This window comes from Musca autumnalis, unplaced genomic scaffold (genome assembly GCF_047663935.1).
Source record: "Musca autumnalis isolate F117 unplaced genomic scaffold, ASM4766393v1 scaffold_2, whole genome shotgun sequence".
In the NCBI taxonomy this organism is placed as follows: Eukaryota; Metazoa; Arthropoda; class Insecta; order Diptera; family Muscidae; genus Musca; species Musca autumnalis.
Window position 1 is genome coordinate 175315834 of NW_027411755.1, and position 64160 is coordinate 175379993.

Sequence of the window (64160 nt, forward strand, 5' to 3'; positions counted from 1 at the left end):
GGCATGGGACTGTTTGACACTTGAAAATTATTCTTAAAAAATCCAAGAGCATGGAACTGTTTGTCCCTTGAAAATTATTCTTTAAAAATCCAAGAGCATGGGACTGTTTGTCCCTTGAAAATTATTCTTTAAAAATCCACGAGCTTGGGACTGTTTGTCCTTTGAAAATTATTCTTTAAAAATCCACGAGCATGGGACTGTTTGTCCCTTGAAAATTATTCTTTAAAAATCCACGAGCATGGGACTGTTTGTCCCTTAAAAATTATTCTTTAAAAGTCCACGAGCATGGGACTGTTTGTCCCTTGAAAATTATTCTTGAAAAATCCACGAGCATGGGACTGTTTGTCCCTTGAAAATTATTCTTTAAAAATCCACGAGCATGGGACTGTTTGTCCCTTGAAAATTATTCTTTAAAAATCCACGAGCATGGGACTGTTTGTCCCTTAAAAATTATTCTTTAAAAATCCACGAGCATGGGACTGTTTGTCCCTTGAAAATTATTCTTGAAAAATCCACGAGCATGGGACTGTTTGTCCCTTGAAAATTATTCTTTAAAAATCCACGAGCATGGGACTGTTTGTCCCTTGAAAATTATTCTTGAAAAATCCACGAGCATGGGACTGTTTGTCCCTTGAAAATTATTCTTTAAAAATCCACGAGCATGGGACTGTTTGTCCCTTGAAAATTATTCTTGAAAAATCCACGAGCATGGGACTGTTTGTCCCTTGAAAATTATTCTTTAAAAATCCACGAGCATGGGACTGTTTGTCCCTTGAAAATTATTCTTTAAAAATCCACGAGCATGGGACTGTTTGTCCCTTGAAAATTATTCTTTAAAAATCCACGAGCATGGGACTGTTTGTCCCTTGAAAATTATTCTTTAAAAATCCACGAGCATGGGACTGTTTGTCCCTTGAAAATTATTCTTTAAAAATCCACGAGCATGGGACTGTTTGTCCCTTGAAAATTATTCTTTAAAAATCCACGGGCATGGGACTGTTTGTCCCTTGAAAATTATTCTTTAAAAATCCACGAGCATGGGACTGTTTGTCCCTTGAAAATTATTCTTTAAAAATCCACGAGCATGGGACTGTTTGTCCCTTGAAAATTATTCTTTAAAAATCCACGAGCATGGGACTGTTTGTCCCTTGAAAATTATTCTTTAAAAATCCACGAGCATGGGACTGTTTGTCCCTTGAAAATTATTCTTTAAAAATCCACGAGCATGGGACTGTTTGTCCCTTGAAAATTATTCTTTAAAAATCCACGAGCATGGGACTGTTTGTCCCTTGAAAATTATTCTTTAAAAATCCACGAGCATGGGACTGTTTGTCCCTTGAAAATTATTCTTTAAAAATCCACGAGCATGGGACTGTTTGTCCCTTGAAAATTATTCTTTAAAAATCCACGAGCATGGGACTGTTTGTCCCTTGAAAATTATTCTTTAAAAATCCACGAGCATGGGACTGTTTGTCCCTTGAAAATTATTCTTTAAAAATCCACGAGCATGGGACTGTTTGTCCCTTGAAAATTATTCTTTAAAAATCCACGAGCATGGGACTGTTTGTCCCTTGAAAATTATTCTTTAAAAATCCACGAGCATGGGACTGTTTGTCCCTTGAAAATTATTCTTGAAAAATCCACGAGCATGGGACTGTTTGTCCCTTGAAAATTATTCTTTAAAAATCCACGGGCATGGGACTGTTTGACACTTGAAAATTATTCTTAAAAAATCCAAGAGCATGGAACTGTTTGTCCCTTGAAAATTATTCTTTAAAAATCCAAGAGCATGGGACTGTTTGTCCCTTGAAAATTATTCTTTAAAAATCCACGAGCTTGGGACTGTTTGTCCTTTGAAAATTATTCTTTAAAAATCCACGAGCATGGGACTGTTTGTCCCTTGAAAATTATTCTTTAAAAATCCACGAGCATGGGACTGTTTGTCCCTTGAAAATTATTCTTTAAAAATCCACGAGCATGGGACTGTTTGTCCCTTGAAAATTATTCTTTAAAAATCCACGAGCATGGGACTGTTTGTCCCTTGAAAATTATTCTTTAAAAATCCACGAGCATGGGACTGTTTGTCCCTTGAAAATTATTCTTTAAAAATCCACGAGCATGGGACTGTTTGTCCCTTGAAAATTATTCTTTAAAAATCCACGAGCATGGGACTGTTTGTCCCTTGAAAATTATTTTTTAAAAATCCACGAGCATGGGACTGTTTGTCCCTTGAAAATTATTCTTTAAAAATCCACGAGCATGGGACTGTTTGTCCCTTGAAAATTATTTTTTAAAAATCCACGAGCATGGGACAGTTTGTCCCTTGAAAATTATTCTTTAAAAATCCACGAGCATGGGACTGTTTGTCCCTTGAAAATTATTCTTTAAAAATCCACGAGCATGGGACTGTTTGTCCCTTGAAAATTATTCTTTAAAAATCCACGAGCATGGGACTGTTTGTCCCTTGAAAATTATTCTTTAAAAATCCACGAGCATGGGACTGTTTGTCCCTTGAAAATTATTCTTTAAAAATCCGCGAGCATGGGACTGTTTGTCCCTTGAAAATTATTCTTTAAAAATCCACGAGCATGGGACTGTTTGTCCCTTGAAAATTATTCTTTAAAAATCCACGAGCATGGGACTGTTTGTCCCTTGAAAATTATTCTTTAAAAATCCACGAGCATGGGACTGTTTGTCCCTTGAAAATTATTCTTTAAAAATCCACGAGCATGGGACTGTTTGTCCCTTGAAAATTATTCTTGAAAAATCCACGAGCATGGGACTGTTTGTCCCTTGAAAATTATTCTTTAAAAATCCACGGGCATGGGACTGTTTGACACTTGAAAATTATTCTTAAAAAATCCAAGAGCATGGAACTGTTTGTCCCTTGAAAATTATTCTTTAAAAATCCAAGAGCATGGGACTGTTTGTCCCTTGAAAATTATTCTTTAAAAATCCACGAGCTTGGGACTGTTTGTCCTTTGAAAATTATTCTTTAAAAATCCACGAGCATGGGACTGTTTGTCCCTTGAAAATTATTCTTTAAAAATCCACGAGCATGGGACTGTTTGTCCCTTGAAAATTATTCTTTAAAAATCCACGAGCATGGGACTGTTTGTCCCTTGAAAATTATTCTTTAAAAATCCACGAGCATGGGACTGTTTGTCCCTTGAAAATTATTCTTTAAAAATCCACGAGCATGGGACTGTTTGTCCCTTGAAAATTATTCTTTAAAAATCCACGAGCATGGGACAGTTTGTCCCTTGAAAATTATTCTTTAAAAATCCACGAGCATGGGACTGTTTGTCCCTTGAAAATTATTCTTTAAAAATCCACGAGCATGGGACTGTTTGTCCCTTGAAAATTATTCTTTAAAAATCCACGAGCATGGGACTGTTTGTCCCTTGAAAATTATTCTTTAAAAATCCACGAGCATGGGACTGTTTGTCCCTTGAAAATTATTCTTTAAAAATCCACGAGCATGGGACTGTTTGTCCCTTGAAAATTATTCTTTAAAAATCCACGAGCATGGGACTGTTTGTCCCTTGAAAATTATTCTTTAAAAATCCACGAGCATGGGACTGTTTGTCCCTTGAAAATTATTCTTTAAAAATCCACGAGCATGGGACTGTTTGTCCCTTGAAAATTATTCTTTAAAAATCCACGAGCATGGGACAGTTTGTCCCTTGAAAATTATTCTTTAAAAATCCACGAGCATGGGACTGTTTGTCCCTTGAAAATTATTCTTTAAAAATCCACGAGCATGGGACTGTTTGTCCCTTGAAAATTATTCTTTAAAAATCCACGAGCATGGGACTGTTTGTCCCTTGAAAATTATTCTTTAAAAATCCACGAGCATGGGACTGTTTGTCCCTTGAAAATTATTCTTTAAAAATCCACGAGCATGGGACTGTTTGTCCCTTGAAAATTATTCTTTAAAAATCCACGAGCATGGGACTGTTTGTCCCTTGAAAATTATTCTTTAAAAATCCACGAGCATGGGACTGTTTGTCCCTTGAAAATTATTCTTTAAAAATCCACGAGCATGGGACTGTTTGTCCCTTGAAAATTATTCTTTAAAAATCCACGAGCATGGGACTGTTTGTCCCTTGAAAATTATTCTTTAAAAATCCACGAGCATGGGACTGTTTGTCCCTTGAAAATTATTCTTTAAAAATCCACGAGCATGGGACTGTTTGTCCCTTGAAAATTATTCTTTAAAAATCCACGAGCATGGGACTGTTTGTCCCTTGAAAATTATTCTTTAAAAATCCACGAGCATGGGACTGTTTGTCCCTTGAAAATTATTCTTTAAAAATCCACGAGCATGGGACTGTTTGTCCCTTGAAAATTATTCTTTAAAAATCCACGAGCATGGGACTGTTTGTCCCTTGAAAATTATTCTTTAAAAATCCACGAGCATGGGACTGTTTGTCCCTTGAAAATTATTCTTTAAAAATCCACGAGCATGGGACTGTTTGTCCCTTGAAAATTATTCTTTAAAAATCCACGAGCATGGGACTGTTTGTCCCTTGAAAATTATTCTTTAAAAATCCACGAGCATGGGACTGTTTGTCCCTTGAAAATTATTCTTTAAAAATCCACGAGCATGGGACTGTTTGTCCCTTGAAAATTATTCTTTAAAAATCCACGAGCATGGGACTGTTTGTCCCTTGAAAATTATTCTTTAAAAATCCACGAGCATGGGACAGTTTGTCCCTTGAAAATTATTCTTTAAAAATCCACGAGCATGGGACTGTTTGTCCCTTGAAAATTATTCTTTAAAAATCCACGAGCATGGGACTGTTTGTCCCTTGAAAATTATTCTTTAAAAATCCACGAGCATGGGACTGTTTGTCCCTTGAAAATTATTCTTTAAAAATCCACGAGCATGGGACTGTTTGTCCCTTGAAAATTATTCTTTAAAAATCCACGAGCATGGGACTGTTTGTCCCTTGAAAATTATTCTTTAAAAATCCACGAGCATGGGACTGTTTGTCCCTTGAAAATTATTCTTTAAAAATCCACGAGCATGGGACTGTTTGTCCCTTGAAAATTATTCTTTAAAAATCCACGAGCATGGGACTGTTTGTCCCTTGAAAATTATTCTTTAAAAATCCACGAGCATGGGACTGTTTGTCCCTTGAAAATTATTCTTTAAAAATCCACGAGCATGGGACTGTTTGTCCCTTGAAAATTATTCTTTAAAAATCCACGAGCATGGGACTGTTTGTCCCTTGAAAATTATTCTTGAAAAATCCACGAGCATGGGACTGTTTGTCCCTTGAAAATTATTCTTTAAAAATCCACGGGCATGGGACTGTTTGACACTTGAAAATTATTCTTAAAAAATCCAAGAGCATGGAACTGTTTGTCCCTTGAAAATTATTCTTTAAAAATCCAAGAGCATGGGACTGTTTGTCCCTTGAAAATTATTCTTTAAAAATCCACGAGCTTGGGACTGTTTGTCCTTTGAAAATTATTCTTTAAAAATCCACGAGCATGGGACTGTTTGTCCCTTGAAAATTATTCTTTAAAAATCCACGAGCATGGGACTGTTTGTCCCTTGAAAATTATTCTTTAAAAATCCACGAGCATGGGACTGTTTGTCCCTTGAAAATTATTCTTTAAAAATCCACGAGCATGGGACTGTTTGTCCCTTGAAAATTATTCTTTAAAAATCCACGAGCATGGGACTGTTTGTCCCTTGAAAATTATTCTTTAAAAATCCACGAGCATGGGACTGTTTGTCCCTTGAAAATTATTCTTTAAAAATCCACGAGCATGGGACTGTTTGTCCCTTGAAAATTATTTTTTAAAAATCCACGAGCATGGGACTGTTTGTCCCTTGAAAATTATTCTTTAAAAATCCACGAGCATGGGACTGTTTGTCCCTTGAAAATTATTTTTTAAAAATCCACGAGCATGGGACAGTTTGTCCCTTGAAAATTATTCTTTAAAAATCCACGAGCATGGGACTGTTTGTCCCTTGAAAATTATTCTTTAAAAATCCACGAGCATGGGACTGTTTGTCCCTTGAAAATTATTCTTTAAAAATCCACGAGCATGGGACTGTTTGTCCCTTGAAAATTATTCTTTAAAAATCCACGAGCATGGGACTGTTTGTCCCTTGAAAATTATTCTTTAAAAATCCGCGAGCATGGGACTGTTTGTCCCTTGAAAATTATTCTTTAAAAATCCACGAGCATGGGACTGTTTGTCCCTTGAAAATTATTCTTTAAAAATCCACGAGCATGGGACTGTTTGTCCCTTGAAAATTATTCTTTAAAAATCCACGAGCATGGGACTGTTTGTCCCTTGAAAATTATTCTTTAAAAATCCACGAGCATGGGACTGTTTGTCCCTTGAAAATTATTCTTGAAAAATCCACGAGCATGGGACTGTTTGTCCCTTGAAAATTATTCTTTAAAAATCCACGGGCATGGGACTGTTTGACACTTGAAAATTATTCTTAAAAAATCCAAGAGCATGGAACTGTTTGTCCCTTGAAAATTATTCTTTAAAAATCCAAGAGCATGGGACTGTTTGTCCCTTGAAAATTATTCTTTAAAAATCCACGAGCTTGGGACTGTTTGTCCTTTGAAAATTATTCTTTAAAAATCCACGAGCATGGGACTGTTTGTCCCTTGAAAATTATTCTTTAAAAATCCACGAGCATGGGACTGTTTGTCCCTTGAAAATTATTCTTTAAAAATCCACGAGCATGGGACTGTTTGTCCCTTGAAAATTATTCTTTAAAAATCCACGAGCATGGGACTGTTTGTCCCTTGAAAATTATTCTTTAAAAATCCACGAGCATGGGACTGTTTGTCCCTTGAAAATTATTCTTTAAAAATCCACGAGCATGGGACTGTTTGTCCCTTGAAAATTATTCTTTAAAAATCCACGAGCATGGGACTGTTTGTCCCTTGAAAATTATTCTTTAAAAATCCACGAGCATGGGACAGTTTGTCCCTTGAAAATTATTCTTTAAAAATCCACGAGCATGGGACTGTTTGTCCCTTGAAAATTATTCTTTAAAAATCCACGAGCATGGGACTGTTTGTCCCTTGAAAATTATTCTTTAAAAATCCACGAGCATGGGACTGTTTGTCCCTTGAAAATTATTCTTTAAAAATCCACGAGCATGGGACTGTTTGTCCCTTGAAAATTATTCTTTAAAAATCCACGAGCATGGGACTGTTTGTCCCTTGAAAATTATTCTTTAAAAATCCACGAGCATGGGACTGTTTGTCCCTTGAAAATTATTCTTTAAAAATCCACGAGCATGGGACTGTTTGTCCCTTGAAAATTATTCTTTAAAAATCCACGAGCATGGGACTGTTTGTCCCTTGAAAATTATTCTTTAAAAATCCACGAGCATGGGACAGTTTGTCCCTTGAAAATTATTCTTTAAAAATCCACGAGCATGGGACTGTTTGTCCCTTGAAAATTATTCTTTAAAAATCCACGAGCATGGGACTGTTTGTCCCTTGAAAATTATTCTTTAAAAATCCACGAGCATGGGACTGTTTGTCCCTTGAAAATTATTCTTTAAAAATCCACGAGCATGGGACTGTTTGTCCCTTGAAAATTATTCTTTAAAAATCCACGAGCATGGGACTGTTTGTCCCTTGAAAATTATTCTTTAAAAATCCACGAGCATGGGACTGTTTGTCCCTTGAAAATTATTCTTTAAAAATCCACGAGCATGGGACTGTTTGTCCCTTGAAAATTATTCTTTAAAAATCCACGAGCATGGGACTGTTTGTCCCTTGAAAATTATTCTTTAAAAATCCACGAGCATGGGACTGTTTGTCCCTTGAAAATTATTCTTTAAAAATCCACGAGCATGGGACTGTTTGTCCCTTGAAAATTATTCTTTAAAAATCCACGAGCATGGGACTGTTTGTCCCTTGAAAATTATTCTTTAAAAATCCACGAGCATGGGACTGTTTGTCCCTTGAAAATTATTCTTTAAAAATCCACGAGCATGGGACTGTTTGTCCCTTGAAAATTATTCTTTAAAAATCCACGAGCATGGGACTGTTTGTCCCTTGAAAATTATTCTTTAAAAATCCACGAGCATGGGACTGTTTGTCCCTTGAAAATTATTCTTTAAAAATCCACGAGCATGGGACTGTTTGTCCCTTGAAAATTATTCTTTAAAAATCCACGAGCATGGGACTGTTTGTCCCTTGAAAATTATTCTTTAAAAATCCACGAGCATGGGACAGTTTGTCCCTTGAAAATTATTCTTTAAAAATCCACGAGCATGGGACTGTTTGTCCCTTGAAAATTATTCTTTAAAAATCCACGAGCATGGGACTGTTTGTCCCTTGAAAATTATTCTTTAAAAATCCACGAGCATGGGACTGTTTGTCCCTTGAAAATTATTCTTTAAAAATCCACGAGCATGGGACTGTTTGTCCCTTGAAAATTATTCTTTAAAAATCCACGAGCATGGGACTGTTTGTCCCTTGAAAATTATTCTTTAAAAATCCACGGGCATGGGACTGTTTGACACTTGAAAATTATTCTTAAAAAATCCAAGAGCATGGAACTGTTTGTCCCTTGAAAATTATTCTTTAAAAATCCACGAGCATGGGACTGTTTGTCCCTTGAAAATTATTCTTTAAAAATCCACGAGCATTGTACAGTTTGCCCCTTGAAAATTATTTTTAAAAAATACACGAGCATGGGACTGTTTGTCCCCCAAAAATAATTCTTAAAAAATCCACGAGCGTGGGACTGTGTGTCCCTTAAACACTATTCTTAAAAAATCCAAGAGCATGGGACTGTTTGTTCTTAAAAAATTATTTAAAAAAAATCCACGAGCGTGGGACTGTGTGTCCCTTAAAAACTATTCTTAAAAAATCCAAGAATAGTTTGTCCCTTAAAAAATTGTTTAAAAAAAATCCACGAGCAAAAAAAAAATAATTCTTAAAAAATCAAAGATCATGGAACTGTTTGTCCCTTGAAAATTATTCTTAAAAAAACCACGAGCATGGGACTGTTTGTCCCTTGAAAATTATTCTTAAAAAAACCACGAGCATGGGACTGTTTGTCCTTTGAAAATTATTCTTAAGAAATCGGCGAGCACGGGACTTGCCATAAAACAATTTATGGACATGGAATTGTTTGTCCCTTTTAACATTATTCTTGAAAAATCCACGAGCTTGGGGCTATTCTTATTCTTTAAAAATTCTCCAAAAAATCTAAAATACCACTACCCTAAAAAAATATATTCTTAAAACATCATTTATTTCCTCAAGTGAAACTCCAACATTTTTCCCAAGGCCATGGCGTACGATTTTCAAATAAACAACCCAATGAACAAAAAAATGACTTCGTTACGAATAAAATTCGGTCAAAAAATTACTTAATATTTATTTATTAACAATAATAACAATGACAAGAAAATAAACAAATAAAACATACAAAAGATAGGCGATGTTATTTTTTTGTGTTTTGCTTTTGGCGGGTGTTAAAGGTAATGACTGATATTTTGCAGTATGAGTGTGTACTTATGTTTGAGACGCATTGCAAATTGTCATCAAAGATAAAAAGCGAAAGTGTTTTTGTTATATTTCGAGTGTTTTTAATGTTGCTGTTATTATTGTTTTGTTAAACAATTTCAAAAACTGACTTCCCGGTCTGTTTGCCGGGTGTCAAAACATCATCGAAGCAGTCAGACAAAAGTGTGATAATCTCAAAATAATATATATCTTCAGGTATTCTGAGGCCCTGAGAACAGAAACTTTTTTATGATTATTATTTCACTCTGGAGTTTAGGTTTCATATCCCCTAATTTTGGATAATCTGTAGCTTAGTGTAAAAACTGCAGAGAAATTTCTATGTGTTTCGAAATAAGAAATCTGAAACATTAAAAAATTAAATGAATTTCTTATTAATGATGATCTGCATCTTCCATCTTCTCCCACCTCTCAAATACATATTTATGCTTGTTTCTAACTGCGGGCAATATTTCTATTGCTGGTGAAATGTTTGGCTGTGGCTTGGCTTAAAAGTGAACTCTGCATTTTATCTATTAATGACGTCTTGCACATTTTGCCCGCTAACATATTTGGCCATTACTAACTTAGCCCGACAATGGAAAGGTAAACAAATTTGTGATTGTTGTTGTTGCTGTTATGGTTTGTTGTACCTCATTGGACAAAACAATAACTTAAATTGTTTTGTGGAAGATGATGATGTGAAGACGACAACGGAGACGATAGGAAACCCTAAGAAAACAAACAGACAAACAATTTCACACCTTAGTGGACAATGAATGAATGAATCGACGGCCCAGCTACATATCGTCGGCAGGCAATACAATACCCAAAGTCATCAAATTGACGCAATGACCCGAAAATTCAATGAAACTTTAAAACAGTCTTAATTGGCATTTCGTAAACGAAACACGGCGAAGCGGTTAAATTTAGAGCGAAAACGACGACGATACCAAAAATAACGGAAACGGAAAAATGAAAGAAGTCTTTAAAGTATTTTGTGCCTTGCTGCTGTGGATACATCTAGGGCGGGCCCATACTCATGATGAGTTGCCGAAATGTGCCTTGACGGGGGTGCACAAGACACGCCAAACGATAATAGAATCACCCAACTATCCTGACAATTATCCACCCGGTACCTGTTGGGATTATGTTATAAAATCGCCCTTCCGTTGCCCCACCAAATTCCATGTACAGTTTTTGGATTTCTTTTTGGAAAAATCCCAGGGTTGTGAAAATGATTATCTCTCGGTGGGTCTGGATAATGTTGATGATGATATGGACACATTGTGTGGCCAGGTGGTGGGCATTAAGAAATATCACACACCAGACGGCATCTTAAGGTTACGTTTCAATGCTGATGATTCTCAGTGGTCCACGGGTAAGGGTTTTAAGCTGTTGATAACTCGGCTGGCCTGTGAAAAAGAAGAAGTCTTAAGGAAGCTTGAAGACAATGACGATGATGATGCGGAGGATAACGATGATACAGTTACAGTTACGGCACCAGGAACTCAACTAAGTCCACCTCAGGTGCAGCTAATGGAATTGTTCCGCAACATTTCAGGTTCCGAGCAACATCAAATATATCCTTTACCTCCGTTATTTGGTTTAAATTATCCCAATCAGCTGCCATCGCCGCCATATCCAACATATGGACCATTTTATTTACCCCCAGGATCGGTGATACCACAAGCTCCCACCCAGCAAACGAATTATTTGCCCAGCCAACAACAAAAACCCTGCAAGGACACCAACCAGCAAACAAAAAAACAGCAGCAACAACACCACCCCAACCAACCCTACTTGCCGCCATTTATTGTGAATCCCTATGCCACCGTGACGCAAGATCAATATATCGGCTCGTGGCCCTCGACCAGCTATCTCAGGGCCACTGATGGCACCAGCAGCAATATTCTAGAGGCATGTTGTACCACACCCTTCCAACAGAAACGTTTCTATCTCTCCAGCCCGGGATTTCCTCGCACAATTTTCAGCAATTTAATACCCACCGAACGCCGTGACTGTGAGTTCCGCCTGCAAAAACATTCCTCGAATATTTGCAAGCTTCGTGTTGAATTTAAATTTTTCGACTTTGGTAAAAGTTCACGAGGTTTGGGTGGCGTCGAGGGTACCATTGCTTTGCCGGTCATATCAAGAAATACCTGTCCAGATGATTTCGTTGAAATTGGTAATCAACGATTCTGTGGCTGTCGTTCGGATTATACCTATAATGCCTTTTGGAATTATCAGGGTGAGAAAAGGATACGCATGCGTATGGGTTATTCCGGAGTACCCTCAAGTGGTTTCCTTTTGGAAATTATACAAGAAGAATGTTCCGAGTCGGAAATTTCAACAACCACAATTAGCCCCACCTTGCCGATATCGGCACCAACAACAACAGGAAATCTTTTCGGACCAAATTTCCAACAACAATTATTTGGTGGACTTAGTCAGCAACAGGGAGGGCAGCAACAAAGCAATTTAGCCTCAGCTGCTGGTGGATTAACGCAGGCATCGCAATTTGGGCAATATGGCGGACAACAGCAAATTGGCTCACAATTTGGACAAATTGTAGGTCAACGGCAACCAGGTTTAGCACAGCAATCACAATTTGGATCAGTTGGCGGGCATCAGCAACAATCAGGTTTGTCGCAGCAATCGCAGTTCGGTCAAATTGGATCACAATATGGTGGACAACAATTGCAACGACCAGATTTAGGCCAGCAATCACAATTCGGTCAAATTGGATCACAATACGGTGGACAACAAACACAATTTGGGCAATTTGGGTCTCAATTTGGACAAATTGGCGCCCAACAGCAGCAGCAAACACAACTTGGTCAACTTGGTTCGCAGTTGGGACAACAACCACAATCACAACAAGGAGTTGGAAATTATCAAACTCCACCAACCTATGGACAGCTATTTAATCCCCATATCCTACCACAATCCTTGGCACAGAATCCCCTCTATGGTCCCTCATTTATTCCACAACATGTGGAAAATGCCTTACATGAACAATTTCATACACCTCAATTTGTCAACGGCCCTGAAGCCTTCTCCGGTTATCAATACACCACCACGAATCCCTTGCAACAACAACAACAGCCATTTGGTTACAATCAGCTTCGCTATGCCCGCTCTTTCGGGGATCAAAAACCTGTTACCATTGTTGAAACCAATTCCACACGTAAGGAATACTATTTCAGCGATGATAGTACTGAGAAAGAGGATGGTAAAGTTTTAACCGATTCTTCGCTCAAGATTGCCATGTCACGTTCAAGTGAGCCCGATGGTGCGGAAGTAACGCGTTGGGAGGCGGAAGAATTAAGAGCCAATGATATTCCCCAGCCACAACTGCGTCAGAAATGTACCTTTGATATGGGTGATATTTTACGTTTGTCTGTCGATGTTTTGTGGTTAACTAAACCGACCTGCTATGCACCGCAAAGAAATTGGTTTACCAACTTTTTGGGTTAAATTTTCAGTATTAGAAATATATTTTATCTCAGAATGAATAAAGTGAACTCTTAGAATGATCTGAAAAATGGTATTTATGTGTATTATTTTTGCTATCGTGCGGTCCTGTGCCGCATCCTGGGCAGATGTTTTCACAATATCATCAATTGTTTTCCTATACGAATTTAGTAGGCTGCATAATACGGAGCATAGTTGAGTCAGAACGATTCTGGTTTGTCGTGTCAGCTGCCACACCTCAGCCGCGATAGATGAGGAATGTGCACAGAGGATCGCATTCCTTCGATAGTTGTTTGTTGCATCTACGACTGCATCTGTGTGAATGGTATTCAAACCTGCTTGATAGGGATTCTCTCTTGTAATGTTGGACCTCTCTTTCGAGAACATGACACACCTGGATGGCGGGGAATCCTATCCATCATAGGGAGATAAGGGTGGCTCTCACGATCACACATGTAGTGCGATTCTCTAACTCATTTTTTGATTTACCGACAAAAATCGGTAAAATAATCTCGGTAATTAATGATATTATTCAATAAGTTAGCGACCAATAAAAAGTAGTCGGAAAGTTCAGCCGATAGCAACAGTGTTGTCAACTTTTATTTGAACTTTTCATGCATAATTTTTTGTTTTAATGTTACCGATTTTTTTTCGGTAACTCAAAAAATTAGTTAGAGAATCGCACAACCGAGCAGGTACTGCAACCAGAGCATGCAATTTTTTGCGGTACTGGAAGAATCTTTGTTTCCTAATGTAGATGGTCCACTGAAGACATGAGGTGGCACCCTGTTGCAGATCTCAGGGCGGAGAGAGAGATTTGAGATCAATCAAATGGAAGTTCAGTCATTCACAGATGACTTCAGGGAATGTACCCGACGCACACTGGTCGAAACCACTGATCTAACGGCGCGAAAGTCAAAAAATCGAACTATAAAATTGCGAAATATTTTCCATTGTATCGATTACAGACACTTTGCAGACAAAGTATTTGTTTTTACATTTTTGTTGTTGTAAATAGTCACTCAGTTATTCACTATCAAATACAAGAGTTTTTGTTGCATCAGATTTTAAAAAATTGTTGCAAAAAAATTAACTTCATATTTGTTTAAATGTTAAATAAATTCGTAATGAAAATGGACAAGATATATTTTTAATTAATAGCAGGGGGTGTGATTTAAATTATAAAAATTAGTTTGGGGTCTGGAGGTACTTAGTTATATAGCAATATATATTCAAAAAATCAAATTTTTTGGTGTTTTTATGGGTTGTTCGCGCTTGTTCCATAGAGTGCATCTTGTAAACTTAGCCGAACTTAGGTCCGATTATTTTTTGGGGAATTAAATTGGACTCTCTGGATACTGAATAACGACATTCGGGCTGCAAATATTTGCAAATCTTTTGATGACTGCACTTTTAAAATAAGGGATTTTGCATGAAATTCATACAAATTTAGCTGTGCATTTGTATGGGAGCTAAATCAAAATATGGACCTATCTTGAGAAATGTTTGCAAGGAGGAGTTCTACTCCCGGAGACACTATAATACCATATTATAGCGAAATATGTTATTAAATATGGGATAACAAGTAAAAATTCAACGAATCGGGGGTACCATAAAAGGGGCTACATCGAAACATAAATCCGTATTGAAAATGTTTTGCAAGAAGATTTTATACACAGTGAGAACACGGAATGCAAAATTACAGCCAAGTTGAATTAAAAATGTGGTCATGATATTCAAAATACCTTAAATTGGGAGGTACGGTTACATGGGGGCTATATCAAAACGTGGACCTATGTTCATAATTTTTGGTGGAAATATTTTGTGTCCACTAGGAACCCTAAGTACCAAATTACAGCTAATTGGCTACGAAATTGTGGCTTAAATCCTCAAAATACCGAAAATCGGAAGGTACCGTTATATGGGGGTTATACCAAAACATTAGCCGATATTGTTCATATTTGGCCCATTATTACCCACAGGTACAAGCTGAGTTTATGCAAAATTTCACTGACGTATCTCAATTCGTTTGCAAGTTATAAATTTTGCGCCGCTAGATCAGTGCTTTCGACCACCGTGCGACGCCAAGATCTTACAATATTCTACATAAATTACCATCTCCAGCCGTCTTGAGAGTGTTCCGGAGTATCACCCCACTTTAGGGAACTCCCTGTTTCACTCTACGGGGCTTCGACTTCTTGTTCCTGAATTAAACATACGATTGGCGTCCACACATATAATTCATTATCCAAAGGCTTGTAGACTACCCAATGTCCTCAAGCATCGTGGAGTGCTTGAAAATATCATAAGCTTTTGATAAGTCAAACGCCACTATCACTGGTCTATCACATTGGAAGGTAGAGTTTGAATAGTTCCGGAGATATCATCTCGCCTCTGGAAAAGTCCATTTTTCACTCTATGGTGATTCGACGTCTTGTTCCTGAATGTCACGCACGACTGGCGTCGCAACATATAATTGAATATCCAACGTTTCAAAATTGGCCGGAGGGTTGTCTGCTCAATGTCCTCCAACAGCGTGCAGTGCTTGACAATATCAAAGGCTTTTGATAATTCGAATGCCACCAACAGTATCCTATCTCACGGCTTGTTCTGGTTGAGTCTTCGACTAATATGAGTGCAGATGGAGGGCAACGCTATTGTCGCACAGTGCTGCTTATGTATCCCATATTGATAATCGGCAACTGGATAGATATTTCTTAAGCTGGTGATCAGTAAAGCCTCAAGAGTCTTTGCTGCGGGCCGCAAAAGCGAAATCGTTCTGTAGGACTCACCTTTTGTCGTTTCCTTGGCTTCCGTAGCGGGACCAGCCTGCCTATTTTGTAGACTTCAGACACGATGTGGGTGGCTAGCGACATGTTGAGAACTTTGGTGAAATACTCAACTACTGGCTCATCCAACTGTTTTAGCATTACCATGGAGATTTCATCAGGGTCCAACGTTTTGGATGATTTCACGTTCCTGACGGCATCTGCAACATCATACATTGTAAATTGTGGTTGTTCCCCTTCGGCAGGAAGAAGTATAATCTTCTCTTCGTCCTGTCACTCCTGGGGTACCACCATAATGTCTCCAAACCTGCCTGAGCTACTACCACCCTTCTTTCCTGGTTTCGAGAGTGACTTTACCGTTGGTCACAATTCACATATTCCGGCTCCAATGTTGCAACTCTTCAGATAATTTAGCCACTTGTTCCGCTTATGCTCACCGACCAACATGTTAACTGCCACTGGCAGCTCACTGACTAAGGCAGCACTGAGCTTAGTTCGACGAAGTTAATCCCGCCATTTCCGCTGACAAATTTGGCCTCACTTCAGATATACGACCAGTAGCTACATAGCGAGCGGCTGCAGCAGAAGGGTTGGACAGATATCTAAAGCGATGATTAGTGTACTCTCTGGAACTGGGCCAATTAGCTTTCCCATGATTGACCAAAATGCGGCGTTCAGAGTTGATCAAATCGGGCGGACCGCTGATGGAGACAATTATGGGGAGATGGTCTTACCCAAGAGAAACGACGAGTTACCAGTTGACGTCATTTGCCAGACCAGCTGACACGAGCTGTGATACTCTCCGCTAATTCTGATATAGAGGTGTACTCATTGATCGTTCAAAAGCTATTCCTCTCTGATAATTGCCGAGGACCGAATGCCACAGCTCATGATGAGCATTAAAGCCCCCAAGACTAGTCGGTTATGACCTTTTAAAATTTTTGGTAGAAAAAAATGCTACCTACCGATTTTAGGTATTTTGATAATAATAGCTACAGTTTTTTAATCGAACTACCTGTAATTTAATTTTGGAGGTTTCCAGTGATCACAAAACTTCTCAAACCAAAATTTTCAACATAGGTCCATTTTTTGGTATAGCCCCATATAACGTTACCCCCGATTTTAGGTATTTTTACGTTTTTTTTTTGTTACATTTTCAGACCGAATTAGCTTTCATTTGGCATTAGGGGTTCCTAGTGTTCAATTTTTTCTTTTTTGCTGCTATTCTCAAAGAGTACAGTAAGAAGTAATAAATAACAAATTTATTTTAGAGAAATTGAACATGTTATGCCGAGCATACACTATGGGCATGCACGACAACATTTGTAATAGTATGTATTAGTTAATTTTGAAGTTTTTGTCAATGTATTTGGGAGTAGTTTTGGCAGGATTGAATAGTTTTGATTTTGTAAATGAACCCCTTTCAATCCGATGAATTTTGTTTATTTTCCAAGTAACCAACAAATAGTTTTTGAAAACAAAAAATATTATTTGTGAGAAAATTAAAAATTTGGAAAACTTTAACCCAAAATCGAGTTCTGGAGGAAAATTCATAATTTTTGCAATATGGATTGAAGGAATGCCACACACTATTCAATCTCACACTTACACAAGGGTTCATCGGTTGCTGTCCTGCATGCCCATAGTGTATGCCCGGCATTAGGAGTAGATATGAACACATTTGGTACCAAAAATTAGACTTTAATTTCTTTAATTTTGGTCAATGGCAGCGACCACAGTGCAGTGGTCAGAAAAGTTATTCATTAAAAATTTTTTACACAGGTCCATGTTTTGGTATAGCCCCAACATAACGGTACTCCCCTATATTGGGTATTACGAATATTTTAGGTACATTTTTGATTGAACTACCCGTAATTTGACACTAAAGGTTCCCAGTGGTCACAAGACATCTACACCAGAAATTGTCAACATAGGTTCAGATTTTAGTATAGCCCACATATAACGGCACCTCACGATTTTCGGTATTTTGAGGATTATAGCTTCAAACTCGATGTAATTTGCCATTTGAGGTTCCTAGTGGTCACAAAACTTCTCCAAAAACGATTTTTCAACATTTCTCCATGGTTTGGTATAGCCTCCATATAAAGGTACCTCCTGATTTTCTGACTGATCTACCCCGTAATTTTACATTTGAGGTTCCCAGTGGACAAAAAACTTCTCAATGTCCATGTGTTTAGCTCCATGGTTTTGTATAGGCCCGATATAACGGTACCTCCCGATTTTCAGTATTTTGGAATTTTCAACTACATTTTTAATCGAATTACAGGTAGATTTGACCTTTGAGGTTCCCTGCAGTCACGAAACTACTTCACCAAAAATGTCCAATATATGTCCAATTTACAATGGATGATGTTGCCAATGCCATCAGGAACGCTAAATCATCCAAAGCGTTGGGCCCTGATGGAATCTCCATGGTAATGTTGAAGCGGCTGGATGAGCCGGGAGTCGAGTATCTCACCAAAGTCTTCAACTTGTCGCTAGCCACCCTCGTTGTTCCCGAAGTCTGGAAAATGGGCAGGGTGGTCCCACTACGGAAGCCAGGCAAGGATGCCAGCAAAAGTGAATCGTACAGACCGATTTCGCTTTTGTCGCCCGTAGCAAAGACACTTGAGGCCTTGATCCTCCCCAGTATCAGAAATAGCTATCAAGTTGCCGATCATCAACATGGATTCCGTAAGCAGCACAGTACGACAACAGCGCTGCACGCCATTCCACATATATCTGTAAAGGACTCAACCAGAGACGGCCGTGCGATAGAACAGTTATGGTGGCTCTTGACTTATCAAAAGCCTTTGATACAGTCAGGCACTCCACGCTGTTTGAGGACATTGAGCAGACAACCCTCCGGCCAAGCTTGAAACGTTGGATAGTCAACTATATGTGTGGACGCCAGTCGTACGTGGAATTCAGGAATAAGAAGTCCAAACCCCGTAGAGTGAAACAGGGAGTTCCCCAAGGTGGGGTGATATCTCCGGAACTGTTTAACCTCTACCTCTCCTGTATTCCACCCCCTCCAGACGGCATTGAGATCGTGACGTATGCGGATGATTGCACGATCTTGGCGTCGGGTACCTATCCTGATGACATCTGTGAGAGACTGAACAACTATTTAACTGATCTTACCACCTTTTTCCATTCGAGGAATATGCAGATTTCCCCCACAAAATCTACAGCCACTCTGTTCACCACATGGTCAGCGCAGTTTGGACGTGAGTTGAATGTCGTGGTCGACGGTAGCAGAATTCCGACCACAAACTGCCCTAAAATTTTAGGGGTCACATTCGACACTACATTCACGTCGTCACACGCCACAGCTATCTGCGACAAGTTGAAAAGTAGGAACAAGGTCCTCAAGTCCCTGGCCGGCAGCACTTCGGGTGCAGATAAAGAAACCTTGTTGACCACATATAACGCGATAGGTCGGTCTGTGGTAAGCTATGCGGCTCCAGTCTGGTCCCCGAGATTGTGTGATTCTAACTGGAAAAAGATTCAAACTTGCCAAAATGCAGCCCTGAGAACAGCGACAGGGTGCCTCCTCAAATCTTCAGTGGACCATCTTCATGAGGAGGCAAAAATTCTTCCTGTAAAGCAACACAATGAGATGCTTTCGTTGCAGTACCTGCTTGGATGTTATCGTGTGAGCCATCCCAATCACCATCTTGTGGGTAGGCCCGGCCCATTCAGGGAGATCAGGAAGGATATACATGCTCTAGAGGGAGAGGTCCAACGATACAGGAGAGAACCCCTAGATCAACAAGCATATCAAGCAGGATTGAATAGCATTCACACGGACGCAGTTGCCAAGGCCTTAGGCAATTATAGTGTGAATAAAGTACTCGGAGTACATCCTCCATCTATCGCAGCTGAGGAGCGTCAGCTGCCACTACAAACTAGAGTAGTTTTGGCTCAACTACGCTCGGGATATTGCAGTCGCCTAAATTCTTATTGGGCGGAAATCGATCGCGCCGTGCAAGACATCTGCCCAGTATGCGGCATGGGCCCGCACGACACACAACACCTTTTTAACTGCCCCGCCAAACCTACCCATCTAACTCCAGTGGATCTATGGCTACATCCCATCGAAGCAGCCACTTTTCTTGAACTGGAGTTAGACCCAGAGCCAGATTGAACAGAGGAACGAACAAATAAACATAACAAAAACACTGTTACAACAACAACAATATATGTCCATGTTTTGGTATAAAGGTATCTCCCGTTTTACGCTATTTTAAGGATTTTAGCTACATTTTCTGACCGAATTAGCTATAATTCGGAAATCGTAGACATAGGTACATGTTTTGGTGTAGCCCTCATATAAAGGTACCTCCCGATTTTCAGTAATTAGCGGATTTTAGCTACATTTTTTTACCGAACTACCTGTTATTTGAAATTTGGGGTTTTGATAATTTTGCCACATTTTCAGACCGAATTTGTTATAACTTGGCATTAAAAGTTTAAAGTGTTCTGAAAACTTCGCCCCAAAAATTGTGGACATAAATCTAAGTTTTGGAATAGTCACCATATAAAGGTTTGGCCAGGAACTTATATAGTAGCCCTCGCAAAACCCATTTCATGTAAATCTACCATTATGCTTACACATTTCTTTGATTGATTGTGAACAATTAGATTTATTATAGTTATACAATTATTGGTATAAACAATATTAACAAATAATACATATTTACAAATATAACAATAAAAAATACAACTATTTAATTTTAGTTTACATTCGATCTTAAATTAATTAAAATTAAAAATACAACCAAACTCCTATCTCCTAACAACGGCATTAACTAAATGACAATTATCGAAATTGCATAGAATCATTAAACCCAAACTATCAGAATTTTCCGCAATCTCTAAACTATTATCACCCAAAGGTACTGCCATATGAAGATTTGGATAAAAACCATAAGTTTTATGGACCCATCCCTGAATATATGAGTACTTATAAAGATGATAATAGGAATTCTCCAAATCATCCAATATAACCATCAAATAATAATCGGATTTTATTGTGAAAGTAAATATTTTGGCAATTGGAGATTTTAAGGATAAAATTTGGAATATTTGATAGGCAACAGAAACTTTATCGGAAGGTTCATAAATATAGATTTTATGACATTTCCTACAACTCAATATTAGCTGATGATGGTGATTGGTTAAATTATGCCCCATTGTGAATTGTAACATTTCGATAATATCATAATCGCCATCGATAATTTGTTGGAATTTAAATTTCTGGGAGTTTTTCTCGAAGCTATACACCGACAAGGCGGGATGGTTGTTAACCAGACCATTAGTTATTAGCCAGCTATGATTTTGTGTGTGAAACACCTGAAGTTTATCGCCGATATTTGTGATTAGACCCTGCCACTCGCTGATGGAATCATTGCGATAATCGATTTTAAAAATACGCACTTCATTACGTTTACGACTTGGTAAGTCCAAACCGTGAAGGATTACAAATTCCTCTTGAGGCATTGCCATCTTCGTGGCCATAATGTGTATGGATTCCACAAAACGCTTCATACCAAACACCTTAAAAAGTTTGGCAGCACTTATGGTAATTTTCGATTTCACCTTACCATGTTTTAGTTTGCAAAAGTTTTCCACCTTCACAGCCACATTGTCGTGGAATGCCGATAAACGATTAGAGGTTATGTTTTGCAATAGGATTTCATGTTTACGATTTTGGGGGAGGGTAATTTTTAGAAACTTCTTTTCACAACAAGAAAGTCTGGAGATTTCTCTGAGTTGAACCCGATCCTTATCCGTGGCATTGGAGTCCTGCCATTTGATGCGTGTTCTGACATCATAATCTAAATACAAAATATCTCCACTGTTGGTACTCAACTTTTTATCGATAGTTTTTAAAAATTTCATAAAATTTCCCTCTCCACTTAGGCTTTCCAGCGGGGAAGAACCATCAAATGATCGTTGCCTCATTTCAGAATTTAGAATATTCAAACCCTTCTCAAAGCTGGCCTTTTCGATAACTAAATTATCGAATTGATAATTACGATTGTTGAACAAGGAATTGCGATAAATTTCCATTAGCTCCTTGCCATTCAAATGCATGACATGGGCTGGCCCAGCCAACTCCAAATAGGAACTTACAGTTTTATGGCCCGTAATAGTTTGTAAGTGGGGCGAATGGCGAAAAACCATGTTATCGATATGTAGGCCATTAATACTTTGTAGTAGAACTGCATTTTCAATAATCAAGTTTTCAAATGTTAGAAAGCCAAATACCTCCAATGCTGGCCCGGTTAGGGGAACACGTTGCTCCAGGAAATATTCCAAATCCATGTGATTGATTTTTTGTAGATTCAAATGGTTATCGAGAAACAGCTGATTAGCTGCAATGGGAGGCAGAATGCTGTGGTTTTGTATTTGATAAATTCCCGAGGTATTTACACCATTCAATAGACCCCTCAGAGACATGTGGCCTATATTTAAGGCTTCCAAAAACTTTAAAGGCCCTTTTAAAGGCATTTTACTTGACACCCGATACAATGAAGCATTGAAAGCCGTAATATCGATATTATTGACAACCCCGCTTATTATATCTTTCCTTAGCTCCACTTGTTCCATAAAAACTGGTTGCTGAAACATCTTGGTAGCCTCAATTGTTTGTGATTTATTGGAATTTCGATCCAAGGCATCTTTATCGATAAATTCCAAATCAATGTTTGGGGGAAACTTGAGTCTGGTTTTCATCGTATCGATAATGGGATAAATTAATTTGACATTGCCGCTAATCACCTGATCTTGATTAGATTTCACGGCATATTTGTACAGATATTTTAAAAGTTCATAATCGGTATTTATTGCCCCCTCCTTGGAGGTATTCCATTTAAGATTCCCCATAACCTTTAAATTACGCCAGGATTTCTTGGTTATATTCTTCAAGTTAGCGGAAATGTTATCGAAATTTAAAGTCTGCCTTAAAGGACCTCTCAAATTTCCCCTTACCACCACCTTGGGTGCCACAATATCACCCACAAACTCCCCATCTGCCTGGGACAAATGCACAAAATCCTTTACCTTTCTACTATTTATCGATAACACATCTAAATTCGATAACTGCAATTGATTGAAAGTATATTGTCCCGTTATAAGCTGAGGCTTACTTTTAAGCAAAATATTACTGAAAATAGTTTCCAAAACGTAATTATTAACCTCAGCAGCCACAAGTTCATCTTGGACTACTAAATCTCCCGCAAAACAAACTTTGCCCTCAATAACAGCCGATTCATGATTCCTTACCAAATTCTCCACATAGCTATCCCACTGTAAACCATTGATATATTTCAATTCCAAAGGCTCGGCAAACAACACGTTACCCTCAACAATTAAATCCTTGCGCAATATCAGCTGATCCTTTTCCACATTTAATTTCGCAAAGAAATCATCAAATGGTATGCCATTGATTTTGTGGAAAACAATATTCGAAGCCATCAGGGTATATGAAACCGATATATAATCCATGTGATAATCATAATTCAATAAATCTTCCAAGGGTAAATTGTTTAAATTCATTGCCTCAATACCCGTTTCCACGAAACAAGGATTTCTCACAATTATCTTATCGAACACTTTAAGGCCCTGAAATCGTATAGGTGCCACTAATTCTGGTTTAAATACCAAATCATCAACCGGTGTTTCATTTAGCAACTCGGTTTCCATTTCATCAGTTGCCAAGGGAGCAGTGAAATGCTTTTTACCCGTCACCAAAACCTCATCTCCTGGTCTAATAATATTCTCATTGATCTCAGCCAGTTTAGATTTATAATCCCGGCATATAACATCCCCAGGTATATCGGCTTTCATAAACACCAACAGCAAGGGTTTTGAGGCATTGATCTTATCCACCAGCATATGTTCCTCGGTAATGTGATCATTTAAATGTCGGGTCTCCAGATTGGGCGCCACTAACTTAGCATTATCAATTATTACAGGGAACTTAAATTCCTATTAGGGTAAACATATCCATTAATTTTTATCAAAGTTCTTTTTTAAAGGTCTCTCAACCACTTTTACCTGTTCTTCATTACGCAATAAGTATCTTTCCTTAATATCCTCTTCTCTAAATTCTTCGTCGCCAATTATAATTTTACTTTCGTTCTCTTTGTCTCGTCGCACATTTCCCAGAACCAAGGTGCCATTTATAATCACCTTATTTGTGTAGAAGTGTTTGAATTCCATTTCATCGGGATTCTGGCGTTCGATCTTTTTATCGGCAACAATTAGATCTCCAGATATGCTGAGATGATGCATGGTCACGGGAGCTGTAAAGAAGGAGAGAGAAAAGTGAATAATTTATAGCGGAGGAAAATTATATAAACATCACAATTAAATTCAGGGGGCCAAAAAAAAATAATTTGTTCCTTCAGGTGGATAGGCTTTTATGTGAACCTCGAATCGGATCACCGTGCTGCGCCTTTACTTTTACCTTAGGTGGCACAAATGAAAAATAGAGAGACTCAAAATGCACTTAAAGAACATGTGTTCAGTGCTCAATATGTCATGATTTATACCCTCCACCATAAAATATTCTAAACTAAAATGGAATGTTTAGTTTCGTATCCAGTCCACATTTTCAGGTGTAGAAACTTTTCGACCACCGATACCCAAAATACCTAAATTAGATCGGAAAATGTATCTACAAATATCTTCAATCGGACGGTACCTTTATATGGGGACTGCATCAAACTCTGGACCTATGTTGACAATTTTGGCGAAGAGGTTCTGAGACCACTGGGAAACCCAAATGTCAAATTACAAATATTTCGGTAGAAACACTTCTTTTGTGCTTAAAAGTCGCCTTTTCCTTTCGGCTTTTTGGTCACGGCATTTCCACAACAATTTATTTAGGGTATGTACGCCTTGTTTTTTTCTGTTAGTTTTTCAGTTTATAATTCAAAAGTTTTTTAGGTTATTATTTTAAAGTCCGTGGGCGTAGTATCATATTTGACTTATGCGTCTTTTCTCTGAGCCGTCCGAAGACGAACTGTAGAAACACTTTAAATCGGGAGGTACAGTTATATATATTGACAGTTTTTGGTGAAAACAATATTGATAATTTTGGAACCTCTAGAAACCTCAAATACCAAATTACAGCTAGTTCGGATAAAAATGTAAACTCACAAAATACCGAAAATTGGGAGAAACCGCTGAATGGGGGCAATGCCACAACATAGACCTATGGTGAGAATTTTTGGTGGGAAAATTTTCTGAACACTGGGAACCTCAAATGTCAAATAACCTGAACTTCGGTCAAAAAATTTTGCTAAAATCCTCAAAATACATAAAATCGGAAGGTACCGTTATATGTGGGTTGTACCAAAACATGGACCTATGTTGACAATTTTTGGTGAAAAAGTTTTGTGACTGCCTCAAATGTCTAATTACGGGTAGTTCGGTCAAAAAATCTAGCAAACCTCTAAAAATACAGGAAATCGGGAGGTACCGTATGTTGGGGCTAAACAAAAATATGGTCCTATGTTGAAAATGTTTGGTGGAGAAATTTTTTGAACACTGGTAATCTCAAATGTCAAATAACATGGAGTGCTCAAAATACCGAAAATCGGCATGTACCGTTATATGTGGGCTACAACTACTTATGTCCATAATTTTTGGTAGATACGTTATTCGACCACTAGAAATCCTAATTGCCAAATTATTGCTAATTTATTCTGAAATGTAGCCAAAAACGTCATAACAAATCGTGGACCTATGTCCACAATTTTCGGTAGAGAAGTTTTTGTGGGGGATTAGCTTTCCTAGTCAATACAGCCCAAGCGAGATTGGACCCTAATCCTAATTACCTGTACATGTATAAGTCAGGTGTGGAACTGCCGAGATAGACCTGTTTAACATTTACCTCCCGCCGATAAATAGCTGTACGCCAGGTTATAGGCCCAACATTAGCCCCCTTCTGAAAGGTCATAACCGTCTGGTCTTGGAAGACGTAATGTTCATCATTAGTAGTGGTATTCGGTCCTTGGCAATGATCAGAGGGGTGTACGCTGGCTCTGCAGATTTTTTTTGCACGGCCAATGAACACGCCCTTACCAGAATTAGCAGAGAGTGTCACAGTTCGCCGTGTCAACTGGTCTGACAAATGACGTCGCCTGGCAACCCATCGTTTCTCATGGGTCAGACTATCTCCCTATAATTGATCGCAGATCGCCCGATTTCATCACGCCGCACTTTCATCAATCATGGGAATGCTAATTGGCCTAGTTTCAGAGAGTTCACTAATCCCGCATCAGCGATATACCCAGCCCTTCTAATGTTCGGGTAGCAGAAACGACGTTTCGAGTCATCATCAACCGTTCGCCATATACCTGATGCTCGAATATCCAATATGAGACAAAATTTCTCCGCGGAGACGACGAGATTAGCAATCGAGTGTGATGAGCCTCGTCGTACCAACCTCAGTGACCCCAGAGTAAGGGAGCTGACACTGGAAGTTAACAGGTTGGTCGGTGAACCTAAGCGGAACAAGTGGTTAAAACATCTGAAGAGTTGGCACATTGGAGCCGGATTAAGTGAATTGTGGGCAACGGTAAAGTCTCGCTCGAACCGAATACCCAAAGTGAGACCAAATGTCCCCGCTGAGACGACGAGATTAGCAATCGAGTGTGATGAGCCTTGTCGTGCCAACCTCAGTGACCCCAGAGTAAGGGAGCTGACACTGGAAGTTAACAGGTTGGTCGGTGAACCTAAGCGGAAAAAGTGGTTAAATCATCTGAAGAGTTGGCACATTGGAGCCGGAATAAGTGAATTGTGGGCAACGGTAAAGTAACGCTCGAACCATAGAAAAAATAACCTCAGTCACGTTTGTCGACGTCACGCTGACTGATCCGAAGAGCTGCGCAAGTTCTTTTAATTTTTCGAACACCCCGGGAGTGACATGGTGAAGAGTACTACGTGGCCTTAGATCCCTTCATGTTGAGGATGAATCACCACAATGTACAAGGGATGATGTTGCGAATGTCATCAAGAACGCTAAATCATCCGACGCATTGGGCCCTGATGGAATCTCTATGCTAATGCTGGATGCACCGGGGGTCGAGTATCTCTCAACCTATCGCTAGCAACCCACATCGTTCCCCAAGTCAGGAAAGTGAGCAGGGTGGTCAAGCTACTGAAACCAGACAAGGATACCAGCAAAGGTGAATCGTACAGGACGTTTTTCTCGCCCATATCAAAGACTATTGAGGCTTTGCTCCTCCCTATCATCAGAAATATCTTCGCACAACAAGACAACAGCGCAGCACGCCATCTCCACACATATTACTCGAGGACTCAAACAGAGCAAGCCGTGCAATAGAACAGTAACGGTGGCTCTCAACTTATCTAAAGTATTTGATACTGTCAAGCATCCACGTTGTTTGAGCCCATTGTGTGGACACCAGTCGTATGTGAATTCAGGAACAAGAAGCCCAAGCCCCGTAGAATGAACAGGTAGTTGCCCAAGGTGAGGTGATATCTAGGTAATGTTTATCCTCTACATGTCCTCTATTCCACCGCCTCCAGACAGCATTGAGATCGTAACGTATGCGGACGATTGTACGATATTGGGGTCGGGCACCTTCCCTGATGTCATTTGTGAAAGGCTGAACTTCTATTTGACCGATATTACCACGTTTTTCCACGCGAGGAATATGTAAATATCCGCTTGTGAATCTACGGCCACTCTGTTCACCATATGGACGGCACAGTTGAGAACAAAGTTGAATATCATGGTCGATGGAGCACAATTCCGACCACAAACTATCCCCAAATTGTAGGAGTCATATACCTCAGCATGTTCACGCCGTCCGCGCATCCCATAGCTATTTGCTACAAGCTGAGATGTCGGAATAAGGTGTTCAAGTCCCTAGTCGGCAGCACTTGGGGTGCAGATAAAGAAACCTTGTCGACCACACATACGTCGATTTGTGGTGAGATATTCGGAGCCAATGTGTTCCCCGAATATAATTGCAACTCGATGGAAAAATATCCAAACCTGTCAAAATGCCGCCTGAGAACCCTGAGAACAGGGTGCCTGCTCATCTCTTCAGTGGACCATCTACATGAGGAGACAATGACAACACAATGGCATGCTTTCGTTGCAATACTGGCTCGGGAGCGTCAACTGCCACACAAACTAGGGTAGTTTTGGCACAAGTACGCTCGGGATGGTGCAGCCGTCTAAAGTCCTATAGGGCAAGGATCTATGACACAGTACAAAACATCTGCCCAGCATGCGGCACAGGCCCGTACAACACACTGCACCTCTTCAACTGTTCTGCCAAACCTACTCAACTAACTCCAGTAGATCTGTGGTTACATCCCATCGAAGCAGCCGCATTCCTAGAACTGGAGATAGACCCAGAGCCAGATAAAGTAAGAAAACAAACATACAGTCAACAACAAGAAACCCATGGTATGACCGGGAGTGTCGTGCTGCTACCGAAGAGAAGAATGCGACATATACCGTTATTTTGTAATCAGTAACAACGCGCAGCGCACAAGAGAAGTATCGTGGGAGAGTACGCATTACTGGAGCCAAAATAAAGTCCAAAAATTGTACCAATGCGGGAAAGAACAAACTGGAGGCTTGCGTACAACAGATTAAGATATGTAGCAGCACAGAGAAAGAACAGTTTCTAAACTGTTGGCGCCCAATACTAACAAAGACGGCGAAGATACCACAGATCCAATACCAGAAGGTGGTGCTGAGTGTATAACTCTCAGCCAGGATGAGCTAAAGACAGCAATAAATCGACCAAAGAATTAGTTGTAGTAATTCATGCACATACCTTAGTCCATACTTACATTAGGCAATTTTCCTTGTGGCAATTGTCAGTTTGTAGATGAGAGAGGGTGTTGAGAGGCAAAGGGTTACCATATACCTCACCTCTCTCTCCAGCAAACTGACAATTGCCACGAGGAAAATTGCCTAATGTAAATATGGACTGAAATCGTTGAACAATACTTTGGATAATAATTTTGGAATGAAGTTGTGCTAGAAAAATGTACGAATTATTTATTTTTTAAAACTTTTTGATATTAGGTCAGTAAGATAACCCAAAAATTTGTACAAATTTTTACTGAACGCTGTTCGATAACAAAATTGTTCTCAGTTCTGTGACTGAGAGCTTGCAAATTTTTGCTGGGAAAATTTGCCCCGTAAAAATTTGTAAGTTTGGTCAGCTGACTATTTATCAGCTGTTCAATGTAAACAACTTTAAATGTTAACATTTTTGACCAAGGAAATTTCACAATAAGTAAAATGCAATTATAAAGTTTATGTTTTTGTTCCATTTGGTTTTAAATAACTAAAAAACAAAAACAATTTTCATACATTTTCGGAAACAGCTGACTTTCTTGCAAGTTCTTACAAAATGTTGTTCGATAACTTTCTGCAAATCTTGAGAGAGTAAAATTCACTGGGAGAGTTGCTGGAACTTGCTGAGTAATTATTGCTGGGAATGTTATCGTACAGACCTATTAGGTGTGTTCATATACTCAACAATTTGTACAAGTCCAGTAACTTCATGTAATCAACTAAGGTCTTTTGCATTGTACTGTAAAATAAACGAAAAACATCCAGTAACAATTTTTACAAATTTTGAGTAAACGAACACACATATTAGGTCTGTCTGGTTACTTGTCCAGCAAGAACTTTCTCAGAGAGTAAGGAGTTTTTATTCTCGTTTGCAAGAAAATTGTAAAATGTAAGTCCCGGTCCACACTAGAATGATTTCATTGAAAAAATGGCATGAAATTATGCGTCTCTAGATCGACTTCCATAGTAGAGTAAAATCAAAAAATTTCTGTAGTGGGTAATTCGATTTAAGAACGCCTAATTTCATGAAATTTTTTAATGAAATTCACGCTAGTGTGGACCGGGACTAAGCAGACACCTTCCCAGCAAGCAATAAAGAAGAAAATGACCCAAAAACGGTATTTTATTAAAAATAAAGAAGAAAATGACCCAGAAAAGGAATTTTTCCACTTTGTAACTTTGTTCTCCGAAAAAACAATACAATTTGGCGTGCTATTTCCACAATAAAACTGTTTTTTTTAATTTTCACAAACATAAATCACCGAATAATTAAAAACAGCTGATTGAGTTGGGTGACGTAGGGGATGGAAGATACCAAGGAACGGTCCTGACCGGTTTTAAAATGGCAAAGCCCAGGATTTATCTTGGTCCCTCCATGGCACAATTACCCAGGTAGTGGCATCGTAAAATTTTGAATATGTTATGTCAAAACTTTCTTTATGTTGTTGGGGACATTACAACAAAAATATTTTTTTATAGAGGGATTTGACTTTTCATATTCGATCAGCTGGTGTGATACCACTACCTGGTAGTTCTGCCATGGGTCCCTCTTTCATCTCAAGTGGACACTGACCTCCCCGTGGTGTCACCTGGGGAGCTGCCTTTAACACCACTAAAGGTAGTGAGCTAACATGTGCCGCGCGTTGACCCATAAGAACGTTAAAAACTTGGGTTTGGACGTCGGATTAGTAACCCTCCCCTAGAAAAAACAGCCTACTATGAAAAAACGAAAGAAAAGAAAAACAAACCCCTCTAAAATTGACGAACCCCGCAAACGTTTCAAGGGCCATGATCTGCAGAAGGTGCAGTCTTCGCATTAGCAGACGTACTTGAAAAGTACAAGGCCGATATTACTGCCATAAGAAAATACGATGGATTGGGAAAGGCGTCACAACAACACCTAAAGGTGACGCACTGTATTATAGCTGCCATGACGTGAAGCATGACTTCGGTTGCGGATTCGTAGTTAGTCGGAGGCTAAAACATCTGGTATCCAGCTTCACCCCAGTGAATGAAAGACTTGCTGCAATTCGAATAAAAGCAAAATTCTTCAACATCAGCTTTATTTGCGCTCATGCTCGCACTGAAGAAAAGGACGAACAGACCAAAGATATATTTTACGAGCGCTTAGAAGAAACATATGACCGTTGCCCTGCCCATGACATTAAAGTCATTCTAGGCGGTTTTAATGCCAAAATTGGAAAGGAGAATATCTTTGGCCCAACAGTCGGGAAATTCAGTCTTCACAGTGAAATATCTGACAATGATATGAGCTGCAAAAAACATGGTAGTTAGCAGCACCAGATTTAATCATCTCGATATTCATAAGGGCACCTGGCTGTCTCCAGATCAAAGAACAAGTAATCAAATTGATCATGTTGTGATAGATGGAAAACAGTCATTGAGCGTGTTGGATGTACGATCGTTCCGAGGCGCAAACATTGATTCGGACCACTACCTTGTTGCAGCAAAGGTACGTACCCGTCTAAACGTTGCAAATAAAGCACGAACAGACACAACGCGGAAGTTGGACATCGATAGGCTGCAAACACAACAGAAAGCCACAGCATATTCCACTCAACTAGCCCGATTGCTTAATGAGAGCACTCCTTGTCCCGATAACATAACTACACAATGGCAAAATATTGTCCACTCCATGCAAACAGCCGCAAAATCCATACTTGGATTCCAGAGACCTCCACAAAGGAATTCATGGTATGACCAGGAGTGTCGTGTTGCTACCGAAGAGAAAAATGCGGCATATAGAGCTATTTTACAATCAGTAGCAACGCGTAGCGCACGAGAAAGATATCGGGAGAAAAGGAGAGAAAAGAAACGTCTTTTCCGCAAGAAAAAGAGAGAAATGGAATAGCGGGAGTGTGAAAAAATCGAGATGTACAGGAGCCAGAATGAAGTCCGAAAATTCTACCAAAGAGTGAAACATCAAACAGATGGCTTCGGTACAGGTACATCCTCCTGTAGAGACCAGCAAGGTAATCTGGTAACAGATACAGATAGCGTGCTCAGGATATGGAAGGAACATTTCTCCAATCTGCTGGTATCCAATAGTAGCGAAGACGATGATACCACAGATCCAATCCCAGAAGATGGTATAGAATATATACCACCCGGCCAAGATGAGGTAAAAACAGCAAAACAGCTGAAGAATAATAAAGCAGCAGCAGCCGATGGCTTACCAGCCGAGCTGTTTAAAACCGGAGGCGACGGGATGATAAGGTGTATGCATCAGCTAGTTAGCACCATCTGGCAGGAGGAACGCGTACCCGACGATTGGAACCTGAGCATCCTGTGTCCCGTCCACAAGAAATGAGATAAGACCGTATGCTCTTCTCCCTATTGTCTATAAGATAGTGTCAGGGATATTGTGCGAACGACTAAAGCCAATGGTCAACGAAATAATTGGACCATACCAATGTGGCTTTAGACCTGGCAAGTCCACCATTGACCAGATATTTACCGTGCGGCAAATCCTTGAGAAGACCCAAGAGATGCAGATCGGCACATATCACCTTTTTGTCGATTATAAAGCAGCTTTCGACAGTCCCCTCCGATCAAAGATATTCACATGTTACTTGCTTATGCTGATGACATAGACATCATAGGACGATCAGTAAAGGAAGTAACTGATACCTTTAGGAAGGTCAAAGTAGAATCTGCGAAAGTGGGTCTGACGGTAAACGGCGAAAAGACCAAATTGATGGTGGCGACGCGCAAAGCGTCCATAGCGTAAGCGTAATGTATGGCTCCGAAGCATGGGTACTTGCACAAGCAGATAAGGCAGTGCTTGGTGTGTTTGAGAGGAAAATTCTTCGAAAGATCTACGGGCCGATTTGCGTTGACGGTGAATATCGACGTCGTATGAACCACGAGCTATATAAGCTATACAAAGAAATGAATATAGTTAAACGTATCGAGATGCAACAATTGCGTTGGCTAGGTCATATCATTAGAATGAACGATGACATCATCGCTAAAAAGGTGTATGAATACATGCCATATGGCGGCCTCCACTGCCACAGCATACAAGTGGATGAAGAAATGAAAAGGCGCGGTATTCCAAAAAGCGAAGCGAAAAACAAAGAGAATTGGTGATCTTTCCTTAGTTCGGTCTATGGAACAAATGTTCTGTAATGGGTCAGCTAAGTAAGTAAGATTGAGTTGCAAGTGCTTGCTAGAAGAAATTTGCCCAGCAAGAATTTGCAAACTCTGAGTAAAAGAACTGCCAAAATGTCTCTCTCGATTCGCTCTCTTTTGCTGGTTTTTTGTGTTAACAGACGACTTCCAGAAACAATTGGTACAAATTTTTACAAGTTTTAGGGTAACCAGACAGACCTATTGTTGTAACAGGTTGCTAATGCATCTACCTTAGTAAGGCGGCCATCAGACCATCTGCTTTTTCACATGTATGTTGTCACTTTGGGTATATGTACTAATATACAGAACAGCTGATGTCATACATGTGAAAAAGCAGATGGTCTGATGGCGGCCTAAATGTACGGTTGGTGACGCGAATATGTTTTCATAGTTCGATTTTTCATTCAGGAGTAAATACTCGAACGAATCGAGTAAATCTACCATTGACCAGATATTTACCTTGAGGCCACTCCTGGGGAAGACCCAAGAGGTGCCGATCGGCACTTAGCATCATTTAGTCGATTATAAAGCCACTTGAAAAACTGTCATCAACATTACGCTGAGGGATATTTTAGCCACCGTACAAAATGTGATGTTGACTGGCCTGGTCTTATCATTGCACCAAGGTGGCACCCCGTCATTACAAGTAAAATCCAAAAAAAATGAAAATTGGGATAGATTAGTGTCTATTGCGACATCCCCTTTGTTTGACCAACTACCCCACCCGACTTTGCATCATTGTAAAGGTGAGATTTCCTACTTTCATTGCCAGGCCTTTCTTTCAAAATACCCTAATAGAAGCTGAGAAATGTTTTGCTCATTCCGAAACCTTAATAATATCCTACCATCACCAAGATCAATAGTTTCTTATTCTTTGGGAGCTCCATCTCCGACAGTCCGATCAAGATTGCTACCGTGATTACAAGGTTTAGGTGGACAGACGGACACACATAGCCACATCGACTCAGCGCGTCGATATCTTAATTTTGGTATACATAAATGTTGGTCTTCGTCTATTATTTCAATGTGTTACAAACTTTGGAGTCAAAATCAAACTTATAATACCCTCCCCACATAGCAAGTGGTGTAGATAATCTCCAGATTTTGTGAAGCAAAAAGTTTTGAAAAGTAGTAAACTTACTTTCAACATAAGCATTTCTTCCACTAAAGACAATATCATCTTCAAATTTCAAGCCATTAACGGTTTCAGCTTCCAGTTCACGAACAAAAAATCTCGATATTGATAGTTGAGAATTGACCACTTGTGGCTGCCGCATATTGAATAGATTATCCACAATTAAATGATTCAGCATTGTGGTTTTCAAATGTTGGACCTCGACCATTGAAGATTGGATAATCAAACGACCATAAATCGTGGTATCACGTTGCTTTAAAAATAACGATTCATAAAAATCCTCCCAAGGTAGATCATTAATTGCTGTGACGTGTAAATGTTTAGCACGTATCGAAGGAGTTAAACCATAATATAAATCGGGAACAAATTGTCTTGTGGCTCTAACATTTGATGGTTCTACAATTTCGGTGGCATTTAGTAGCTGGGTTTTGATTTTCGGTTCAATAACTAGTTGGCGGGATGTTTGGTTCAGGAGAAAACCTGGAAGGTTGAAAAAGAAAAAAACGTTGTGAGAAAACAGTTTCAAGTGATTGGGGAAAGTTTTTACCTTTGATAACTTCTTTTGAGTAAATTAGATTTTCAGCTTTCACTTTTTTAACACGAATTTGCTTGTCCACATTTAAAGTTAATGACAATGGTCCTTTCTCATCGGAACGTTCTTTCCTTAAGATTTCACTATACCCCAGTAAATATTTAGTTTTTAGTTCCTTAACCTTTGCCAATATTTCCTGGGGACTTCTTAACTTTTGATTTAGAATTTTTATTCTCTTTACCTTCCCAGAGTTCAGAGTGACGGGTCCTGCCAGTTTCACTTCTCGTTTGGGTCTGATTGCATCGCTCAATGAATAGAAAACATTACTTAAGGAACTTACTGAAAATTGCGGCTCCTCTTTTTGATTTGTTTGTGGTTGCTGCTGAATCACACCCATCATTTGTCGGATAATATTGGTTATTGAACCACTACCGCTACTTTCCTCCTGCCTCGGTTCAGGAGGTTCTCTTACTGCCGTGAAACGATTCAATAACTGTGTTATGTAACTGCCACCACTTTGCTCCTCCTCCCTGGGTTGAGGTTGCCTTGCTTGCATGAAACGATTATATAGTTCCGTTAGAGGATTCGATGGCGTTTCCTCTTCTTCTTCTCTTCTCGATGGTGAAAATATGTCCGTAAATCGTTGTAAAATATTAGGCCTTGCTGTTGTTTTTGTTCTTCGTCGTGGATTAAAGAAATCTTTAATAGGATCTACTTTGCGTTCCGGAAGGAAACTTCTTAACTGTTCAGCCATGGATATCAAGAACTGTTTATGGTCATCATCTGATAGAAGGAAATTAATAAAAATGACAGATTTCAAACGGATTTCCTGTTTCTCACTCACCCCCGTCAGATGATGCCCTGGTCACCCTGTACTTTGCACCCAATTCCATTTCCACAGTACGTATTAGTAGCTTAAATGGTGTCTTCAAGAGCAATAGAACATACGTTTCTCCACGTGGGCCTGGATAAGCCATCAATCCCGTTATGGTCCATAAATCGGAGGTGAAACTTCCATAACAGTCCAAATAATGATCGGTAAATATCATAACACGATTTTGTTGTGAAGCCATAATGAATTCCTCTTTAGCCTTAAAGTAATCAAAGGCTAACTGCTGAGGAATCTTCTGCTGAAGCATTTGAAATTCTCCATTTGTGTTCTGTACATATGACTTGCATGATGGGCTTTTCTTCGAACAGGCCACAATTAGGTTATGTTTCTGGAATGTTGCGCTATGAACAATGGCCGAATCCACCATTAAGGTTTGTTTATTCATTAGATGTAGAGAGGCTTGATCGAGTTCATAAATGTTAAGGATGGTCTAAGGAAAAAGAAGAAAAACTTATCTGCAACAATTTGCCTTTAGATATCGGAAAACACTACTTACCTTCGTCTGTGGTTTGATGGATTTTCCGGTAATGAGATATTTCTCTTTGGAGCCAATAACATTTACCACACTAACGGCTGGTAGAGTAAGGTCCTGTATTAATTCAAAACCACCATTGAGTCTCCACTTAAAGGTACTGGAAAAATAAAAATGTGGATTTTTAAAGAATATTTTTCAAGGACTAGCAGAGCTACAAACGTGGATTTTTTAAAGAATATTTTTCAAGGACTTTCAGAGCCACAAACGTGGATTTTTTAAAGAATATTTTTCAAGGACTTTCAGAGCCACAAACGTGGATTTTTTAAAGAATATTTTTCAAGGACTTTCAGAGCCACAAACGTGGATTTTTTAAAGAATATTTTTCAAGGACTTTCAGAGCCACAAACGTTGATTTTTTAAAGAATATTTTTCAAGGACTTTCAGAGCCACAAACGTGGATTTTTTAAAGAATATTTTTCAAGGACTTTCAGAGCCACAAACGTGGATTTTTTAAAGAATATTTTTCAAGGACTTTCAGAGCCACAAACGTGGATTTTTTAAAGAATATTTTTCAAGGACTTTCAGAGCCACAAACGTGGATTTTTTAAAGAATATTTTTCAAGGACTTTCAGAGCCACAAACGTGGATTTTTTAAAGAATATTTTTCAAGGACTTTCAGAGCCACAAACGTGGATTTTTTAAAGAATATTTTTCAAGGACTTTCAGAGCCACAAACGTGGATTTTTTAAACGTGGATTTTTTAAAGAATATTTTTCAAGGACTTTCAGAGCCACAAACGTGGATTTTTTAAACGTGGATTTTTTAAAGAATATTTTTCAAGGACTTTCAGAGCCACAAACGTGGATTTTTTAAACGTGGATTTTTTAAAGAATATTTTTCAAGGACTTTCAGAGCCACAAACGTGGATTTTTTAAACGTGGATTTTTTAAAGAATATTTTTCAAGGACTTTCAGAGCCACAAACGTGGATTTTTTAAAGAATATTTTTTAAGGACTTTCAGAGCCACAAACGTGGATTTTTTAAAGAATATTTTTCAAGGACTTTCAGAGCCACAAACGTGGATTTTTTAAAGAATATTTTTCAAGGACTTTCAGAGCCACAAACGTGGATTTTTTAAAGAATATTTTTCAAGGACTTTCAGAGCCACAAACGTGGATTTTTTAAAGAATATTTTTCAAGGACTTTCAGAGCCACAAACGTGGATTTTTTAAAGAATATTTTTCAAGGACTTTCAGAGCCACAAACGTGGATTTTTTAAAGAATATTTTTCAAGGACTTTCAGAGCCACAAACGTGGATTTTTTAAAGAATATTTTTCAAGGACTTTCAGAGCCACAAACGTGGATTTTTTAAAGAATATTTTTCAAGGACTTTCAGAGCCACAAACGTGGATTTTTTAAAGAATATTTTTCAAGGACTTTCAGAGCCACAAACGTGCATTTATTAAAGAATATTTTTCAAGGACTTTCAGAGCCACAAACGTGGATTTTTTAAAGAATATTTTTCAAGGACTTTCAGAGCCACAAACGTGCATTTATTAAAGAATATTTTTCAAGGACTTTCAGAGCCACAAACGTGGATTTTTTAAAGAATATTTTTCAAGGACTTTCAGAGCCACAAACGTGGATTTTTTAAAGAATATTTTTCAAGGACTTTCAGAGCCACAAACGTGGATTTTTTAAAGAATATTTTTCAAGGACTTTCAGAGCCACAAACGTGGATTTTTTAAAGAATATTTTTCAAGGACTTTCAGAGCCACAAACGTGGATTTTTTAAAGAATATTTTTCAAGGACTTTCAGAGCCACAAACGTGGATTTTTTAAAGAATATTTTTCAAGGACTTTCAGAGCCACAAACGTGGATTTTTTAAAGAATATTTTTCAAGGACTTTCAGAGCCACAAACGTGGATTTTTTAAAGAATATTTTTCAAGGACTTTCAGAGCCACAAACGTGGATTTTTTAAAGAATATTTTTCAAGGACTTTCAGAGCCACAAACGTGGATTTTTTAAAGAATATTTTTCAAGGACTTTCAGAGCCACAAACGTGGATTTTTTAAAGAATATTTTTCAAGGACTTTCAGAGCCACAAACGTGGATTTTTTAAAGAATATTTTTCAAGGACTTTCAGAGCCACAAACGTGGATTTTTTAAAGAATATTTTTCAAGGACTTTCAGAGCCACAAACGTGGATTTTTTAAAGAATATTTTTCAAGGACTTTCAGAGCCACAAACGTGGATTTTTTAAAGAATATTTTTCAAGGACTTTCAGAGCCACAAACGTGGATTTTTTAAAGAATATTTTTCAAGGACTTTCAGAGCCACAAACGTGGATTTTTTAAAGAATATTTTTCAAGGACTTTCAGAGCCACAAACGTGGATTTTTTAAAGAATATTTTTCAAGGACTTTCAGAGCCACAAACGTGGATTTTTTAAAGAATATTTTTCAAGGACTTTCAGAGCCACAAACGTGGATTTTTTAAAGAATATTTTTCAAGGACTTTCAGAGCCACAAACGTGGATTTTTTAAAGAATATTTTTCAAGGACTTTCAGAGCCACAAACGTGGATTTTTTAAAGAATATTTTTCAAGGACTTTCAGAGCCACAAACGTGGATTTTTTAAAGAATATTTTTCAAGGACTTTCAGAGCCACAAACGTGGATTTTTTAAAGAATATTTTTCAAGGACTTTCAGAGCCACAAACGTGGATTTTTTAAAGAATATTTTTCAAGGACTTTCAGAGCCACAAACGTGGATTTTTTAAAGAATATTTTTCAAGGACTTTCAGAGCCACAAACGTGGATTTTTTAAAGAATATTTTTCAAGGACTTTCAGAGCCACAAACGTGGATTTTTTAAAGAATATTTTTCAAGGACTTTCAGAGCCACAAACGTGGATTTTTTAAAGAATATTTTTCAAGGACTTTCAGAGCCACAAACGTGGATTTTTTAAAGAATATTTTTCAAGGACTTTCAGAGCCACAAACGTGGATTTTTTAAAGAATATTTTTCAAGGACTTTCAAAGCCACAAACGTGGATTTTTTAAAGAATATTTTTCAAGGACTTTCAGAGCCACAAACGTGGATTTTTTAAAGAATATTTTTCAAGGACTTTCAGAGCCACAAACGTGGATTTTTTTAAGAATATTTTTCAAGGACTTTCAGAGCCACAAACGTGGATTTTTTAAAGAATATTTTTCAAGGACTTTCAGAGCCACAAACGTGGATTTTTTAAAGAATATTTTTCAAGGACTTTCAGAGCCACAAACGTGGATTTTTTAAAGAATATTTTTCAAGGACTTTCAGAGCCACAAACGTGGATTTTTTAAAGAATATTTTTCAAGGACTTTCAGAGCCACAAACGTGGATTTTTTAAAGAATATTTTTCAAGGACTTTCAGAGCCACAAACGTGGATTTTTTAAAGAATATTTTTCAAGGACTTTCAGAGCCACAAACGTGGATTTTTTAAAGAATATTTTTCAAGGACTTTCAGAGCCACAAACGTGGATTTTTTAAAGAATATTTTTCAAGGACTTTCAGAGCCACAAACGTGGATTTTTTAAAGAATATTTTTCAAGGACTTTCAGAGCCACAAACGTGGATTTTTTAAAGAATATTTTTCAAGGACTTTCAGAGCCACAAACGTGGATTTTTTAAAGAATATTTTTCAAGGACTTTCAGAGCCACAAACGTGGATTTTTTAAAGAATATTTTTCAAGGACTTTCAGAGCCACAAACGTGGATTTTTTAAAGAATATTTTTCAAGGACTTTCAGAGCCACAAACGTGGATTTTTTAAAGAATATTTTTCAAGGACTTTCAGAGCCACAAACGTGGATTTTTTAAAGAATATTTTTCAAGGACTTTCAGAGCCACAAACGTGGATTTTTTAAAGAATATTTTTCAAGGACTTTCAGAGCCACAAACGTGGATTTTTTAAAGAATATTTTTCAAGGACTTTCAGAGCCACAAACGTGGATTTTTTAAAGAATATTTTTCAAGGACTTTCAGAGCCACAAACGTGGATTTTTTAAAGAATATTTTTCAAGGACTTTCAGAGCCACAAACGTGGATTTTTTAAAGAATATTTTTCAAGGACTTTCAGAGCCACAAACGTGGATTTTTTAAAGAATATTTTTCAAGGACTTTCAGAGCCACAAACGTGGATTTTTTAAAGAATATTTTTCAAGGACTTTCAGAGCCACAAACGTGGATTTTTTAAAGAATATTTTTCAAGGACTTTCAGAGCCACAAACGTGGATTTTTTAAAGAATATTTTTCAAGGACTTTCAGAGCCACAAACGTGGATTTTTTAAAGAATATTTTTCAAGGACTTTCAGAGCCACAAACGTGGATTTTTTAAAGAATATTTTTCAAGGACTTTCAGAGCCACAAACGTGGATTTTTTAAAGAATATTTTTCAAGGACTTTCAGAGCCACAAACGTGGATTTTTTAAAGAATATTTTTCAAGGACTTTCAGAGCCACAAACGTGGATTTTTTAAAGAATATTTTTCAAGGACTTTCAGAGCCACAAACGTGGATTTTTTAAAGAATATTTTTCAAGGACTTTCAGAGCCACAAACGTGGATTTTTTAAAGAATATTTTTCAAGGACTTTCAGAGCCACAAACGTGGATTTTTTAAAGAATATTTTTCAAGGACTTTCAGAGCCACAAACGTGGATTTTTTAAAGAATATTTTTCAAGGACTTTCAGAGCCACAAACGTGGATTTTTTAAAGAATATTTTTCAAGGACTTTCAGAGCCACAAACGTGGATTTTTTAAAGAATATTTTTCAAGGACTTTCAGAGCCACAAACGTGGATTTTTTAAAGAATATTTTTCAAGGACTTTCAGAGCCACAAACGTGGATTTTTTAAAGAATATTTTTCAAGGACTTTCAGAGCCACAAACGTGGATTTTTTAAAGAATATTTTTCAAGGACTTTCAGAGCCACAAACGTGGATTTTTTAAAGAATATTTTTCAAGGACTTTCAGAGCCACAAACGTGGATTTTTTAAAGAATATTTTTCAAGGACTTTCAGAGCCACAAACGTGGATTTTTTAAAGAATATTTTTCAAGGACTTTCAGAGCCACAAACGTGGATTTTTTAAAGAATATTTTTCAAGGACTTTCAGAGCCACAAACGTGGATTCTTTAAAGAATATTTTTCAAGGACTTTCAAAGCAACGTGGATTTTTTAAAGAATATTTTTCAAGGACTTTCAGAGCCACAAACGTGGATTCTTTAAAGAATATTTTTCAAGGACTTTCAGAGCCATAAACGTGGATTTTTTAAAGAATATTTTTCAAGGACTTTCAGAGCCACAAACGTGGATTCTTTAAAGAATATTTTTCAAGGACTTTCAGAGCCATAAACGTGGATTTTTTAAAGAATATTTTTCAAGGACTTTCAGAGCCACAAACGTGCATTTATTAAAGAATATTTTTCAAGGACTTTCAGAGCCACAAACGTGGATTTTTTAAAGAATATTTTTCAAGGACTTTCAGAGCCACAAACGTGGATTTTTTAAAGAATATTTTTCAAGGACTTTCAGAGCCACAAACGTGGATTTTTTAAAGAATATTTTTCAAGGACTTTCAGAGCCACAAACGTGGATTTTTTAAAGAATTTTTTTTCAAGGACTTTCAAAGCCACAAACGTGGATTTTTTAAAGAATATTTTTCAAGGACTTTCAGAGCCACAAACGTGGATTTTTTAAAGAATATTTTTCAAGGACTTTCAGAGCCACAAACGTGGATTTTTTAAAGAATATTTTTCAAGGACTTTCAGAGCCACAAACGTGGATTTTTTAAAGAATATTTTTCAAGGACTTTCAGAGCCACAAACGTGGATTTTTTAAAGAATATTTTTCAAGGACTTTCAGAGCCACAAACGTGGATTTTTTAAAGAATATTTTTCAAGGACTTTCAGAGCCACAAACGTGGATTTTTTAAAGAATATTTTTCAAGGACTTTCAGAGCCACAAACGTGGATTTTTTAAAGAATATTTTTCAAGGACTTTCAGAGCCACAAACGTGGATTTTTTAAAGAATATTTTTCAAGGACTTTCAGAGCCACAAACGTGGATTTTTTAAAGAATATTTTTCAAGGACTTTCAGAGCCACAAACGTGGATTTTTTAAAGAATATTTTTCAAGGACTTTCAGAGCCACAAACGTGGATTTTTTAAAGAATATTTTTCAAGGACTTTCAGAGCCACAAACGTAGATTTTTTAAAGAATATTTTTCAAGGACTTTCAGAGCCACAAACGTGGATTTTTTAAAGAATATTTTTCAAGGACTTTCAGAGCCACAAACGTGGATTTTTTAAAGAATATTTTTCAAGGACTTTCAGAGCCACAAACGTGGATTTTTTAAAGAATATTTTTCAAGGACTTTCAGAGCCACAAACGTGGATTTTTTAAAGAATATTTTTCAAGGACTTTCAGAGCCACAAACGTGGATTTTTTAAAGAATATTTTTCAAGGACTTTCAGAGCCACAAACGTGGATTTTTTAAAGAATATTTTTCAAGGACTTTCAGAGCCACAAACGTGGATTTTTTAAAGAATATTTTTCAAGGACTTTCAGAGCCACAAACGTGGATTTTTTAAAGAATATTTTTCAAGGACTTTCAGAGCCACAAACGTGGATTTTTTAAAGAATATTTTTCAAGGACTTTCAGAGCCACAAACGTGGATTTTTTAAAGAATATTTTTCAAGGACTTTCAGAGCCACAAACGTGGATTTTTTAAAGAATATTTTTCAAGGACTTTCAGAGCCACAAACGTGGATTTTTTAAAGAATATTTTTCAAGGACTTTCAGAGCCACAAACGTGGATTTTTTAAAGAATATTTTTCAAGGACTTTCAGAGCCACAAACGTGGATTTTTTAAAGAATATTTTTCAAGGACTTTCAGAGCCACAAACGTGGATTTTTTAAAGAATATTTTTCAAGGACTTTCAGAGCCACAAACGTGGATTTTTTAAAGAATATTTTTCAAGGACTTTCAGAGCCACAAACGTGGATTTTTTAAAGAATATTTTTCAAGGACTTTCAGAGCCACAAACGTGGATTTTTTAAAGAATATTTTTCAAGGACTTTCAGAGCCACAAACGTGGATTTTTTAAAGAATATTTTTCAAGGACTTTCAGAGCCACAAACGTGGATTTTTTAAAGAATATTTTTCAAGGACTTTCAGAGCCACAAACGTGGATTTTTTAAAGAATATTTTTCAAGGACTTTCAGAGCCACAAACGTGGATTTTTTAAATAATATTTTTCAAGGACTTTCAGAGCCACAAACGTGGATTTTTTAAAGAATATTTTTCAAGGACTTTCAGAGCCACAAACGTAGATTTTTTAAAGAATATTTTTCAAGGACTTTCAGAGCCACAAACGTGGATTTTTTAAAGAATATTTTTCAAGGACTTTCAGAGCCACAAACGTGGATTTTTTAAAGAATATTTTTCAAGGACTTTCAGAGCCACAAACGTGGATTTTTTAAAGAATATTTTTCAAGGACTTTCAGAGCCACAAACGTGGATTTTTTAAAGAATATTTTTCAAGGACTTTCAGAGCCACAAACGTGGATTTTTTAAAGAATATTTTTCAAGGACTTTCAGAGCCACAAACGTGGATTTTTTAAAGAATATTTTTCAAGGACTTTCAGAGCCACAAACGTGGATTTTTTAAAGAATATTTTTCAAGGACTTTCAGAGCCACAAACGTGGATTTTTTAAAGAATATTTTTCAAGGACTTTCAGAGCCACAAACGTGGATTTTTTAAAGAATATTTTTCAAGGACTTTCAGAGCCACAAACGTGGATTTTTTAAAGAATATTTTTCAAGGACTTTCAGAGCCACAAACGTGGATTTTTTAAAGAATATTTTTCAAGGACTTTCAGAGCCACAAACGTGGATTTTTTAAAGAATATTTTTCAAGGACTTTCAGAGCCACAAACGTGGATTTTTTAAAGAATATTTTTCAAGGACTTTCAGAGCCACAAACGTGGATTTTTTAAAGAATATTTTTCAAGGACTTTCAGAGCCACAAACGTGGATTTTTTAAAGAATATTTTTCAAGGACTTTCAGAGCCACAAACGTGGATTTTTTAAAGAATATTTTTCAAGGACTTTCAGAGCCACAAACGTGGATTTTTTAAAGAATATTTTTCAAGGACTTTCAGAGCCACAAACGTGGATTTTTTAAAGAATATTTTTCAAGGACTTTCAGAGCCACAAACGTGGATTTTTTAAAGAATATTTTTCAAGGACTTTCAGAGCCACAAACGTGGATTTTTTAAAGAATATTTTTCAAGGACTTTCAGAGCCACAAACGTGGATTTTTTAAAGAATATTTTTCAAGGACTTTCAGAGCCACAAACGTGGATTTTTTAAAGAATATTTTTCAAGGACTTTCAGAGCCACAAACGTGGATTTTTTAAAGAATATTTTTCAAGGACTTTCAGAGCCACAAACGTGGATTTTTTAAAGAATATTTTTCAAGGACTTTCAGAGCCACAAACGTGGATTCTTTAAAGAATATTTTTCAAGGACTTTCAAAGCAACGTGGATTTTTTAAAGAATATTTTTCAAGGACTTTCAGAGCCACAAACGTGGATTCTTTAAAGAATATTTTTCAAGGACTTTCAGAGCCATAAACGTGGATTTTTTAAAGAATATTTTTCAAGGACTTTCAGAGCCACAAACGTGGATTCTTTAAAGAATATTTTTCAAGGACTTTCAGAGCCATAAACGTGGATTTTTTAAAGAATATTTTTCAAGGACTTTCAGAGCCACAAACGTGCATTTATTAAAGAATATTTTTCAAGGACTTTCAGAGCCACAAACGTGGATTTTTTAAAGAATATTTTTCAAGGACTTTCAGAGCCACAAACGTGGATTTTTTAAAGAATATTTTTCAAGGACTTTCAGAGCCACAAACGTGGATTTTTTAAAGAATATTTTTCAAGGACTTTCAGAGCCACAAACGTGGATTTTTTAAAGAATTTTTTTTCAAGGACTTTCAAAGCCACAAACGTGGATTTTTTAAAGAATATTTTTCAAGGACTTTCAGAGCCACAAACGTGGATTTTTTAAAGAATATTTTTCAAGGACTTTCAGAGCCACAAACGTGGATTTTTTAAAGAATATTTTTCAAGGACTTTCAGAGCCACAAACGTGGATTTTTTAAAGAATATTTTTCAAGGACTTTCAGAGCCACAAACGTGGATTTTTTAAAGAATATTTTTCAAGGACTTTCAGAGCCACAAACGTGGATTTTTTAAAGAATATTTTTCAAGGACTTTCAGAGCCACAAACGTGGATTTTTTAAAGAATATTTTTCAAGGACTTTCAGAGCCACAAACGTGGATTTTTTAAAGAATATTTTTCAAGGACTTTCAGAGCCACAAACGTGGATTTTTTAAAGAATATTTTTCAAGGACTTTCAGAGCCACAAACGTGGATTTTTTAAAGAATATTTTTCAAGGACTTTCAGAGCCACAAACGTGGATTTTTTAAAGAATATTTTTCAAGGACTTTCAGAGCCACAAACGTGGATTTTTTAAAGAATATTTTTCAAGGACTTTCAGAGCCACAAACGTAGATTTTTTAAAGAATATTTTTCAAGGACTTTCAGAGCCACAAACGTGGATTTTTTAAAGAATATTTTTCAAGGACTTTCAGAGCCACAAACGTGGATTTTTTAAAGAATATTTTTCAAGGACTTTCAGAGCCACAAACGTGGATTTTTTAAAGAATATTTTTCAAGGACTTTCAGAGCCACAAACGTGGATTTTTTAAAGAATATTTTTCAAGGACTTTCAGAGCCACAAACGTGGATTTTTTAAAGAATATTTTTCAAGGACTTTCAGAGCCACAAACGTGGATTTTTTAAAGAATATTTTTCAAGGACTTTCAGAGCCACAAACGTGGATTTTTTAAAGAATATTTTTCAAGGACTTTCAGAGCCACAAACGTGGATTTTTTAAAGAATATTTTTCAAGGACTTTCAGAGCCACAAACGTGGATTTTTTAAAGAATATTTTTCAAGGACTTTCAGAGCCACAAACGTGGATTTTTTAAAGAATATTTTTCAAGGACTTTCAGAGCCACAAACGTGGATTTTTTAAAGAATATTTTTCAAGGACTTTCAGAGCCACAAACGTGGATTTTTTAAAGAATATTTTTCAAGGACTTTCAGAGCCACAAACGTGGATTTTTTAAAGAATATTTTTCAAGGACTTTCAGAGCCACAAACGTGGATTTTTTAAAGAATATTTTTCAAGGACTTTCAGAGCCACAAACGTGGATTTTTTAAAGAATATTTTTCAAGGACTTTCAGAGCCACAAACGTGGATTTTTTAAAGAATATTTTTCAAGGACTTTCAGAGCCACAAACGTGGATTTTTTAAAGAATATTTTTCAAGGACTTTCAGAGCCACAAACGTGGATTTTTTAAAGAATATTTTTCAAGGACTTTCAGAGCCACAAACGTGGATTTTTTAAAGAATATTTTTCAAGGACTTTCAGAGCCACAAACGTGGATTTTTTAAAGAATATTTTTCAAGGACTTTCAGAGCCACAAACGTGGATTTTTTAAAGAATATTTTTCAAGGACTTTCAGAGCCACAAACGTGGATTTTTTAAAGAATATTTTTCAAGGACTTTCAGAGCCACAAACGTGGATTTTTTAAAGAATATTTTTCAAGGACTTTCAAAGCAACGTGGATTTTTTAAAGAATATTTTTCAAGGACTTTCAGAGCCACAAACGTGGATTCTTTAAAGAATATTTTTCAAGGACTTTCAGAGCCATAAACGTGGATTTTTTAAAGAATATTTTTCAAGGACTTTCAGAGCCACAAACGTGCATTTATTAAAGAATATTTTTCAAGGACTTTCAGAGCCACAAACGTGGATTTTTTAAAGAATATTTTTCAAGGACTTTCAGAGCCACAAACGTGGATTTTTTAAAGAATATTTTTCAAGGACTTTCAGAGCCACAAACGTGGATTTTTTAAAGAATAGTTTTCAAGGACTTTCAGAGCCACAAACGTGGATTTTTTAAAGAATATTTTTCAAGGACTTTCAGAGCCACAAACGTGGATTTTTTAAAGAATATTTTTCAAGGACTTTCAGAGCCACAAACGTGGATTTTTTAAAGAATATTTTTCAAGGACTTTCAGAGCCACAAACGTGGATTTTTTAAAGAATATTTTTCAAGGACTTTCGGAGCCACAAACGTGGATTTTTTAAAGAATATTTTTCAAGGACTTTCAGAGCCACAAACGTGGATTTTTTAAAGAATATTTTTCAAGGAATTTCAGAGCCACAAACGTGGATTTTTTAAAGAATATTTTTCAAGGACTTACAGAGCCTCAAACGTGTTTTTTTTTTAAGAATATTTTTCACGGACTTTCAGAGCCACAAACGTGGATTTTTTAAAGAATATTTTTCAAGGACGTTCAGAGCCACAAACGTGGATTTTTTAAAGATTATTTTTCAAGGACTTTCAGAGCCACAAACGTGGATTTTTTTAAAGAATATTTTTCAAGGACTTTCAGAGCCACAAACGTGGATTTTTTAAAGAATTTGTTTTAAGGACTAACAGACCCACAAACATGGATTTTTTAAAGAATATTTTTCAAGGACTTTCAGAGCCACAAACGTGGATTTTTTAAAGAATATTTTTCAAGGACTTTCAGAGCCACAAACGTGGATTTTTTAAAGAATATTTTTTCAAGGCCTTACATAGTCTTAAACGTGAATTTCTAAAGAATATTTTTTCAAGAACTTAGAGAGCCTCAAATGTGATTTTTAAAGAATATGTTTTCAAGGCCTCACAGAGCCTCAAATGTGGATTTTTAAAGAATATGTTTTCAAGGCCTCACAGAGCCTCGAACTTGGATTTCTAAAGAATATTTTTTTTATTAAATTTCAGACCACAAACGTGGTTTTTTGCAAGGACTTACAGAGCTTCAAACGTGGATTTTAATTTTTTCAAGGACTTACAGAGACTCAAACGTGGATTTATATTTTTTCAAGGAATTGAGAGCCTTAAAGGTGGAGTTTTAAAGAAAACTTTTTCATAAAAATGTGGATTTTTTAAAGAATATTTTTCAAGACCTTAGAGAGCGTCAAGCGTAGATTTTTAAAGAATATTTTTTCAAAGACTTGCAGAGCCTCAAACGTGGATTGACTTTTTTCTAGGACTTAGAGATCCTCAAAAGTGGATTTTTTTAAGGACATACAGTGCCTCAAACGCGGATTTTTAAAGAATATTTTTTCAAGGACATGCAGAGCCTCAAACGCTGAATTTTAAAGAAAATTTTTTCAAGGACTTACCTAGCCTCAAACTCGGATATTTAAAGAATATTTTTTCATAAAATTTCAGACCACAAATTTGAATTTTTTAAAGAATATTTTTTCATAAAATTTCGGACCACAAATTTGGATTTTTTAAAGAATATTTTTTCATAAAATTTCAGACCACAAATTTGGATTTTTTAAATATTTTTTTTTTAAATATTTTTAAGGACTTACAGAGCCTCAAACGTAGATTTCTGGATCTGAAAGTCCTTGAAAAATATTCTTTAAAAAAATCCAAGTTTGTGGCTTTGTAAGCCACAGTAACATGGAGGAGGGTTAACAAATGAAAGACTCACCTTACTTTACCCTGCAGTTTTGTAACTGCTGTCGTTACAATCAAGACAACTTCGTTATCGGCTATATTCAGTAAAAACAACTTTTGAAAGCGACCATTCAATGTTAGTTCTTGTAGAGCTGGGAATAGAGGTGCCGGTTCAGCATATAATGGTGGCGATTTAAGCAATTTTGCTCTGCTTTCCATTATATCTTTGCGAATTTGATATACCTCCAAATAATTATCCAAAACAACTACCAGTAAATAATGGCCCCTCCAGGAAATAATCTGCAAAAACAAATAAACAGAATAAGAAATCACTTTGATGGTTATGACGAACTCTAAATTTGAGCATTATGGCCGTGATTCATAATTTCCCTACTCACTTCAGCTCCCAAGGGTTCCATAATTTTTACATTTCCCTCCAAATAACCCATTAAACTAATACGTTTATCTTCGTGGGACAAAAACATTTGAAACAGCTCATGACCATGTACTATGAATATTCCACCATCAATTGAATCCTGTAAGACATGAATGTTACGCTCAACTTCTATTTCGATATCCAAAAAAGGACGTTTGAAATCAATTGGCTTAGGTCTCTCCGACGATTTTATCTGTTCCACAAAATGCGATGTATGTGGTGAAACTTCAACATTACCCATTAAGGGAAATGGGTGAAGTGGACATGGTGGAGGTGGTGGTGGTTCTGGAAACCACACCGGTGTAAATGGATGAAATTGTGGCAGCTGATGTTGTTGTATAAAGTCGCCATGGTTCTGGAAGAAAACATATTTGGAATATGAATTGTCTCATTTGGAATATTGTAGAGCTTACGTATGGGATGATCAGAAAAATTATACAAATATTTCTGAGGATCATCTTGGATAAATTTTATTTGTTTGTTTTTTAGTTCCTTGAGAAATGCATTTGTTTTTCTTTGTATATTTTTATTTTACTTTTACTTTGCAAGAGAAATGTTTAATAGAACTGTCAATATGCCTTCTGTGTCCCACGGCCAGAACATTAACGGTATTTTCTTGTTGTTATTTTTAAGCGGTGAAGAATTCATTGCACTTTGACAGATGGTATCTAAGAATCCTATACAGTCAGACATGCTTACAATGGATAACATTTATTGCGAACTCGAAGTTATATTTTGGAGGACTTAAAGTCAACATTATCTTATTTTATCTTTAAAACAGCGCTTCTCCAACAATCCGCCTAATTTTCATAAGTCATAACGAACAAAATAAGTCTTGTGCCAGACTATGAAAATTTTCATGAAAATGTTTTGAGCTTATTGGTAAGAAGGGAGAAAGGGAGCTCCGTCACCTCCGCCCTCTCCTAAAAGCTGAAATATTTTCATGTGTTATTTTCAGTGTCTGGCACAAGAGTTAGAATAAATATAATTGTATTCAAATATTCTATCATTAGGTTCCCCATTATAACGTAATTTAAAATCCAAAATAAAATCTAAAATTATGCCCAGCCTCAAGTGTTCGACGCAGGTTTAAAGGCGTCGTCGCATACGATCCGTTTTGAGACGCTTTGCGCGCACCCTCACGGAAAATGTGTAAATAAAATGCCAAGTTTGTTCTTAAAGTTTTCATGTGGTTGTTGTAACGCGACACTCAACGGATCATATGTGCAGAGGCCTTAAATGCTTCCGGTCGTCGTCAACGCCTTTTTTCTAAATGTTTGCATCCCAAAAATCTAAAATTTTTTAGCTGTTGAACTATTTCGGTTTATTTTGCAAATGAAGTTCATTATAAGTTTTATTTTGTTCTAATAGCTTCATTGAACCATTAACACGTCCACGTAAGGCATCCAGGTTATTGCGCATACTGGAGGTTTCCTCTGAAATGGTACGAATATCTTGTTGCAATTGTTTCTGGTCTTCTAACATTGAAGTAAAAACGGCATTCTGCTGCTTAAGATCATCTAAACGCTTTTGACTTATAAAATGGTTAGCATCTTCCGCAGGTGGTATGGACGAGTGAAGACGTTTCTTCTCCTTTTGATCGCAGAGAACTTTTAAACGTGGAATATTAGATTTTGTTAGCGCTGCTTTTTCAATAATTTTTGACGTTAAATTCTTATTGGCAATTGCAGTAGTTTTAGCGCGAATGGGCGGCTTTTCATATTTATTCGCAATTCTCGTTTTTATGAAGTTCGGCTTGGGTTTGTTTTTGTTTTCTGAAAAGTAATTTATTAATAAATTAAATAAAATTGTGTTTAGTTCTCTTCTGACCTCTCAGCTGCGAATAAATATGTGCAAATATACCATTTATTTTCCATTGAATGTAGGGATTTCTTTCGTTGTTTGTTGTTGGGTGAGATGGACTTCCTTGCTGCTGGTGTGTGTTATGATGATTCAATTGAAAATATTCACTTTTTGAATAGCGTTGCATTTGCTTATCAACCATTTTTGATAAATCCAAACGATCCATTATTTTTTATTTTTTTTTTTATTTTATTAAATTTATCACAGAGAATTTTGAATTGAAACGTTTATAAAAAATGACAAATGGTATTAAAATTGTTTTGACATTGCTACAGCAGTCCACTCTGGTTCTATCTTACCCGGTGTTTACATATAGAAGTGACTTATAGTACGTTTACATATAATAGGATATAATTAATGCAGTGGATTTCAACTGATTGGACTGGAACTGATTTCATTTCATAAAAATAAATAAAATAAAAAAACGAAATTTATGTGTATAATCTTTAAAGGGTTCAGAACTATGATAAATAATAATACAAAAAGTGTAGTATACTTTTAGGAGCAATTATTATGTGTGCTTATAGCGTATGTAATTTGTGAAAGGCGGATGAACTGCTATTAGACTACCCTTTCCACGGGAAGAATATGCAAATATCAGCCATGTTCACGTCGTCCGCGCATGTCACAGCTACCTGTGACAAGCGGCTCAAGTCCCTAGCCGGCAGCACTTGGGGTGCAGATAAAGAAACATTGTTGACCATATATAACGCAATATGTGGGTCCGTGGTAAGCTATGTGGCGCCAGTGTGATCCGCGAAACCTGTCCGAATGCCGGCTGGAGAACTGCAACAGGCTTGAATCGACAGTGAACAAGTATTGTTACCTAAACATCTTTAAACATAATTTGAACCAAAATGCAGAAAAACTTGGCTTTTGAGTAGTCGACGACATTTTGGTTCCACAAGATAGCGTTCCAAAACATACTGCTGAGATCAATGTTCCGTTAAAGAGAATTATTGTGGAACACTAAAGGCCTGGCTACATAAGCTACTTCGCCTGGTTGCCCTGCTTTTCTGCTTCATTTCTGACATAGTAAAAATAAAAGAATAAAGAAGGCCGAGCAAATTTCGAACTGGGTTGCCCTTTTCTTTTTTATTCTTTTATCAGAAGTAAGCAAGGTAAGCAGGCAAGGCAGCTTATGTACGCAGTCCTTTAAGCACCCTATAAATCTCGAGTTTTAAGGGTAAGGCCATGTTTATATTATAGCCTTTTGCAGGGTTAACCTATTTAATGAGGATTTATTTGGCATATACGCAAAGGAGTTGACATTTGAAACGCAGTGGGTTTGTTAAATCCGCTTATATATAAACGTACTATAGTAGTAGGTTTATATATATCCAGATTTAACAAACCCACTAGGTTTCAAATGGGTATACTTCAAACAAATCCTCATACAGAACTTTAGCCCGGCAAAAATATATCCCAGCAAAATGTTCGATGCCAAAGATGACATTCAATCATGGGTGCAAGTGATCTAGCATGTCATCTTTTTAGCATCTTCATCGATGAATTTTATATGAGCGTGGACCCCAAAAGATGACGTTCTTTTCTGGATCCTAAGCATGTCATTTTAACCAATGCTTTGGCATGTCATTTTCACCAACCCCTTGGCATGAAATTTTCATATTGTTTGGAAAATGGAAATGCTGTATTGAAATATGGTTTTCATGAAAAGCAAAACTCTTTATTAATTCAAACGAATTCATGAAATAACTACAATTAATTTATCAGTTTAGTTTTTCAAAAGTTTACATCCAAAATTGCAATGTAATCACCACCGTTGCAACGCAAAAGATTACTTCCTCCGTTCTCCGCAACTGATATTCTTTCATCTTACAAAAGGTTTTTTCAATTATCTTCCCATCACCAGTTCAGATTTCAACATGGACTCCAAATGCACTCCTTTAAGTATTTTTATTTCGTAAATTACTTTTATTTTATAATTTTGTTATTTTATAACAACATTTTGGTAATTTATACTCTTTTGTTTAGTGACGGAAATATGTAGGGATCTACAACCCGGCTTGCTTTAGGGATCTCTAAGAACAAAATGTAACGAACGGGGAGGAGAGACTTTTTATGGAAAATACCATTTATGCTTAATTAATTTATTTTTAATTGTTTCTTTGCAGAAGTAGTTTCTTCTTTATTTTGAGATTCTTGTTCCTTTTCGTTTCGGACTTTTTTTTCAAATTCCAAGAAGCGAGATTTGATTGATTTCATTCTATGTCAGATTTAGAACAGACAAGGGAACTTTTAAAATAGCAATGTGTGCAATCCGATTCTAATTTTAGCTCGATGGTTGGGACTTCATATAATACCAATTGTTTAGAAGTTTCAGTTGTTTGATATGCAGGAAATGTAAGACAACATCACGACGACAGTTCTAACAACTTTGGTCTGTTCCAGAAACTGCAAGAATCTACTTATTTTTACTACGAAAACAATTTTTCCTTTATGTTATCGGAAAAAATAGTAAAAATTAGTAGATTTTTGCAGTACTGGAACATACCAAAATGAAAATAAACAGGTGTGTAAATAAAAACACAAACATCATCTCTATTGGATCGATGGAATGGGTACAAATGCTGATGAAAAGATCGGATCTTTCACGACTTCCTTTGCATTGGTTCAAATCCTAATGAAAAGATCGGATCTTCCACGACTTCCTTTGAACCAATGCAAAAGATGACATGAAATCACGTCATCGCAAAGAACCCCTTCCGTCAAATTTTGCTGGGACCCCTCAGTAATGTTGGCGACATTTCCTGAGTATTTCAGCCTTGTAAAACTTCTCTACAAGTGGTGTCTTAGACACGCCGTTCGGACTCGGCGAGTAGGTCCTATATCATTAAGCTAAATATGAATCGGGTTGCACTCATTGATATGAGAGAAGTCTCCCCTGTCCCATGGTACAATCATTACAAGGTAGGACACAGCAAACATATGATTACAATTTTTTCCTGAGGTCCTCCTATTGTGTCAAAACTGTTTTGACAAATGACAAAATAAATTGATTGAAAATAAAATAATAAAATCAAAATATGTATACATAAATAAAAACAAAAGACAATAATACATTATTCGAAAACAAATTATCGAGGAATGCTTTTAAGCAATTGTTCAATTCAGTGGAATATGCTGTGGCTATCTGTGGTGATTACAATTTACCACATCTTTATTAATGGTGCCCTTATGAAAGTGAAGACACTTTAATCTGGTCTGCTGTTACCGTGTATTTTGTAGATGCGAAGTCTATCTTCCTCATCCTTAGTCAGATGTCATATACAGGATGCCGATCATTTGTTTTTTTTTTTTTTGTTTTTGAGCACTCGTAGAATGTATCGCTGGTCTGTTCTTCAATGTATTCGGTGGGAGCTTTCAAACTTCAAATAAAATTGATTTTGAAAAACAGCATCTATCCAATTGCAGCAAGTCTTTATTCGGGGTGAAGCTGGATACCAGATGTTTTAACCTCCGACCAGCTACAAACGACGGAACTCATGCTTTGTGTCATTGCACATAATACAGTGCGTCTCTTTGGGTGTTTTTGTAACGCCTTTCCTTATCCATTTTGTTTCCTGTATGCAGTAATATTGGCATCGTTCTTTATAAACAGTATCTGCCAGTATCTAAAGTCCACCTTCTCTATGAAGAGTCCAGAAATTCTGGTCTCTAAATTCTTGGTCCCTAAAACGTTTCCGGGAGTAATAAACATTTGATGTCGTTTGTTTTTTCATAGTATGATGTTTTTATAGGGGTGGGTTAGTAGCCCAACGGCCAACCCAAGTGTTTATAGATGTTATAAATGAGATTGCGGCGTATGGGGGTATCAGAGTCCACTTGAGATAGAAGAGGCAGCATGATATGTCATGGGCATTATCATGTTAAAGCCGGTCAGAACCGTTGCTTTTTTTCTTTTGCTCTACGTCACCCTCTCCATAAAGAAGTAAACTAACGTTAAATTCGTCCGGGCCGAACTTTTAATAAGCTCCCCCATGACGTTGTTCACTACAACACATTTGACCAACATTTTATCAGTCACTTCAATCCGTTCGGACATTAGATTGATCTCTACAGGCAGACGGACGGACATGGCTATATATGTTTGTCTTAAATGATTATTTCATATCGATGCGTTAATAAATGAAAAAAAATAAATTGTATTTAAAATCAAATGTAAACAAAACAAACATTGACAATATTTCAAATAGAATACTTGTTGCTTTTGTTATTAGTAATTTTGAAGTTATAAGCAAACTGGCTTCAGAGTTGCTTTTTTAAAATTTCATGAACCTGACCAACCTTCTAATAATTGAACCATGCCCTGTCCCTTCTGGGATGTTTGTGGAACAATTAATATATTGTAATAAACAAAATCAAATAAAACAAAAACATATTCCATGGTACGAATAACGGTAAATTCTATGCCTCTTGTTGTCCATGATATCTTTTAGGCAAAATAGGAACATATTTGTGGATTAATTGCCGTAATTTTAGGTCATATTTCGCATATAACTCCTTAAAGTGGAGCTTTGCAGATTTCTTTGACTTTTTGAGTTTGTCACTTTGTAAAACCCCAGAAAAAACAGTGGGACTAATAATTTTGAGATCCTAGAGCGCTTTGAAGTTGTCGTTGTCGATATTAGTTGTGTCTTTTTACTTTTTCAGTAATAATTATTCAGTAACTTCTTTTCAGAGAGTAAGAGAGATTTTGCTCTTTGATACGAAAATAGAGAAAAAAGTAAAAAGACAGCATTTAGTAAACTTTAGCAAGATAACAGTTGATAACCAAAACAAAAACATTGGCGCCAATGCATGAACGAAAAAATAACTCCAAAGCAATGAAAAAGTTCTTCAATTTTAAGCTAAATAAATAAAAAATTATGAATATATTAATAAAATAATCAATAAATAAACCTGAATCGTAATATTTATAGTATTTTTCCACAAAAATCAGATGCACATTGAGCAGCTGACCATTAGCAGATGATTAAAAAACAGCTGATCGAACTTGCTAAATGTTGCTGGAAAAAATTCTTTCAGCAACTTTTAGCAATTTCTCAGCAAACAACTGTCAAAATTGTTCTCTCACTTCGCTCTCTTTTACTGAACTTTTGTGTAAAAAGACAGCATTTAGTAACATTTCGTAATAATTATTACAAATTATCACGTAAAAAGACACACCTATTATATGCTCCTGAACTTCGCAAAATGTACGAATTCTTGACTTTTCTCATAAAGTTGATAGGTTTCACAGCATTCCAAGGGGCAAACTACTGATCGGAATGACCTTGTAATAAGATCAGGTACAATTATCGAGGATCCGTTGAATTAGCAATGTAAAACTAACCGACATTTATAGCGCTTTAAGTGACCCTAACCATGGTTCAATTATTAGAAGGTTGGTCAGGTTCATGAAATTTTAAAAAAGCAACTCTGAAGCCAGTTTGCTTATAACTTCAAAATTACTAATAACAAAAGCAACAAGTATTCTATTTGAAATATTGTCAATGTTTGTTTTGTTTACATTTGATTTTAAATACAATTTATTTTTTTTCATTTATTAACGCATCGATATGAAATAATCATTTAAGACAAACATATATAGCCATGTCCGTCCGTCTGCCTGTAGAGATCAATCTAATGTCCGAACGGATTGAAGTGACTGATAAAATGTTGGTCAAATGTGTTGTAGTGAACAACGTCATGGGGGAGCTTATTAAAAGTTCGGCCCGGACGAATTTAACGTTAGTTTACTTCTTTATGGAGAGGGTGACGTAGAGCAAAAGAAAAAAAGCAACGGTTCTGACCGGCTTTAACATGATAATGCCCATGACATATCATGCTGCCTCTTCTATCTCAAGTGGACTCTGATACCCCCATACGCCGCAATCTCATTTATAACATCTATAAACACTTGGGTTGGCCGTTGGGCTACTAACCCACCCCTATAAAAACATCATACTATGAAAAAACAAACGACATCAAATGTTTATTACTCCCGGAAACGTTTTAGGGACCAAGAATTTAGAGACCAGAATTTCTGGACTCTTCATAGAGAAGGTGGACTTTAGATACTGGCAGATACTGTTTATAAAGAACGATGCCAATATTACTGCATACAGGAAACAAAATGGATAAGGAAAGGCGTTACAAAAACACCCAAAGAGACGCACTGTATTATGTGCAATGACACAAAGCATGAGTTCCGTCGTTTGTAGCTGGTCGGAGGTTAAAACATCTGGTATCCAGCTTCACCCCGAATAAAGACTTGCTGCAATTGGATAGATGCTGTTTTTCAAAATCAATTTTATTTGAAGTTTGAAAGCTCCCACCGAATACATTGAAGAACAGACCAGCGATACATTCTACGAGTGCTCAAAAACAAAAAAAAAAAAAAACAAATGATCGGCATCCTGTATATGACATCTGACTAAGGATGAGGAAGATAGACTTCGCATCTACAAAATACACGGTAACAGCAGACCAGATTAAAGTGTCTTCACTTTCATAAGGGCACCATTAATAAAGATGTGGTAAATTGTAATCACCACAGATAGCCACAGCATATTCCACTGAATTGAACAATTGCTTAAAAGCATTCCTCGATAATTTGTTTTCGAATAATGTATTATTGTCTTTTGTTTTTATTTATGTATACATATTTTGATTTTATTATTTTATTTTCAATCAATTTATTTTGTCATTTGTCAAAACAGTTTTGACACAATAGGAGGACCTCAGGAAAAAATTGTAATCATATGTTTGCTGTGTCCTACCTTGTAATGATTGTACCATGAGTCCCACCATGATACAATTTTTGTTCTATTGGTTTGCTTACTCTTTCAAATTGTGTATGTATGTGTATTGTTTTGAAAAATATGACAAAATATTAAAATTCAATCGAAATGAAAATTGTTATTACAACATTTATTGATCTGAAATTCATCAACATTGTGATGAAACAAACTTTTGAACATATGTACATATGTATTTCAATTTGAATTACATGTATTTTGTTTTTGTATTTTTGAACGCACACGCAGAGTTATAGATTCAGCCTTAACAGCTTGAAAGACTCTGAATCAAAATCGCCTTGTAGTTGTAGTTTCTGGTTCACCTTTTTAAATGCATCATGCATTACACAAATGTTCATTAGCTCTGTTCCAGAACTAAAAAGCTTTTACCACTTTTACACATTTTGCGTTCCCGTACACAAAATTTATACGAAAATCGTTTACGACTTTTACAACTTTTACCACTTTATAATGTACGGGAACAGGCCATGTGTTTCATGGTAAAAATACACAGGTAGCCGCATCGGCAATAGTTGGCAACATAAGATGTCAAAATTCGACATCAATCATGGCAGAACTACCAGGTAGTGGCATCGTAAAATTTTGAATATGTTATGTCAAAAGTTTCTTTATGTTGTTGGGGAAATTACAACAAAAATAATTTTTTATAAAGGGATTTGACTTTTCATATTCGATCAGCTGGTGTGATACCACTACCTGGTAGTTCTGCCATGACATCAATTCAATGCAATTGACACATTATGTTACCATCAGCTGGCATGATAATGCTACCTGTATTATTGTACCATGTTGTGTTTCAGTTTCGCTGATTTGCATTGCCTTTTCTCATTATAGCGATTTTATAAACAAAATTAGCACATAGTTGCACTCTACTAAAAGAACGCCAAAATAACCACATAAACGCCACAATAGCCACACTGGTTACCATAAACAAACGCAGGGTTGTATTACATGCGCAGCTAATCGTTGAAATATTTCGTACTCGTTTTAGCAGTCGTGTATAAAAGCGGGCATCATATTTTCCATTGCTTGCTTGTGAAACAATCAACAACTCTCCGATTTTCTTTATTCAATTTCTCAGAAGCCGATGAAAATTTGTGAAAATTAGAAAAGCAACAGCTAAAACATTGAAGTGTAGCACAGAGGCAACAAAATGGGTTCATCCAAAAAGCACAAGAAACACAAATTGGAACGTAGGGAAAAATATGAAGGTCAGTAATTCTAGACAAGACAGACAAGTTTGCCGCCGTCTCAATAATTGCCTTTGCAATAATGTCGTCTTTTTGCATTTCTTTCAGAATATAGCCATAACAACGATCCCGCAAATCTACAGAGAGTAGTGAAACTAATTTTAAAAGTTGGTCCCAACAGCACGCCCGAATATGGTGGTAGTGGTGGCGGAGACATTATTACATCCACAGTGGCCGGTCCCCCCACCGCTGCTGAGGCAATGTGCAGCAGTCCCCTGGGAATGGATGATTTCGAGGAACACCGTGAAAAGCACAAGAAGTCCAAGAAAAAGAAGAAGAAAAAAGACCGCGAGAAGAAACATAAGCATCACAAAGAAAAGAAACGTGATAAGGGGGAGCGACATGCAGTTGATGAGAGTCCTAGACGTGATGCCTCGTCCATGGAACGTACAGAGGACTTGACATTAATTGCCAATCAAGATTCCCAGTCATTGCCGGCTACCTCATTCAGTTTGTCACAACAACGTAGGCCGAAATTGGGAGCGGCTGGGCCGCCTTCAAATCTAATGCCGTCGTCGGTGATTGCAGCAGATGGTGATAGTAGCCAAGATGGTTTTAGTTTTATGGATGATGACAATTCTCAACCTTTGCCGGAAAATGTATTACTCTATGCGGGTATTACAACAGATAATTCACCGGCCAGTCGGCCGATATCCAAACCGATAGTGCCAATGAAAGTGGATGAGGAGATAACACAGGAGGATTCAGCAGCCTCAACGACTATGCAAAGTACAACATCGCTGGCAAATGTGCCGGCTGTAACCGGAATGGAAGTAGCCACGGAAAATGTAGCCACGCTGTCAAGTGCAGCAGCCACACCAACACCAACTGTTGCCGCCAGTCCATTGGGTGCAGGAAGTGTTGTGGGTGGTATTAGTCCAACCAAACCTTTATCGGAGGTGAGTAAAATATTGTCAATAAATTTTATGCAATATTTAGGTCAAAAGGCCAATGATGATAATACTTAGGATATGAATGAGCATTGGGTTAGAAAGTTTTAATGCAAATATTAAAAGGTAGAATATTTTAGGGAACAAATTGAATACTCTTCCACCTGACGGAAAAAAATTGATTTTTTTTTTTAAATTGTAAGTTTTTTCTAAGTAGCCGGCCTTCGGCCGGGGATTTAAGACTTTCTCCTATGGACAGGAGCCAATTTTGGGCAAGAAAACAACATTTTTTTTTAATTTAAAAATTTTTCTTACTTTAACAAGGGAATTTTCGGAACTTAAGAGGCCCATATCTCGGGAAGTATGGACTTCCCCCCGGAAAAGTTTATATATTTGTGATCAGGACAACAAGATCTACCTGTGGTAATTTTTCCAGATTTTTCCGCCAGGTGGAAGAGTATTCTATTTATGCCTATTTTAGCTTCAAGGACTCTCCAGCTTCTCCATGGGACTGTGGGCAATGGAAAATATTCAGACCCATTCATGGTCTAAGAACTGCCACAGGCCACATGGGAACCACCTATATGAGTATATGAACATTTTTTTTTCTACTTCAGCAAAAAATAGAAACGGATCTCAGATCCACAAACAAGAATTCTTTTGGTTTAACAACTCAACGATTGACGGTAGGATGCAAAGCGGAGCTGCAGTTTAAACCAGAGTCAAATATAAAAAATAAAAGTAACAGACTTTCAACGAATTTCCGATTATTATTTTCCTGGGTCCGTGGTTCAATAGAGGTATTCCTGCACTACACAGTCAATGCTTGAGTTCTAGTCCCAGACAAGACAATATCACATTATTATCAGTGTTTGCCCCCTCAGCGAATTGTTGGTTTGCATTTCCTGAATATTTCAAGTTCGCCCCATAACATTAGTATGAGAAAAGCATGCCTTGTTTGTTTTTGGATGTTCGTGCAAAATATTTTTTGTATAATTTCCGCAAAATCGTCTGTGTTGGACTTTGAGAAAGTCAAAATTCTAACTCCGACGTAGTTTAATAAGTGTATTCCCATCCAGCCTCAAGGTGATCTTGGCGCTAATCTTTGGTTTTAAGAAATTCGAACTTTTGGTTATATAAATTTAATTATAAATTTTGCAGAACTTCTATATCGAACATAAGCTTTAAACAATTCCCTTTCCATTATTCTTTCCAGCTCACGATACCCTCATTTTCACCTTCGGCATCGGATACTACCCCAGGTGGCTCCAATTTAACGCCGAAAATGTTAGAGGCTCCTCGAACGCCTAGCTCATCAAGTGAATCGGGACGTGAACCCCGTAGCTGTGTGCTTAAAATGAAACAACAAAAATCCTCACTGAATAAACTACTGGAACATTTACTGCGTGGCCTGGAGAAACGTGATCCACATCAATTTTTTGCCTGGCCTGTAACGGACGATATTGCACCAGGTTATTCGAAAATAATCTCACGACCCATGGATTTCTCAACAATGCGCCAAAAGATCGATGATAATGAATACAGCACCCTAAATGAGTTCACCGAAGATTTTCGACTAATGTGTGATAATGCCATACGTTACAATCATGTCGACACCGTATATCATAAGGCTGCCAAACGCCTACTGCAAGTGGGCATGAAACATTTGTCGCCGGATAATTTAATGCGCAGTCTTAAACCTACCTCGGGATATTTAAGAGATCTTAGCGCCAAGGAATTGGGCTTTGATTTGGTCCATCATAGTGGAGATTATTCTGGCTACGATCATCATGGTATGATAGACTCGGCGGACGAAGGAGCTTCTACATGTGCCGAAGAACCCCTGACCCAAGCCCAAATCGAAGAGGAAGAGAAACGCAAGGCCATTCGTATGGCAAATGAACCCAAAACGAGATTTGAACCATACGTAGATGATTTAACCTCAGAGGAAATACTGGCGCAGGTTCAGGGTGCAGCTCAGGCAGCCAAAAAACGTCTATCGGCCAAGGAAAAGGCCCATAAAATGGGTTTCCTAAGGCAAAATAAGGATGGCACCACCTCACTAAACTTTCTCATCAAAGATGAAAATGAAGGACCTGAAAAGGTGGTATGTCTGGGCGACGTGGTTGGCAAGCTAAAGACAGGCTCCGGCCAAGTACAAGGTTATCGTGAAGATAAGCGTAACGAAGCTAAGCTAGTAAAACCCTTAAATTATGGTCCATTTTCTTCATTCGCTCCCACCTTCGATTCACGTTTTTCCACCCTCAACAAAGATGAAACCCAATTGGTTATGGAAACTTATGGTGATGCTCTGAGCACAGAATATGCTGAAAGTATCTTACAATTTACCAAAGATTCTTCGTATGCCACCATATTGGCAAATGGTCTCTTGGATGCCCTGACCAATGGTGAACATTCCAAATGCATGCAAGATCTCTATGATCTCCAAGTACAAAATTATGAACAACAGGAGGCCCTTAAGTGTTTTACCAATGCCGGTCCCTTGCTGTTGGGTAGTAGTTCTTCACCCTCGCCGCATGATGCCAGAGCACAAATTGAACAAGAATATGAAAAATATAAAAATACTCGAATTGATTTTAATCGCCTTAGGACACTTCAAGATTTGGGTATAGATACCACATTCTTAAATGATATTGAAAAAGAAATGAAAAATTTCGAATTGACACGAAGATTGCAGGAGCATCTTAGTAATAATTTGAATCTACTTGATAAGTTGAAGAATACCCAACATGAAAGACTATCCCAGCCATTGCCACATCATTTGGGTTTGGTGCAGCCACCATCACATGAAGAGACCCAATTGGCCCATCAGGTGACACAGCAGTTGACGGATGTGGTGAAAAAGTTACCACCCTCGGCGGTAACAGATCCCTATGCTTTGCGTAGAGCCATGGGAATGTCGTATGGTAAGTTTTTTATTTATAAATATATTAAATAGTTAACTAACCATTTGTGTTTTTTATAGTTGGTTTACCTCCACCACCCGAGCCACAACAGCGTATAACAGTACCCGCCATGTTGCAGCAACCCATATCTCTACCACCCCTAAATTTCCCCAGCACAAATCAACAATCTCAGCCGTCCAATACAACTGCACCGAGCAGTAATAACAATCAGGATCAACATAATTTATCTAGCGCCCTTTCCATGGACATTGACGAAGATGTCAGTGGTGCCAATGCCAGTGGAGATTTGGAAAATGAGTTACGGGAATTTTTAGAAAGTGGTCCTGGTCTACATGCTGCCTCCTCATCATCCAATGTTGATGATAATAATTTAATGGCTCAATTACTTATGAATTAAAATGGTGGATGGTGTTGTCGACGTCGTCATAGCCTGGTTGGTTACAAATTTCTCTAAATTCCATCAGAAGCAATTTGTTTCCTTATAGTTTTTATGATTTCATATCTCTACTATTCTTTTAATTAATTTATGTGTCTTTGATAACTTTCTTAGATTGTCTTACATCCTTTTATTGTATGTTTAGTTAGTACTTTTTTATACATATTGGTTTTTAGCCTTCTATACATATTTTTCCACTGCCGCTAATTCATGTCAATGTTAGTTCTCTTTAACTTTATTCTCCCTCTCTTTCTCCAATTTGAGCATTTTGAATGGATTTTTACCTCATTATAACATACACACATATATTTTAATTTGCAATCAATTTCGATTCCACATCTCACACTGATATTTGTTTGGAATAATAAAATTTGTATTTATTATATAAATTGAATGAATAAATATGTAAATATACTATATTAAAAATATAATATAACATGTTTCAAGTCTGCAAATGGCCTGCAGGGAAGTTTAATCTACAGAAAGGGTCTATAGAAGCAATTTTTATTTCAGGAAGGGTCTGTAGAAGCAGCCTTTCATTAAGAAAGGGTATATTGAAGCGCCCTTTTCTTTCAGAAAGATTCTATAGAAGCAGCCTTGAAGCATCCTTTCAGAAAGGTTTTATATAAGCCGCTTTTTTAAAAAAGGTCTATAGGAGCACCCTTTCTTTCTAAATGGGTCTGTAGGAGCACCCTTTCTTTTGGAAAGGGTCTGTAGGGTCTTTTGTAAAGGGTCCAAAGAAACACCCTTTCTTTCGAAAAGGATCCATAGACCCACCCTTTCTTTTGGAAAGGATCCATAGAAGCACCCTTTCTTTTGGAAAGGATCCATAGAAGCACCCTTTCTTTCCGAAAGAGTCCATAGAAGCACCCTTCTTTCAGAAAGGGTCAATAGAAGCACCCTTTCTTTAGGAAAGGGTCCATAGAAGCACCCTTTCTTTTGGAAAGGGTCCATAGAAGCACCCTTTCTTTTGGAAAGGGTCCATAGAAGCACTCTTTCGTTTGGAAAGGGTCCATAGAAGCACTCTTTCTGGAAAGGGTC

General features: G+C 37.1%; 3 protein-coding genes across 4 annotated transcripts; 1 reads left to right on the forward strand and 2 right to left on the reverse strand.

The window, feature by feature from the left end:
- Positions 1-20446: 20446 nt before the first annotated feature.
- Positions 20447-49517, reverse strand: fs(1)M3 (female sterile (1) M3). Its single transcript, XM_073966141.1, has 9 exons — positions 49343-49517; positions 48892-49284; positions 48528-48793; positions 35860-35995; positions 35316-35793; positions 34487-35254; positions 33946-34419; positions 23849-24096; positions 20447-23779 (listed from the first exon to the last, which is right to left on the reverse strand). The coding sequence occupies exons 1-9, from the start codon at positions 49385-49387 to the stop codon at positions 20573-20575; spliced, it is 6015 nt and encodes a 2004-aa protein (XP_073822242.1). The 5' UTR covers positions 49388-49517; the 3' UTR covers positions 20447-20572.
- A 710-nt stretch (positions 49518-50227) lies between these two features.
- On the reverse strand, positions 50228-51022 carry LOC141393186 (uncharacterized). Of its 2 annotated transcripts, none has more exons than XM_073966143.1 (2): positions 50793-51022; positions 50228-50704 (listed from the first exon to the last, which is right to left on the reverse strand). In XM_073966143.1, exons 1-2 carry the CDS (start codon positions 50956-50958, stop codon positions 50244-50246), a joined length of 627 nt encoding a protein of 208 aa, XP_073822244.1. In that variant the 5' UTR covers positions 50959-51022; the 3' UTR covers positions 50228-50243. The 2 variants fall into 2 exon arrangements, with proteins under 2 accessions (XP_073822244.1, XP_073822243.1); XM_073966142.1 differs by having other exon boundaries at positions 50760-51022.
- A 7572-nt stretch (positions 51023-58594) lies between these two features.
- On the forward strand, positions 58595-63545 carry Brd7-9 (Bromodomain containing 7/9). Its single transcript, XM_073969948.1, has 4 exons — positions 58595-58827; positions 58915-59765; positions 60973-62683; positions 62743-63545. Exons 1-4 carry the CDS (start codon positions 58770-58772, stop codon positions 63078-63080), a joined length of 2958 nt encoding a protein of 985 aa, XP_073826049.1. The 5' UTR covers positions 58595-58769; the 3' UTR covers positions 63081-63545.
- The last annotated feature ends 615 nt before the right edge of the window (positions 63546-64160 follow it).

Excerpts from the sequence above, each read along its gene's own strand:
- Brd7-9 (XM_073969948.1), top strand. The coding sequence starts at position 58,770 with ATGGGTTCATCCAAAAAGCACAAGAAACACAAATTGGAACGTAGGGAA. Across the intron at positions 58,828-58,914 it reads ACGTAGGGAAAAATATGAAG|AATATAGCCATAACAACGAT; the intron begins GTCAGTAATTCT and ends CATTTCTTTCAG. Across the intron at positions 59,766-60,972 it reads CAACCAAACCTTTATCGGAG|CTCACGATACCCTCATTTTC; the intron begins GTGAGTAAAATA and ends TATTCTTTCCAG.
- LOC141393186 (XM_073966142.1), bottom strand. The coding sequence starts at position 50,958 with ATGGATCGTTTGGATTTATCAAAAATGGTTGATAAGCAAATGCAACGC. Across the intron at positions 50,705-50,759 it reads TATTTATTCGCAGCTGAGAG|AAAACAAAAACAAACCCAAG; the intron begins GTCAGAAGAGAA and ends ATTACTTTTCAG.